The sequence below is a fragment of the Tenrec ecaudatus genome, chromosome 14 (assembly GCF_050624435.1).
Source record: "Tenrec ecaudatus isolate mTenEca1 chromosome 14, mTenEca1.hap1, whole genome shotgun sequence".
NCBI lineage: Eukaryota > Metazoa > Chordata > Mammalia > Afrosoricida > Tenrecidae > Tenrec > Tenrec ecaudatus.
The window spans coordinates 112,514,742-112,585,945 of NC_134543.1; the positions used below are offsets into that span (position 1 = coordinate 112,514,742).

Below are 71,204 nucleotides of genomic sequence, written 5' to 3' on the forward strand. Positions count from 1 at the left end.
CCAGTTTGGTCCAGCTGGCTCCAGGTTTGGCAAACAGTGAACTTGAATGTCATCAATGGAGGACAGTCCCGATTTTAAACAATTTTTCCCGCGTCCTGCTGCATTTTAAAAAAGTCCCGATTTTTGGAAAGAATGCATGATAAGCTTGGGTACACGGTTTTCGGGTGCCATGTGGCTATTTTGCCAGGATATGAGTTTTATCAATGGTGTCCCACTTTACCAATGTTAAATTCTGGTCCCCCATGGGGCCAAATGGAAATCAGCAGGCAGAGTGTAAAATCCTCTTCAACAAATATGCCTGCCTATCCCCGATTCAGCATGATTATGCCTGTCTGTCCCGAACTCACTGCCTTAAGGGGGTGAGGATGGAGGTGGAACACATTTCCCTCACCGACTGTCTGCCTTTTGTAACCTGCCCGGCTCCTTACACAGTCGACACCGTAAACAGCGCCGTATAGAAAGGTTACCTCGGGGTGTGGGTGAAGTTGGTGAGAGCACTGTAGGGCACTTTCACCGCCTTCCTTCTCCCCAAGCCCTTCCATAAGCTCAGCTTGCTGATGCTCATAATTCCTCTGTGCAACTCCCTGGGAAAACAAGCCACACTCTAGGAAGAGAGGGCGACTTTGAGTTTTAGCTCTGTGTTCTAACTTTAGTATATTAAAATAATAACTTGAGGAAATCTCTGATAAGAGAACCTGGGCCACTAGCCGTGTGTGTGTGTGTGTGTGTGTGTGTGTGTGTGTCTGGGTATGTGTGGTAGGAGAGAGAGAGGCTGCCAGGCAGTTAGAGAAGGAATAGAAATGGTTGCATGGATGGATGGTGCTAGACCTTCTTCTGAACCTCAATGCCTTCGTCGGTCCAATGGGAAACCGTACGCATCACATAGTAGCCGAAACCTACGTAAAACTCAAGGAAGGAAAAAGCAAATCTTTCCCACTAACAGGAAGGTGAGAAGAGGGAATCGAGAGGATAGAAAGGTGGAAGGCGGTGACAAAAATAAGACCACCTGAATGAGAGCTGGCCCTCACAGGTTTCACTGTATTTTAGAAGGACTCGATGAAATACTACTACTACTAATTATTATTATTAAAGGGATGACTTTAGTAATAAAGTAGCTACAATTGTTATGACCAGTTGCAGCCGTTGTGTCAATCGATCTGGTTGTGGCCCTTCCTCTTGTTTACCGCCCTTCTACTGGGCCACACATCATATCCTTCCCCAGAGACTGGTCTCTCCTGACAGCAACACCATGTGGACATCCACGTGTCCAAAGTAGGAGATGAAGTCCTGCCGTCCTTCCCTCTAAGGAACATTCTGGCTGTACTTCTTGCCAGACAGATCTGTTTGTTCTTTTGGCAACCCGTGATATTTTCAATATTCTGCACCAGCGTTCAAACGTGTCTACTCTTCTTCAGTCTTCCTTATTCAGTGTCCAACTTTCACCTGCGTATGAGGCAGTGGGCAATGCCATCACTGCGGTCTGATGCACTTTAGTCCTCAAATTAGCCTCCCTGGTTTTCAACACTTGAAGTCATGTGCAGCAGATTTATCCAGTGCGATGCATCATTTGATCTCTTGACTGCTGCTTCCATGAGCATTGATTGTGAATCTAAGCGAGATGAAATCCTTTGATCTTTTCAATGTTTTCCTCCGTTTATCAGGCTGCTACCTCCTGATCCGGTTATGAGGGTTTTGCTCTTCTTCACACTGAGTTGTGCTCCCCTGGGGGCGTCCCTTCTTGATCTTCACCAGCAAGTGCTTCAAGGCCCCCTCGCTGTCCTCGAGCAAGGTCGTGCCATCTGCATAGCTCAGGTTGTAACGAGTCCTTCCTCCAATTCTACTGCCACATTCTGTTTCAGATAACCCAACTTTTCCGATTATTTGCTCCGCACACAGATTGAATCAGTATGGTGAGAGGAGGCAACCCTGACCCACACCTTCCCTGATTTTAAACCACGTGGTCTTCCCCTGTTCTGTTTGCACAACTGCCTCTTGATCCAGGTACAAGTTCCACCTGAGCTCACTCCACGTGAAGTGTTCTGGAATTCCCATTCTTCTCCAGGCTATCTGTAGTCTGTTATGATCCACAGAGTTGAGCACCTTGACATAGTCAATAAAGCACAAATAAGTATCTTTCCTATATTCTCTGCTTTTATCCAAGAATCACCTGATTCCAGCAATGGCATCCCTTGTTCCAAGTCCTCTTCTGAATCTGGCCTGAACTTCTGACAGCTCCCTGTCAGTGTAGCATGATGACCATTGTTGGGTAATCTTCAGCAAAATTTTACTTGCGTGTGACATTAGTGACATGGTTCTATAATTTGAGCATTCTGTTGGGTCACTTTTCTTTGGAATGGGCACAAATATGGATCTCGTTCTCAGTTGGCCAAGTAGCTGTCTTCTAAATTTCCTGGCACAAAGTAAGTTCTATCAGGGTTGCAACCCTTCATTTGGAGTCCTGTCTGTTTGGGGCTAACACTTTAAGAGCAGCTTGAGCATCTTCCTTCAGCGTTCTTGGGTCTGACTCATATGCTACTTCCTGAAATGACTGAAAGTCGACTGAATCTTTTTGGTACAGCGACTCTGTGTATTCTTGACACCTTCTCTTTATTTCTTGTCTTTTTAATGACCTTTTGCTTTCTTCTTGGATGATGTTCTCGATGTCCAGCCCCAGGTCATCAGGTCTCTGTCATTAGTGTTCAATGCAGCAAATCTGTTCTTGGGATTGTCTCAACATTCTGGCGGGAACTCAAGGTCATGTTGTGGCTCGTGGAGACTTGTTGAATTCTCTTCAGCTGCAACCTGAGCTGCTTAGCATTGCTAATTTGGTCAAAATAAAAGTAAGTTATGGCCATTGTCCACTTCATATTATGATGATTTTTGTAGTACCATGTCTGAAATGACTAAGACATGCATAAAACCAGGCATACTTTTAGCTATTAGGGGATAGCTTATTGGACCCAGGTAACTTCCCTTTGGTGGGGGAGGGGGGGAGGGGGGAGGGGGAGACTGTTAGAACCTGTACCTCATTACTACCAACTTCTATTAGGGTCCTTTTACAGCCATCCCCCACACTGTCCCTTTTAGATAGGTCCACACAGCACGCACGAGAAAAAGCTAAGGCGGGGAGGATCATCCATGTTTTGCTGATGAAGAGACTAAGATGCCATTCACTTCAAACTCCTGTGGTGGACACGAGGTGGGGTCTGAGCACCTCGCTGAGGTTTACCCAGCATCACATGACTTGGCAGTGGGAAACTGGAACTGGTGGGGCTGGAACCTCCAGCCTTTCAACCATTTGTCCTGTTTTAAAGAAGTCACGTGGGAAGAGGTGGATGCAAACCATGCATCCTGTGAGCAAGTGCCCCACATGCCCCAGGCCTGGTTTCTCAGCCATGCAGTATAGGGACTATTGGACAATCATACCAATGTGGATGTCGTCGTGATGCTTAAAATGAAATAACGGACTTGCCCACCTGTGTGGGCTTCTATGTTGCTGTGATACTGAACAGGCTTCTGTGGACTTCCCAGCCTGTTAGTCTGCTTCCAAAAGTCAACCAATGAGAACTGAATGACTCACGCCGTGTGGGTGGCACAGGGCTGGGAAATGGGTCTCTCCATTCTGCGTGGTCACCTTAAGGCGGGCCCTGACCCAACAGCAACAACTGTATGAATGGAGTTGTGAGGACGTCATGAGTTGGCCTATTTACCGAGCAGTGTTGTTATCATTCCCCTTGTTAATGAGAGCAGGATTCCTGGACACTCTGCTAACAGCTTCACATAGTTAGCCAGGTTAATCTTCACAGTGGCTTCCTGAAGACACGATCATCCCCAAGGGACACAGGATGACACGGAGGCACAGAGTGATAGGTAGCTTTCCCAAAGCCCACACAGACATGGCGTGGAGATATTGAGGATTCCGTTCCAAGCTGCTGTAAAAATGCCAGCATTTCAATAAAGTGAGCGGCTCCCAAACCCACGGAGTGCCATTGCATCAATGCCAGCTCCCAGCAACCCCACAGGACGCAGTAGAGCTAGCTGCTCCTTAGGGTTTCTGGGACCACAGTCTTCATGGAAGCAGCCAGCCCCATCTCTCTCCTGCAGAGCAGCTGGTATCTAGTAAAGTGGATCGAATGTCTGTTTGGGCTTCTCGATGCTTTTACATTATAATGAAAGATGAGGTCAGTTGCTCCCATGAAGTCTTTTCCAGGCTCCGAAATGCTATCTAGGGTAACCAGGGGTCAAAAGCCACTCGATGACAGGAAGTTTGGGAGCCTGTTGCGTGTGTAAGAGCATTATGAAAAAATTCGAGCTATTGTGATAAGCCTGACACAGAGACATGAAATGAGCGCATGATGTTGGGAAGGTGGCACGAGTAGTCTTGCTCCACACAGGGTAGCTGCAAACCTTCAATTTGTAATAGATCTATATCTAGTCTACAAAGCACAATGAAATGAGATATGACTATTTCCTGCCCGTGGAGTCTTAGCAATGAAAAGAACTTAAAAAAAACCACCTCTCAAGTCAGGTGTCTTGCAACTCCATTACCAGAGATGTCTTCCTAATAAGTTAAAATATTAACATTTGTGAACTAGTTGCTTTTGGTTAGATGTTAAAGTGGGTCTCAGGGTACTTTTGGAATAAGTCTTCTTATTCGATGTTCTTAGAAGGACTCACATTTGGTTTTGAAATGCTTTCTTGAGTGATAGCAATGGGGTGAGGCAGAGGATACTTAATGGGCTGGGCTGGATGACCAGGACTCCCAATCAAATGCATCCCCCTTGTCTGGTTGATGCAATGGAAACAAGGCGACGACTACCTATTCATACCCGTCCTAGATTTAAAGCAACACGGGCTTATAGCCGCAGAAAGGGAATGAGAGGCTTCCATCTGAGAAGCCCTATCTGGGTGGATCCTTTGAGGGTTCTGCCTTTGAGCTAAGTCCAGCTGAAAGCCCCACAAATCCCAGTCCGTTCACTCACCTGACAATTTTAACTTGTGAAAAGCCCTTTCAACAAGCACGAGTGAGGGAGTCAGTCCCTAGAGACCAACTGACACAGGGACAGGGGGAGGTCCATCTAGTTTTTTCCTCCAATGGACCCATACCAGCCTACTTCAGTGGGTTGTGTTGCTTAGAAATAGAAAGTGGCAGTTTGCCACAGGCATCTCTTGAGAACGTGGGGATTTTCTGATTGTGATTCTTTTTCACTGGGTGGGGTGTGTGTGTGTGGGATTGGGATGTCAACGAAGGAACAGGTCGATGTCACATACACCTGAGGATGGGAGGGGACAATTGTCCTCGCCATTTAACAATGAAGTACCTGTATAGGCACGCATGCATGTCCCTGATCATTTCCAAATTCCTATTCTTTGAAAACTAACTGCAGAATAGAATCCCCAGCACATTCCATTAAGTATTTAACACCGAGGCAAAATTCTGCAAGGAAAAAGGGAATTTCCAAATATTTGTTCATTAGCCTATTGAAAAGTCTGGGAGTCTGGGGCTGAGCCCACAGACACACAGGCCTTGTCTCCATGGGTCAAGCAGCAGGAAAAATGACCCTCTGTAATTTGAGCCATGGGCCACTCAAACTCTGCTTTCTGTCCTGCTTCAACCCCTTCCAGATTCCTCCACAAACGTTTGTATCTGCAATAGGTGTGTACAACTTACACATAATCCTTCCACTTCACGTTGACCATACAGACATGGGCCTTGGCTGCTTACCAGAGTAGGCAAAAAGTATGGCTACTGGAGTGCTGGGTTATAGGTGCACTGTTTTATTTCAAACGCAACATGTTGACATGTGTCTCTGCGATCAGTGAGTGGCCATAGACAAGTTCTTCCAGTAATATACTCATCTTTGTCTACTAGGAGGCCTTAAACATCAAGAAAAAGCCCAAGCCAAACAGTGGCTTCTGAGGGGATCGATTGGAGCAGTTAAATTCAAGTTGACAGATCAGCTCAGAAGGCTGTGGGGATTGTGTTTGGGGCACTCCAAAGGAGTCATCTTGAAAGATTTGCTTAGCAAGATGATTGTGGGGGCTGACCATGAAATGCTTTTAAGAAACCTGAAAATTGCACTGGTGAGAAGAAGACCAGGAGAGTTGGGCTGAGAAATGGCCCCGCATTGTGATAACGTGTCTGCTCCTTCTTTGAGAACAGCGAGAGTTATTCGGTACAAACATAGTTGGGACTCCAGCCACTCCATCCACCTCCCAGCCCTGATCTTCCTCCGTCAGACTTTTCCTGTTTCCCAAGCTCAAAGCAATGGGAGAAGAATGTACTCTGACTTTCCCAAAGATGCCCAAACAACGATGTTGACATAGTGTGGCTGGAAGAGCTCAGAGGTCTTAGGGGAAGGGTTGGAGAGATGGAAAACCACCTTCAGAAGCAGGAGAGAGCTGAAGGGGAGAAGGTCGAGAAACCATAGCCGCATGTTTGGATAATTCTGTTGAATTATCTGTCTATGATCTTGTCGCGGTGACTTTTGACGCACCCTCAAATAGAGATATAAAATTCAGGTGGTTGTCCCAACGGAATGGGGTGGATGGATGGCATACACTCATCCCATTTCCTCTACTGAGCAGCCCCAGAGAGGCAAAGGGAAATCATGTCAGTGAACATCAAGTGACTTAACTCGGAAACATTAAATCTAAAACTCTGGTCTTCCTTTCAGAAGCTTGAAGTTAATAACTGTCTAGGACTCGCTACAGATTTCTCTGGGGCACAGGTAGATTTCTGAGTGTTTGTTGGCTTTATAATAAGACGGTACCCCGAATTCCAAATTCAAATATCTCTTTCTTTGCTAATGGCCACCCTTGGATTCTTAGAATACCCGCCCTTTTGCACGTGGGGACCCCCAGGAGTCAAAACCAACTCAATGCCATGGTTTGCTTCATCTTTCCTTACTTTCTGGAGCCAGTGGAGGTATAGGTGAGCAGGATTGCCTATTCAGAACTAACCTTGAGAGTAAGCCTGGGGGTCCGAACAGAGAGTGAGTGTTGGGGATGTTAAAAGATGGACAAGGCTCCTGCTTTCAGCATGGGGGCACGCTTGTTTTATAGGCAGCTTTTGCCCTCTTGCCAAACATTAGGATGGAAGGGAGACTCAAATGGTGGGCAGGCTGCTAAGTCACAGGCAAACATTTGCATGTAAGTACAGAGGGATCCAGGTAGCTGAGTGTAATTTGCACTTCTCAGAAATGGCGTTCAGTAGGCCCAACCATGTTGGCTATACAACACCAGGAACGGGGTGCTTCCCCAACCAGCTCGCTTATTTGATTCCCCCCGCAAAGCGAATCCCAACATGTGTCTTTTCTCTACGGCTACATCCAGGGACATGTCAGTATCTAGATAACCGTTGAATTTCTCTCTTGCTTGTTGCTGTGCAAAACCTGAGGTAGCTAGGGAAAAAGACATTTGCAGGGGTGTCTGGACCCTGGTCGTGGTCTTTTCTGATGTGCTTCCCTTGGCTTTCAGGTCATGGAAAGGGGGAAAATGTGAATGGAGAAGGACGATATTATGGGAGTTTAAACCCACTGGATTGGAGAAGGCGATACACCTTAAAGCACCACTGGGGCTATTGCATGGGTTACTCAATGTCACTACTTAAGGTGATGTCTTGGCTAGCTGCACTGCTGGAGCTAAGCAACCACGCTCAACTGCAGAACCAAGTTTAGTTTGACGTTGAAGTGCGTCATGTTTTTGACCCCCTATAGCAAATAGGGGGAGAAGTCTAAAAGCAGGTCGGGTTCCAGCTCTCTCTCTCTCTCTCTCTCTCTCTCTCTCTCTCTCTCTCTCTCTCTCTCTCTCTCTCTCTCACACACACACACACACACACACACAGAGTTTTGTGTCTCTGGGATGGGTGGCTGGGGGCAGGCAAGTTGACCCAGTACTTCCCTTGATCTTATTGGGATACCTTCCCCAAAAGAGCTCATCAAAACCGTGCATTCGAAAGGCTCTTGTTGGGCCCCGTCCATTCAAGGCAGAGAGGTCAACTTGGACTATGGTGGGTTGTCTTTTGGGATCCTAACGGGACCACATTGGGATTTTCTCAAAGGAAACAGAACAAGCCCGGGGGCTTATTAGGAAGTGGCGATAAGAAAACTTAGTATGGCACCGGGGAGAAGTGAGCACAGGTGTTCCAGGTATGTTCCTCCATCATGACAGTGGCACCTGCACTTTCATGGCAGGGCAGCACGGGTTGTCCCACAAGCATTTCATTGAGAGACCTCCCCTCATCTACCCCATCGGCCTGACCTTGCCCCTTCAGAAGGTGTTTTGCTCTCCAGACTCAAAGAAGATTGGAAGGAACATGGTCTGAGCCCCTCAAAGATGCCCAACCTGCCATTTTTGACACGGTATAAGCTGTAGAGCACCATATTCTTTTGGGGGGGGCCATATTCTTTTTTTGGGGGGGTATGTCAGAGAGCTAGAAGCACCACCTTCAGAAGTGTGGAGACTTCGAGGGAAGATACGTTGAGACACGACAGCTTCATAGTTTTGCTAGTTTTATTTAATAAAGGTTGCAATGGCTGGGTAACAAGGCTTTTTGACTTACCCTCATATGGGAGGCCACGTGTTCAGATTTTACTCCGGCCATTAGCGAGTTAGTTGGTATTGCCTGAATCTAACCTACGCTAGTAGAGGTAAGTAAGTGCCTGAGGCATGAATTGAACGATCGGGAAAGGGTATCCTCAGATTTACATTTTACCACACACAAGTCACATGTGGATAACCAAGAGGCCGCAGAGAAAAGTCAAAGGCTGTTTTTGCAAGCGTTTCTTCAAGGACTAGGAATAGAGTTGCAGCCCCACCCTCCAAAATCCAAATCAAAGAGCTTTGTAGTCACCCTGGCAGGTTATGTTTGGCCCCAGCGTTTATTCACACTGAGGCATTTGGGTGGCCCTTTTAACTGACTCGAGTGTTTCTGCCCTGCAGTAAAATGCCCTTGCACAGGGCAGGGTGGATCCCGCAGGAAATTGGGCATATGCTTTGCCGGATGGTCTATTCTTTGCAAAACACGTTTTGTGGAATTGGGTCACGAGGGCGGCCCTTTCATCCATAGTCCATTTCTCCTGCAAACTCTTGGCCTCTGTCTTTTCTCTCATAACCTGGTTCTCTGGTTTAGGCAAGATCGGGTGACTGATAGCTCCAGGCACACAGAAAGGGTGCCTATCAAATGCTATGGGCCCGCGGATGGTCACGGAGAGGATGACGCCCCGGGGGCAAGGATGGCTGGTTTCCGCGTGAACGACTGATGAGACATGCTTCTGAGCCGGACCTGGCCAGCCTTCTTCAGTGTTCCAGGTACTTGTCGGAACTTCTTGGGGTGAAAACCATTTCTAGTAAGCCATCCGTTTCATCTGGGTGCAGGGACAGGTCGTTTTTTTTCTGCATATTTTCCACGCACTTTTCTTGCAGCGTCTTCACGTGGAACCGCCTCAGAAGGGTAACCAGGATGCTCTTCATCATCACCATGGCGATGAATTTCCCAGCGCAGGCTCGGGGCCCAAAACCAAATGGTTGGAAATACCTGTAAGGAACCTAGGGGAAACAATCAGGCCGTGAGCCCGGGTGTTGATGTGACTCATGTCTCATTAGTCATACCCCCTCCGACTCACCTTGAACGTGCAGTTCGGGGTCTCCGCCCTACCGCTCCTTCCCGGAGGAAGGGCTGCTGTCCAAATAAGCCCTGTCCCCTTCACCAGTGTGAGCCCCCCAGGGTCATGCAGACGCCACCTCGCACAGTCCCTGGCTGGGTTTGCCTTGTGAAGGCGCTGGGCCAACAACAAAGCCCCCCACTCTCTGACAGCCTGTGTTAGTACACTCAATAGGCACACTTAGGATGACCACAACTCTAGACTCGTTTGAAAAGGCAGAGACTATGTTTGCCCAATAACATACAACCTGATAAACACAGGGCAAATTTGGGCAGCAATGTGAGTCCTGGGCTGTTTAGAGCCAGGCGTCTTAAGCCATTTTGATTATGCAGAACATTCTTTTTATAAAACCCTTGTGGATACAGACCACATCTGTCTTGCCTGCAACTGGACTCCCAGAGTGCTCAGCACTTAGTAGGTGCTTAATAGATTCTTGTTGACCAACTGACTGGCCATACGTGCCAAGGCCTGTATGGCGTGTGTAGTTACAAAAATGAGTCAGAGGACTGGATTAACTAACGGTCATATTTCTATACCATAGGCAAAGGAAAAAGCGGGCACTGAGGGAAGGAGTTGAAAAAAATCATATTAAAATTGGATAAAAACGGTGGGAAACTGTCCAGTGTCCACTGATTATAGGAAAAAGAGCTCTTTCAATTATTTACAGTGAAGAAGCCCTGGTGGCCCAGTGGGTTTTGTTCTGGGCTGCCAACGGTAAGGTCGGTGGTTCAAACCCACCAGCTGCTTCCAGGGAGAAAGCTGAGACTGTCTGACCCCGTAAAGATTTACAGTCGGGAAAACCCTATGGAGAGATTCTATTTTTCCCAGGGTCCCCTGTGAGTCAGAATCAACCCTGCGGCCACGGGTTTGGATTTTAGTAGTTAGAATGGGGGCAAAGACAGGCTGCAAACCCTAACATCTTCTGGTATGTTGATGGAATCTACACGGTGGCAACGTGGTATGTTTCAATTTTTAAAAAAAGGGGGGGAGTCAGGTTTTAAAAAATCGCCTCACTTGAGCCAAACTATTCCCGCTCCCCTCTTTACCTCACCCCCCTCCCGCCACCTCCCACACACAAATATTGACACTTTCTAGAGCTGGAGACCCAGCACCCTGAGCCTGAACTTGAAGAAGATGATGTCTGCTTCACAAGCTAGGGGGAAATGTGCACACCTGGTGGGGTGAACGGAGGGGAAAGGGTAAATGCATTGCCGGGTACAGGTGCAAATACACAGCCCCAGACCGGGGACTTTGCAAGAGCGGCAGATTCCATTTTTAAAGGAAGTGCGCTTACATTTTTCTCGAAATTTTCAAGAGTGAATTCATTGGGCTTGGGGAAGAACTCGAGCCTATGCATTCGTCCCAGATTCAGGATAATATTGGTCCCCTTTTTCACTGGGTAGCCATCGATGACATCATCTTGCAGCGCTTTGCGCATGACCAAGTCCACGACGGGCTGGTAGCGCATGCTCTCATAAATGAAGTTCTCCACCACTTTCAATTTCGGCACATCGTCGATGCTGATGTCTCTCTCACCTGAGGGAACAGATCCAAAGAACAAAAGAGGTTCGTTTAGTTATCGGTATGCGCTGGGCACTAAAGCTCTTTGGGTTTCTACGGAATCCTTTACTGTTGGTTGGAAAGCACAAACAAAATAGATCTATAATTTGAATGCATAGCTTTTACATTAGGGGTTGCAAACCAGGAACCTGGCCCAAATGATGGCATGTTTTGTGTACAGTATTTACAAAAAATAAAATTAGAAGTCAAGCATCTTAAAACCTGGAGGATGTCATGACAAAGTATAGATTTCTGGAAAAATCAGTGAACTGGGCAGCTCTGGGCCCCTGTTCTTCTTCACATTCGTATTTGGCTTCTCTGATGGTTTGCTCAGCTTACAGTATGGTGAGAGGACACGACCCTGATGGCCACCTTTCCTGAGTTTAAACCAATTACACAGTATTTACTGTTAATCCTTTAATTGGGAGCTCTTATTAATCTTCAAATAACCCATACATCAATTGTATCAAGCACATGTATACATGTGTTGCCATCCTCAATTTCAAAATATTTTCATTCTGTTTAAGCCCTTGGTATCAGCTCCTCTTTTTGCCCCCTGCTTCCCCCAGACAGACAGTATTTTGCAGTTCCCTGTGGAATTGCCCGCCCCCCCCCCCTGCTGGCTTCTGAGTTAATCTGCCTGGTCTCTGAGGTACTTGGGTATTGTCTCCTTCTCTAGATGATAGGGGGCATTCATGCCTTCTCTTGACTTGTAACCAAAATAACACCACCCCAAGGGATGGAGGCCTGTGCTGGGTTTACAAAACCCACATCAGATTTAATCCATCTCAATGAAACATGTCTTTCCGTGTTAGCAGGCCAGTTGTATGTCCATATAGCAAGGGTTACCATGAGCTGCTCAGGGTTTCATTGAGAACAACCCACTGAGGTAAAATGCCAAGATCCTCCCCTCCCTAGCACAACCAAACAGGTAAGTGCCTCGAATTAGCACGGGGTAAAGCTTGGAAGTGGTAGATGGGCGTGCCCACAGTCTCAGTTTGGCCGGATGCTGGTCAAGGAGCCTTGCGTGATTCCCAGACTTGATGAAGTGGCAGAACAACCTCAGACGGACTTCCGTTTGGGAGAAGCAGAAGTGGCTCAGGGTCCTGAGGCTTCACACTCCTGGATGTTTCCTCGCCGGGGCGGTTTTGTTCATTTTCTTTCTACAAACTTTTAAATCCATCCCTGTGCTCCTCCTGGGTCCTTCAGGAAATCTGTGAGGGTGGTCGTGCTAGAGTCCCACGCAAAACCCACCATACCCTTCTGAACCGACCTCCGTCTGTGGTGCAATGGTCTCAACAGACCTCATGGAAATCACTGTGTTGATTGGAACCCCCCCCCCCTTTTTTTTTCAAGGCACCTTGATGAACCTAAGGCAAATGTATTCCCGAGAGAATTCCTGTGCCGTCATCCACTTATTGCAGAGGTATGCTTAAACACATTTTTATTGGGAATAAACTCATACATAGATGAACTGGAGCCCTAAAAGCGATATTTTTTGACTTACCATCATAAATGGCAGTCATTTTCTGGGGTGGACCCGCAAAAGCCTCTTCTAAGTGATACAGCAGGGAGACTGGTGTCTACAATCCCACGGTGTTCTAAGTTGGGGGACCAACCAGGTGCCATCAAGTCAGTTCTGACTCATGGCAACTCTTTGTTGTCAAAGTGCGTCTATGCTCCACAGAGGCTTTGGAGGCTGCATTTTCCGAAAGAAATCACCAGGGCTTTCTTTGCATTTACAGTGAATTGTTAACAGTGGCTATCCATGGGGAGAGGGATAACCCTGGAGAAGGGCATGGATAGGAATTACTGGTTGTATATATTGCTCTACTATTCACACACACACATAGTGGGCATGTGCTCTTTTTATAATTTAAAAATATGTGGCTTTGGATGAATTTAGAAGATATTATGCTCGGCAAATTTTGTCAACAGTGAATATGGCATGGGACCACGATTAGCAAAGAAAACATAGCAAGAGAAATGCTTTTCACATTAAAAGAACCAGACTTTGAAGGCTATGTGGAGGCAGAAAGGGAAGGGAGGAGAGGAAAAGAGGATAGAGCCACGTACACTGGGGGAGTGGGGGTGTGCTTTCTGGGGGGTACTGCCAGCGTTCTGTTTCCCATACCGTTCTTTTGTGTGCTGTATTCCACAATAGAAAATTAAAAGGAAAAAATGTGACAAATGATTTACTTTATTGTTCTCTGAGCGTATTATGAAAATCTTGTGTTGGACATTAGATCCTTAGGCCATAAGAAATCGTATTCAGAAAGAATTGTCTTTTAAACTCTCTTAACTTATTTTAAGAGCTCTGTTGGTGCAGCAGTTAAAGCACTCAGCTACTAACTGGAAGACCAGTGGTTTGGACGCACCAGAAAAACACAGCAGTCTACTTTTATAAGGACTGGCAGCCTTGGAAACCCTGTGAGACAGTTCTATTCTGTTCTATGGGGTTGCTATGAGTTGGAAAGAGACCGATGGTGGTGGGTATTACTTCTTTCACAGATTATTACCGAGAACAGTCTGAATGTCCTTCATTAATGCCTCTTCAACCTTCGGGTGCTTGGCAATGAGAAACAGCATGAAGAACACCGAGACGGACATGGTGTCCGGCGCCGCGATCATCATTTCCAGTATGCACTGGTTCACGTTCTCCTTTGTCAGGTCGCCACGTTTCTGAACAGGCAACAGAGATGATAAAAAATTTTGGAAAAGTGAATTGCAGTTTCCAAGAAGGAAGGGAGGTGACAGTCGGGGACTGATAACCTTAACAAAAATGAGAACATAGGACCTGACTGTGAACAGTTTACAGGACAATCTTCAGATGACAACCGAACAGTTTAACCAGTTACCATGTAGTCAGTGTCTTTGGACTCCTGCCCGCCCACCCCTTGCTCTCTGATCTCCCTCCCACCCATGATCATATTTGTGTGCTGTGAAATGCACAGTAGGTTCAAGCTGAAGGGCCCATCTTCCAAGAATGTCCGAGGTGTAGGATATTTGAGTTGGGTATTACAGAATACTAGAGAAAGCGCTTACAAGCAGAACTATGTAGCAATTATAGAGGGAACCTTCATACACATAGGTGCCCACAGTGTCATACACGTAAATGTTCTCTGGGAGTTATGGGTAGGCCAGAACAGTACCTCGGCAAAAATAAGCTGAGTGGCAAAATCAATACTGTCTTCCAGTTTGTCTGCGTTGGAAATACGATGTCTCTTTTCTTCAATTAGAATTTCTAGGGCATCTTTCAAATCCTTTCTGTAAAAAAAAAAAAAGTAAAATTATACTCCACTGGTACTCAGCTTAGACACCTAGCAAAACAGATGCATTTACTGTTGGTATAAATAAAGTGATCTGCTATAATTAAAATCATTCCAAAGTCTGAACTCACTGCCAGCTAGTCAATTCTGACTCATAGTGACCCTTTAGGACCGTGTCATGGTCCCTGTGGGTTTCTAAGACTGTAATGTTTTATGGGAAAAGAAAGCCTCGTCTTTCTCCCATGAAGCAACTGGTGGTTTCAAACTGCTGACTTTGTGGGTAGCGGTTCAACATGTAAGCACTATGCCACCAGGGCTCCTACTGAAGTCATTAGGGCTCATGAAATAGTCAATTTATGTTTAATTTCATCGCACATGTATATTTTTTCTAATGACACACTTTTATTCTTCATGTTCAGGACTTAGAGATAAAATCTCTTGCTGTCCGTAGCACAATCAAGGCCGTGACCTCAAAAAAAGAGCTACTCTATAAGAGCGTCAAGATTCCAGACACAGCGCATATAGCCTAACAATGACAACAACAGGGCAATAAAATGCAAGCAAGAACAAAGCACCACACACTTTATTAGAGACGGTTCCTTATAAAAGAAATTCTTCCATAACTATTGTAAATTCCTATAAGATGAATCATGTTTTAAATTCCTTCAGAAGCAACTGTTAAGATCCAGTGTTTTCCATTCCCCCATCCCCCCAAATATTCATGGAGGGTTGTGATAGAGAAGCTTGATAAGATCAGCTGACCCTGCTCTTTGACTCAAAATATCATCCGTGTCCCAGCTCTAGGGACGAAGCCCTTAGACGGGACACTTGGCCTCCTATTGAGAAGCTGCCTTAAGCCACAGACTTCTTGTACTCTTTGGCCTGATCAGAAGCAGCTTGACTCCTGTAAGAAGCCTTTCATCAACACGTTCGTCAACATTCCCCTTATGAACTCTGGGAAGTAGAAAACCCACTGAAGAAACCAATGATGGAAAGCCCCCAACCCACTGCCATTGAGTTGACTCCAACTCAAAGCAACCCTATATCGGGTTTCTCAGGCTGTCAAACTTCACGGGAGCAGAACGCCTCATCTTGCAGTTACTAGTCCCATATGGACCCAGCAGCACCACCAATTCCTCAACAATACCAAAGGCATAATAAAAACAACTAAGAAATCCAATCCCATTTACAAACCTTCCAAGCTTGAGTTACTTACACGGACTTTTCATATTTTTTGTACAGCCAGGAAATCTTAAAGAAGATGTCTGGTTTGAGAAGAAGAGCTTGCCATGCATTAAAATAACCTTGGATTTTAACCACGATCGCGCTTTCTGGAAAAAAAAAAAGAAAAAGGGAAGAACTGAGCTATTGTTCAGAAGGTGAGCCAAAGAAGGCTTCTCTGAGCACAGAACATATCCTCCTGTAGCTTCTTCCACCACCCTGGGGCTCTACACTGCCAAGTTTCCACTTTTAGTGAGTGTTTTAGCCACAAAAGGGCAACCAGATGAATTGAACCCTTGAAAGTTCCGCTTGGCTCCGACATCAGCCTAATTAACCAGAGAGCTGACAGTTTTCATCTCTGTGTTTCAGACACCGTCTGTCGATGTTAGGTGCCACCAAGTCGGCTTCCACTCCCAAGAGCCTACGTACAATAGAATGAAGTGCCGTCGCCTCACAGTTGTTACTGTGTCTGAGCTGATTAATGGCTGCAGCCACTGAGTCTTTTTTGTTTTCCTTTGACTTTACCCTAAAGCATGATGTACTTCTCCAGGGACATGTCCAAGAATGGGACATGAAGTCTTGCCATTCCTGTTTCGAAGGATCAGTCTACACGTACTCCGTTCAAAGGCAGATTTGTCTGTTCTTCTGGAAATCATGGCATATTTAATATTCTACTCCAACACCATAAATCAAAGGCATCCATCCTTGATGCTTCCTTATTCCAGCATCCACACGCATATTAAGTGACGGCATCTTGTGTATGTCACTGGAATGAGACCTTTTGCAGCAGATGTGGTTTCCTGACTGCTGCTTCCACGGGCATTGCTTGTATGTCCAAGGAAAAGGAGGTCCTTGACAACTTCAATCTGCTCTCCATTGATCCTGGCGTTCCTATGGGTCCAGGCGTAACTATTTGTATTTTCGTACATCGAATTGTAATCCAGACTGAGGGCTGTCACCTTTGAACTTCATCAGCAGATGTTCTAGGTCCTTTGGCTTTTAGCAGGTGACATTGTGTCGTCTGCCTAGCCCAGGTTGTTAATGAGAATTCCTCCAAGTCTGCTGTTATGTTCTTCTTCATGTCATTTCCAGCTTCTTGGGCTATTTGCTCAGCACACGGACTGAATACCTGATGAAAGGATGCGACCCTGCAACACACCTGTTTACATTTGTAAGCCATGCAGTATCCCCTCGTTCTGTTTATATGATTGCCTCGGGTTCTACATGAACACAATGGAGTGTTCTGGAACTCCCATGCTTTGCCATGTTATTCATAATGTGTCCTGATCCACGCAGTTGAATGACTTTTCATGGTCAATTAAACACAAACGACCATCTTTCTGACAGTCTCCGCTTCCATCGAGTTCCATCTGACATCGGTAATGATATCAGTTCTTCCGTATCCTCTTAAATCTAGCTTCTAACTCAACATCTGTTGGCATGCTGCTGACACTGTTTGTAAACTGCCGTCAGTAAAATTTTACTTGCGTGCGATGTGAGTGATCTCGTTGACGATGTTCACATTCCACCACTTGCCTGTCAGTTTGTTGTACTGTGGTGGCCTGGGTGTTGCCGCATGATTGGAAGCTTTGTCACTGGTGCTTGTAAATACCAGCAGGTTGCCCCAAGTGAACAGGCTTCAGCAGATCCTCCAGACTAAAAACAGATGACAGAGGCAGGATAGGATGGGCCCTTTAGTGGGATTCACCACGGAAGACCTTGTCACCTGCTGAAAACTTCACGGATTTTGTCAGAGATCGGTCCAGAAGATGGAGTAAGCCTTTGGGAGTAATTCTTCGGGACCTACATGCCCTGATCAGGCAGGACTCGAAATGACTGGGGGGGTGGGGGGGTGGGAGTGGGGGGCGGGGAATGCTGCAAATATCCATTACTAATTTGAACTTGGAACGTACACAGTATGAATCTAGGGAAGCTGGAAGTCGTCAAAAGTGAAATGGAACATAAAACGATCGATCTCCTAGGCACTGGTGAGCGGAAGTAGACGGGTATTGACCATTTTCAATCAGACGGTCATATCGGTTACCGTGCTAGGAATGACAGATTCAAGAGGAATGGCATTGAATTCCATGTCAAAGAGGACCTTTCAAAATCTACCTTGCAGTACAGTGCTGTCTGTGATAGGATGAGATGCGCCCTCACCCAAGGACATCTGGCCAATGCAACTATTATTCATCTTTATGCACCAACCACTAAAGCTAGTGATGCAGAAACCAAAGAACTCTACCCAAGTGTTCAGGCTGAAGTGGATCAAACATACACTCAAGGAGCACTGGTAATTACTGACGATCAGAGTGCAAAAGTTGGAAACAAAGCGGAATGAAACAGTAGCTGGAAACTATTACTTAAAGAGGCGGATTGCATGGTAGAATTTTGCAAGATCAACGCCTTCATCAGAAATACCTTTTTTTTTTCAACAGCACCAATGGCAATGATATACGTGTACATCTTCAGAAGGAAAATTGCCTCCGATGCATGTGAAAGTGGGATATTGACTAAGGAAGACAGAAGAAGAATAGCTACATCTGAATGATCGTGCTGGGGAAGAATATTTAAAGTATCATGTACGGTCAGAAGAACAAACAAATCTGTCTTGGAAGAAGTGCAGCCAGAATGCTCCTTGGAAGAAAGATGGTCAGATGTTGTCTGGCATCCTTTGGGCATGTCATCAGGAGAGAAAGGGCATCATGCTTGGTGAAGTAGAGGGGCAGTGAAATAAAGAGGAAGACCCTGGACAAGATGGACTGGTAGCGTGGCCGCAATGATGGGCCTGAGCACAGCAACACTGTCAAGGGTGGCACAGCATCAGACTGTATTTCGTTCCAGTGTACATGAGGCCGCTGTGAGTAGGAACTCACCCAATGGCACCTAATAACAATGTCGATGTCTGAATTCTGTTGGATTGCTTTTCTAGGGGAGGGGGCACAAATATGGATTTCTTCCAGGTGGTTGGCAGGCGGCAGCTGTTTCCGAACTTTCTGGTACTGACAAGTGAGCACTACCAGAGTTGCAGCCCTTGTTGAAAACAACTCAATTGGTATTCTATCAATTCCCGGAGCCTGGCTTTCTTGCCAATGCTTTCAAAAGAAGCTTGGACTTCTTTTTAAGGATCGTTGTAATCCTCACGCATCCACCTTTGGCTGAGCCTCCAGCTCCCATTTATTCCTCTGGACAATGGGGGCTTCGAAGGGGACAAATAATTATGTCTGTCACAGCCTCAGCTCTAGAACCTGGGCTGGGCAAAGAGCCATGCCACCCTGCTGTTGGGTAGCCAAGAGCCACATTTCAACATCAACGGGTGTTGGCTAAGCAGAATCATTAAGTAGACAATCTACTCGGATCACACAACTAATTAATAGCTTGCAATTGTATTCTCTTCTCATGTTGAGATCAGCCAGTGGTCCATTGCTTATCTTTCCCCCTCCTCTTCTAAGCTCCAGTGTACCTCATTCTTTCTAGCTATTTCCTCAAGTTGTACCAGATCAACACACAACAGGGAAGTGGGGCCGACAGGGATTCTCAGCTGTTCCATACTAGCCACAGGGCTTGGCGCTTGCCAGGGCAGTTTCCTCATCTTGCTGATGAAGACGTTGCAATTCAGAGAAATTGAGAGCCTTGCCTAACACCAGAAGAGTCCTGGAGGCCCTGTGGTGAAGTGCTCCACTGCCCACTGAGAGGTCAGTGGTTCAAACCCACCAGCCACTGCTCTGCTAGAGAAAGATGTGGCAGTCTGATTTGGAAAGATTACAGTTTGGGAATGCCCCGGGGGGGGGGGCAGTTCTGCTGTGTTCTCTGAGATTGCTTTGAGTTGCAATTGATCCGGTGGCAATAGTGTTGTCCAGGACTCTATAGCCCAAGAGGCTAGCAGACCTCCGGGCTGTAACCTGGTCCTCTCTGTCCTAAGCCAGCGTCTTATTCTTTCCTCCTTGCGGCACTTGTCCTCTCAGGAAGATGGAGAGTTCACAAGTTCCCGGGGAGAAAGAAAGCAAACGCAATCTTGTTTCATTTGTGTTTATCCATAAATCGATGGGGAGGCTGGCGACTTACATGATCCTACTTAACAGCCGTGGACAGAGGGGAATCAAGCAGGAGGATGTGTAAAATCTGCGCCTGCCTCTTTAAATGGGTGTTTGGTTTGGTTTAGGAAAGAGAGTGAAAAGTGCCTGACCGGGTAGTGTTTCATGCTGCTGGGAGTGGGTTGGAACCAATTCAACAGCACCTAACCACAGCTGTTTCTGGAGAGAGATGGGGGAAATAGAGCCCTGGTCTGAAATTCTTGGGGTGAAGGGGACCTCCCCTCCAAGTGACAATCAGCTGAGGTTTCCAGGACTCTCCGAGGCAAGCAGGGGTGATGAGGAAAGGAGATGTGGAGAAAGGACATTCAGGCTCTATTTGACCAAATGAGACCAAGCATGTGCTTAAAGGTCAGCTGGTGGGGCAGGGGTTAAAATAACACAGTCTCTCTGCCTGGAATGTCCTTCCCCCTATCTAGTAGAAAAATTAATAGCAGCCATCTTCCTTTGATTTTAAGGTTTTTCTTATCCACGAAACCATGTATCAACCTTAAGACATATGCAGTGTGAATTTGCCTGGTCCCGCTGGCAAAGAAGACTGGTCAAATCTTTACCACCTGACCCAGGTCTCAGGAAGCTGCCTGGCTGCGTGGGAGGAGGGTCAAATGATCACCAGCCAGACCAGAAGTCGCCTGGGACAGTGAGCAGAAGTGAAGGGAGAAGGCAGGGTGTAATCACTCATGTTGAGACCAGCCCGTGGTCGATCGCCTATCTTTCTCTCTCCTCTTCTAAGCTCCGGTGTACCTCATTCTTTCTAGTCATTTGATTTCGGGCTCCCTATAAGTACATAGACTAACCGCTTGAAATCAACCTGATGTTCAAATGTCGGTGGGTTATTGTTATTTTTTAACACCCATCTCCGGGTTTACTTGATAACCCCACTGCGTTTAGACTTCTGCTCTCTCTGCAGAGCCCTTTCCTGTCCAACTCCTCAGAGCTAGGCTCACTCCTCCCACCCTCTACCCTTCCCATCCCCCTACCCTGCTTCGCGTTTCTTAAAGGCGTTTATTACTGCCTAATATGATAGTGGATATTTCTTATGTTACTGTCCATCTCTCCCCCTGCAGGAATGTAAGTTCCTTGGAGGTAACTACTTTACCTGTCCGTTCACTACCTTTCCACCACAGAGTCTAGAAGAACAGTGTCTCGCATAAGTAGGCAACGGCTGGATATTTGTGCAATGGATGTATGAAGCAATGAACGCCGCTAACAATTAACCCAGAAACCATTAAGATGGACATGATTGTGTCAGTGGCAGGAGGGAAGGAATCCAAATGATAGATGTTTGTTTGTGGTTGTGGTGAAGTTGTGTGCACACGTTTCAGTATTTTCCCCCTGTGGTATAGTGTAAAAGGTAGCTCTTTGAGTGGAATATCTTATATGCAATTGCTACAGCTTTTAAATGGGAAGTCCTATGAAAAGATCTTTTATATTAGATATCATATAGCAGACCCACGACCGTTGAGTTGATTCTGACCTGCAGAGGCCCTGTGGGATGAGAGAATTTCCCCACAGGGTTTCCAAGGGTGTAGGCCTTTACGGAAACCGACTGCTTCATCCCTCTTTTTCCCTTGGTATGGCTGGTGGATTCGAACTAACAACCTTTTGGTTAACAGCCAAGAACTGGAGCCACTGGGCCACCTGTTGACTCGATTCTCTCTCAGCAACCCTTTAAGATAGAGTGGAACTGTCCCACGGTATTATTTCCAAGGCTGAAGAAAGACGGCTGCACCTTTTTTTTCCCCAAGGAGCTGTTGGCAGGCTTGAACAGCTGACCTTTTGGATAGCAATTGAACTCTTGAACCACTTCATCAGAGATGCCACATTAAACGGTCACTCTCGTCGCTGTTTCCATCAGCAGCCATAGCTCGGGAGCCTCACTATGATCACCATCTAGACAGATTAAAGCTTTCTTACTTGGCAGCCTTGTGGAAGGAATGCAGATAGGTATATAGAACATGTATGCTTTATACCCCCCAAAAAAGGTTGGAAATGGTTAAAGGGGTATCCAAAAGTTCATGGAAAAACTCCATTATCTTTCCCCCTTTCCTCGAACTTTGTCACAGTCCTTCCCATATCAGTTTGATTTGGTGGTAGGATACACTTGGGACCAAACACACTGATCGCATTTGTTACGTTTCCGGGAGAAAACTCTTTGCTAGAGAAATCGGGTGAGAGAACAATAGGAATGAGAAAATGGGCAGTCACATTTGGAAAGCTACAGCTTCTGAGTCACGAACACCATAGAGGTTCAAGTTTAAAGACAAACCATGGAAAACCTCACAACTGCTTTGGAAAAGAGAAGTTCGACCAGGCCAGTGTGTGTAAACAGGGTCCGTTTGAATCTACTAGCCCCCCTCACCCCGATACCCCCTCACCCCCGCCTTAGATAAAGGGCAGGAAGTCAAGCCAGGGAATCAAAGCTTCAGTACCGTCCAGGGGGATCCCCAAGAAGAGCATGTTGGAGGTGTCCAGCATGATGCGCCGCATGAGGGTCAGCACGTCCACATAGCCCGATGCGTTGGTGACCTCCTCCAGCCGGTCCAGGTGGGTTTTGATGGAGTCAACACAAATCGCCACCATACGCACAAGGCCAGGACCAGACAGAGCTGAGGGGTACATAGCATAGACAGTGAGCTGCCACCAACTTCCCCACCGTCAGGGTTATGTTAGCTTTCTGCGTTTGGAGCGGTGGGAGTTACATAATCTGTTGTCTATTTGAGACTCAAGAGTGGAGGGGTGGAGTTTAGCCTGTCAATCAGGTCCCAGCTTGATGATTTCCTTTGGAGGGGCTAAGGAGATAAAGAGCTCGTTAGAGGCGGGACACACACTTACTCCCTGCAAGACATTCCTGTTGACAAGACACATGGAGCTACGCTAGAGCCCTGGCGCTGAAGGAGCCAGGTGGAGACCCCTGCCAGTGCTGAGAGTCTTCCACCACCACTGGATCCACAAGATCTTTCCTTCCACCCACTGCCCTGTGACCTTTCTTCCTGCATTTGGCGGCATTGCATGTGTTGTGTGAGTCTGAAATAAGAATTTACAGACTGGTAATGGACCTATGGACTTGCTCTGGAGATGAACACTCCACAGTTTTTTACTCAATAACCAGGTGCGAGCTCCTATCGTGTTGTCAAGCAGCATCGTGGGCAGCTTGCTGGAAGTCAGAAGCACAAGAGGCTTACTGAAGGAGTGAGACAGCCCACGGCCGCCTCAGCAGACAATGCGGAAGGAACTATTTCTGTACAGTTGGAGCAGGAACTAAACGCTACGAGGTCGTGGTTGGCTTAGCCAGCCAGGACGAGTGCTCCAGCAGGGAGATGGACACGCAGGAGTAGGTGGGTAACACCCAAGAGCCTCGGTGCCTCACACACAATAGGTTAAGGGACTGCAGTCTTCCATTTGTTTCAGAATTGTGCGGGGACACTGGCAGGATAGGTTTTTCTGGTCACTGCCGATCCAAATAGGCTTTCGGTAGGGATTTTACTTGAGTGTGAGCTGCCGTCTAGAAGGTGAATCTCAGAAGTCTCATAGTACTTTTTGATTCATTTAATTTCCCAACTACAGCTGGCCCTTGGTGGGCATGGGGGCTAGGGGCGCTGACCGCCCCTCAGTAGAAAACTCACCTGTGACTTCCTGCTTAATTACTAATTCAGCTGTTGACCACAAACCTGACTGATAACATGAAAGTCGAATACCACATGTTCTTTATGCTTGATGTGTTACATACTGCGCCCGTACAAAAACTGCATTTTCGATATGAGATTAAAAAAGGGTATTTCCCACCCCCACCCCCAAATGCTAGATTTTTCATGTCTCCTGGCATAGGTGCAGTTTCTCTCTTTTTAAAAAAGCCATCTTTAACCTGGATTAATTTACCCTGAAATGGAAGCAGGTAACCACAGCCGCATACCTTGATCTCAGGTACATATCAAGCAATTCAACTTCTTCTTGTACTGCGATGACCTCTTTCAGAGCCCTGCTAATGTAGTGGTTATGAGTTGGGCCAGAGCTGCATGTTGGGCAGTTCAAAACCACCGGCGGCTCCGCGGGAGAAAGGCTGGGCTTTCTACTGCTGTAAACAGTTACAGTCTCGGAAACCCAAAGTGGGTGGCTCTGCGTCAGCACTGACTCCATGGCAGCGAGTTTGGTCTTGGTTTTGGAGACTTCTCTGTTTCTTGGGAGCACTTCCGGCATCACCGGTGGTACTTCCTGTGGCTCCCCTGGTGTGCTATTCAAGACTTATGGTGCTACACTGGTATGTTAAACTTGATGGATGATACACTGACCCGCAAGAGACCACTTTTTAGTGAGATACACAGTTTACTGAAAGGATAGAACTGCTCAGCCAAAGACGGTGAACATCACGTGATTTTGTGTGTGTGTGTTTTAAATCAGTGTACAAGTGATTTCATGAACGTCAAGCCCATGCTATTCAAAGGTCAACCGTACTGATGAGTCCCTGCATCAGCTCCAGCGTAGGCCATGCATCATGGCAGTGGTGCTCAGCTGTTCTCTTTCCTTACAGGCCTGCTACTCTCTTCCAATTAATTCATCAGCCACCCCGCTGCCCAGTGGATTGTTCTGCAAGGCACAGGTGTTCCTGTCAATCTGCTGCCGAACATCAGGGATTCCTCAGAGATTTTGGGATAAGTTCAGCTCCCTAGCTTTGCACAGGGGTCTGGTGGCCTGACCTGGTGTCTGCCCCCAGCCTTGCTTCTGCCGGTGTCAGTAACTGGTTCAAGGGCCAGCTGCTCCCTGAAAACATCCTGTGAATCTGTCCTCTCCTCTTTGAATATCCTGTTCTTTCTTCCTAGAAAATCACCCTTTCTTAAATAGCTTTTACCCCCTTTCAAAACTCACCTCAAAGTGCATTGGGAAACAGATTACCTCCACCCTTCTGATCAGCCCAGGGAGGGGCAGTCTTCCCCCCGGGGGCGGGGAGGGTGGGGGAGGGCTTGCCTGGGTGTGACCTTGACAAAGGTCACCGTATTGGGTATTGCATGGTCATGAGTCATGGCCCCGACTGCCTGTGGAAGCCCCTGGACCAATCTTGTAAGAGCCTCTGTCTACCACAATGAAGTGTCCCAATCAGAGACCTCTTCTCGCTCTGGTGACCCCACCTGTAACTCGGATGTGTTGATCTGCTGCCAACCATGCATTTGGGACCCCTTTCCTTGACTGCCCATGTCCCCTTTAGGGCTCTGTACATCCAAAAACTGGGGGCCACATGAAGACCTCATGCCAATGTTCTTCCTCATCTGGATAAGATATTTTTGTCCCTGTCCTACTGAAGTCTTAATAGTCTCTTTAAAACAAAAACCTCATTTTACATGTCAGTGCCTCCAAAAAGCTCCCCAGGGCCCTCAGTGAGTTGTAGGGGGCTCATTTGTTCCTGCTCAGAAGCCTCCTGGACACACCTGTCCCAAAATGCATGCTCTCCCCCTAGTACTGTGTTTGGTCCTGCATGGTCTGCCACACCACCCTCCCCCCCACCCCCTTTCCTCCATTCTGAGTTCCTTGAGGGCAGGGACCACGTCCTGTTTGTCACTTGTATTCTTGGTGCCTAGTGAGATAGTGAGAACACAGTAATTCTTTACACAGAGGGACCAGCCAATAGTGATTCTATTGGGCAGGAAAATCATGGTATGCAAAAGTTAACCACTAAACACGCCGAATACACTTGGACCAGAGGACAAAGTAAAATAAAATCAGTACATTTCAACAGAAGCATATCCTTTTACAAAGCAGTCTTTTGTTATACATGCTTCACGGCCACCCTAGAATTCAAATCTTCTAGTATGTATGACCTCTGAGGACACTGAAGACAGAGAGGCCCAACAATTTGTCCAACGTCATGTATCGCTCGCAAGTGGCAGAGCTGGGCCTTGAACCCACAGTTAGAACCCTGAGTCCTGAACCCTTCTGCTGTCCTTCATTTTCATCAGGCCCAGGGGGGGTTATCGACTGAAGCGTGGGTGACAAGAAAAGCAATGTCCCCCAACCCTCCCCCAAGTTGTCTAGGCCCTAATCTCTGAACCTATGTCTATGTTATAATGAAAAAGGAGCTTTGCTAATGGAATTAAGGATACCTTAAAATGGAGAGATGATCCTAGATTATATGGGTAGGCCCAACTAGATCACCTAAGTCCTCAAAGCCAAAGGAAATGTATTATCTACAGTCAAAGTCGGAAAGACATGCTGACAATGGAAGAAGGGTCAGGGAGATGGGATGGGAATAGGACTTGCCAATGCCGGCTTTGAAGATGGATCATGGGGGCCTGGAGCCAGGAATATGTATGGCTTCATGAAGCTGGAAAAGGCAAGGGGCCAGACGTCTCCCCAAAGTGTCCAAAAAGGAACCCAGCCCTACAGACACCTTGATGTTAAGCTTCTTGAGGCTTTGGAGTTACAGAATGGGTGACAAAGTGAATGTGTTCTTTTAAGCCACCGCGTTTGCGCTGATTTGTCTCGGTGGCTATTGATAGCTAGTAACACGGTGCTGTCTGTGCTAGAGCTGTTCTGAGTCTTGGCAATGGGCAGCTCCACTGAGGGGGATCAGTGGTCAGCATTCTACCAGAACAAGACTGATGGCTTCTGGCCCATCCATCCCTCAAGTTTATGGCTATCCTCCTTGATGCTACTGTCAAGGTTGCTTGTGTGTATTTGTCCCCCTGGAGCTTCATCTCCAGGATTGCGTAGTCATGGGGGTCGGGAGTGTGGGGGGTGGGCAGTCACTGGAAAAGGAGGCTTCGGAAAGGGTCTCTGCTCTTCCGTTGCCTAAGCACAAATCACAACCTCTCTGTGATGTGTTTTCCTCAACCATAAAACTCAGAGGTGGGGCTGGGCGACACACACAGTCCTTTGCAGTTCTCAAATCCTCTCGTGTCATTCACGCATTTGCTTTGTGCTGCAATCCCTGGAACACGAGCCAAGGAAGGCACAGAGATGGGGGCCACACTTAAAATCAGGTGACACATTCAAGGCTTCCTGGAGAGGCCCCTCACTATGAGGCCACATCTCTGCTACACAGGCATCTCTCTTGGCGTCCCAACCACAAGACCCGATGCTGCGGAGGTTAAAAGAGTCGGTGTGGGTGCTGTGTCCCTGGGGTGGTGTGGGGGCACCCTTCACTCATGTTGGGACCTTAGATAAATACCTAGTTTTATAGACCTTGTTTTGGTGATCTGTAAAATGCAGGTCACAGGAGGATTTGCTGCATGAGGTTGCTGTGTAGTTGAAATACCCAGGCCTGAGGACAGGGCTCACCGCAGAGTGCCTGCGTACTGAATGGTCTTGTTACGGTTTCAGAATTGTGAAGCAGTGGAATGAACGCATAATTTTTTTAAAAAAATAAAAGTTTTTTTTCTTAAGTACACTCATCGGCAAGAGCGCAGAATGGGGCCCCGCCCCTGCTTACCTTTCATGAAGAAAGGCCGAATCACTTTCCAGAGGGCTGGGTTGTTGTTAAATATGATGCCGTTTTCATGCATGCCCATGCACTGCAGCCCCAGCTTGCTGCCAAATCGGGAGATGTAGTGACTGTGTTTCATGACATGGAGCATACTGGAGGACCTGCAAGGACAGTAAACCGGGGCGTCAGTTTGCTTTGCTTCTCTTGGACATTTTACTGTGGGTTGGGGGAAACTTCCCAGAGCAAAGTCGTTCCTCTTTCAAGAACGCATCTGCATTTTGTTTCCTGACATTGGTAGCTATCCCTTAAGGCGACAGAAGGAGCCGTAAGGTGGCATGGTGGTTCTGTTGTTGGGCAGCGATCTGCAAGGTAAGCAGTTCAAAGCCACCAGCCGCTCCGTGGGAGGAAAGATGGGACTTTCTACTCCTGTAAGCAATTCCAGTCTCAGAAACTCATGGGGGCAGTTTCACCCTGTCCTGCAGGGTCGCTCCAAGTTGGCATCCACTCTGCAGCCACGAGAGAGAATGTGACAGTACTTTTCCCACTTCCTCCCTGTTTCCATCTATCCTACTTTTCTGTCTCCTCCTCTAAGTTTTGCTTCAGGGCACGTGCTACCCTTGTGGTCTCAGAAGGTTGATTGCCTCATGAGTGCGCTTCTCCTTGTGTGGCTGTTCACTTTCGAAAGGTGATCACTAGGAGTGGGTTCAGCTCCAGGCATCAAGTGTGTGTAAGGGCCTTTATCACGGGGGTTCTGCCAGTCTTTATTAGACCAGTAAGTCTGGACTTGGTTCCAAATTTTCCTCCTACTCTGTCCAGAACCATCTCTTATGATCTCGATTGGAGCTGCTCCTTGTGGCTACTGAGCACCGTTTGGTACATCTGGGTTCAGGCGAGTAGCAGCTGAGGTTCACACAGTCCATGAGTGTGAGTCTGCTTCTCGTCAGCCTTCTTTGCTCCAAATGGGGAGAGACCAAAAGGCACAACCTAGATGGCCCCTCCCAAGCTTTATTCGCTAAAGTAAGGTGTAGAACAGTATCTATGTGGACTATGTTATGTCAATTGACCAAGATGCCTACCCCCACCAGGCTGTGGCATTAGTTTTTAATGGCCGAGGGAATTCATGGTGATACATTTTAACTACTAGGCATTGCTCTTACACAATGCATGTTGATCCAAATGCACGTGTTCTAGAATGCAGATTGAATAAACACTTGTTAGCCTGAGGACATCCTTTGCCAACTGAAACATTCCTGTCTACTGATTCCCTATTGAGCATCGTCAAAGACAGACAGACGCCTACATCCAGTTGGGCATCACTCGGGGGATGCCCAACTTGAGGGATGTCTGTTTTCTTGGGCATCACATGAGGGATGTCTGTTTTCTTGGGCATCACTTGAGGGATGTCTGTTTTCTTGGGCAGGTCTAGTCTCTTGGCCCTGGAGTTGACCGGCTGGCCTGGCCTGGGTCTCTGCATTCCATGCAGGACTCACCCAGGTTTCCAGGACCACAGGGCCCTCCCAGTTTCAGGGCACGGTGAGCCATTACATCCTTGCTGGGGCAACACTGGGGCCTTGCCCAGAACCCAGGTTCCCGTGAACTCCTAGCTCTTTATCCACTGTTTTTCCTTCACAGCCAGTTGCTGTAAGTGCCCAAGAGGAGCCCCGGGAGCTGGGCAGGAAGGGGATATCCCTTCTGCTTCTCTGTTCCTCACTTGCTTCTTCCTCTGGGACTGTTTCTGGCCCCTCAGCCCCATTTTAGTCTAATCTGGAAGGTAGAGCAGCACTGAGACTCAGAAAACTTGATGAAACGCTACCTGAAGAAGTCAGAGTGGCCCGACTGGACCTGTCATTGTCACCAAGTTACAATGACACTTTGAGTCACACAGTTCCTTCTGCACCTCAACCAACACTCCCTCGCTGCTGCCTTCTTTGCTGCCAACGTCTGCGTCGCTGCTGATCTCGCCAAATGTTCTGGTGGCTTATCGATGGTGGGATTGTGGCAACTAGTATTTGTGGATCTGTGCCAGGAACTTCTTTTGAGGATGCAGCAGTATTTTAAGGAAAAGAAGGAGACCAAAAAAAAAAAAAAGTTTTACAGGCTCCCCCGCCGTTGTGAATACTATTGTAACTAATGGTGCTGTAATTCCGTGTAGAACGGGTTTACAGGACAATTTTGTTGCTTCGTTCAGGCAATCTAAGAAATGCTGCCTTTGCACAATCGCAGCAATGATTAAGATGGATCAGAAGCAGTAATACTCTCTGGTCTGGTAGGGGGCACGAGGGGGGGGCGAGGCACCGTGAGTTAATGCGCCGAATGACACCAATCCTAGGATGCCACTGGCTTGCATATGCAAAGGGCCTCTCTTGTTCTCAGGACTACAGCGGTGGTGGCACGGAGGGCTTCAGTGCAGGGAGACTCCATTTGCTGAGAGATGTTTTGTTAACCCTCAGCCCTGAACCAAAACGATTCCATGGATGGTGATAAGATCCCCACTGAACACCTGGGACAAGCGAGCTTTGCTCCCACTGAGTGGGCTAGGCTGTGGGCTACGGAGTAGCCAAACCCCTTATATTCACAAGGTAGCCCATAGTCCTAACTTGAACTTCAAGAGCAAGCCCCTGGAATAATTCATTGGCAGTGCCAGTAAATTGAAAACAGAAATATTATGCGTATATAAATCAATCACTTACATAGTATTTGTTTCAGCCAAATTTCATAAGTTCAAGTCAAAAGATTATCGATTAACTTCAATATTCTCTTGACTGGAATCCAGAAAATATTCATAAAATAACTGAGCATTTTAGACAAATTGTCCTTTTCTTTTTCTAGAAACAGAAAACAACAATTTTGAGGCCTTGATTCGTCTCCAAAGGAGTTAATTTGACTCGGGAACAGCTAACTATCTTGTCCTGTAGAGAGAAATCATGCTGTAGGACAGGATGATCTTCTGATGAATAAATAGAGGTGAAACCCATCGATTTCCTGACAGGGCTCACGTCACCCTATTATTAAAGCAGGAACGAAGTGACTTAGCCCACAAATTCATTACCTAAAAGTTTAAGTGCTTGAAGGACAATCAGAACTTTCCTCCCCTCTTTTTCGCTGTGAGCTCTGGACATTTTGTCAGATGCATTCATCATATTGATCTGCCCATGTCTTTTGGCAAATTTCTAAATATTTAATTTAAAAGAAAGAAGGAGAAACGCCAAACGAAATTCCAAAGAACCAAATAAAAGCCAACCCAGGAGTCCTTGTGTGGTGCAAGTAGTTGAGCATTGGACACACACACACACACAGAGGTGTCTCTGAAGACAGGCTTGGAACTCTGCTTTCAAAAGATCGCAACATTGGAAACCCTGTTGGGCAATTATGCCCTACACGCTTGGAATGGCCTTGAACAGGAATCGACTTGATATAGTGCTCCTTAGTGGAGAGAGAGCTTTAAAAACCAGAATCCATTAGAGGGCACTAGCACATCGCTATTTCGATCAGAGGCTCACACAGCCCAGGCAAACCTGCCAAAGCAGAATGTGTAATGCACGCTGATAAGCAAACAGGCAAGCGCCACCGAAGACCGATTTCAAGCAAGGGGGTTAATCAGAACCAGGTTGGATTTCTCAACCCAGTGAGGAAGGAAAGAGTGAGCTCACTCCTGCTGGGTGGACATGCCTGTAACCTCTGGGTGAGGGGGTTTCTCTCCAGGGGGCATGGGGAGGCACACAAGGGAGTCCCCAAACCCAGAGCTGCAGCAGAAGGGAATCCAAGTTCCTTGTCATTGCATTACAATGCATCAAGAGCGTTGGGGTCATGACCAAAGTGGACAAACAGAACAACTCCAAAGATGATAAAGGCATTTCCTATTAGAAATAAAAGGTAACCTACTAGGGACTCTCAGGTGATAGGGAGAAAGGGTTCCTCTACTTTGGAGTTTAAGCAACTCCCCCCCCCCCCCCCTGTGGCCAGGTACAAGGGTACATGTGTTGGAAATCAAGGGAAGGCAATTGTGTTGACTTGTTCTTGGCCTGAGAGTTATGCTCATTGAATGCAATCACCTTCTTAAAGGATCCTTTGCCCCTCAAATATCCTCCTTTACCTAGCTCAAGTTCTAGTGTCATTGCAAGGGGAAAAATAATCATCATCAATGAGACGACTGGCTATAATCACTCTAACCCACGAAGACAAACCCTGGCATGGTGCACTATTTAGTGCCTAGAATCACCAGGGGGGCGGGGGTGGGTTCAGGGGGATGACCCTCACGGCCGTGGAGTTGATTCATATGTCATACATATTTTGAGAGAGAGAGAGAGAGAGAAAATCACTGCCACTGAATTGGTCCTGACTCATGGTGACCCTATAGAACAGGGTAGACCTGCCCCTGTGGGCTTCAGAGGGTGTCATTCTTCACCGGAGTAGAAAGCCTCATCTTTCTCCCACAAAGTGCCAGCAGCCATTCTACTTCCGTAAAGTCTCAGGAACCCACAGGGGCAATTCTGCCCTGTCCAACAGGCTCAGTAGGAGTTGGATCGACTTGGCGGCAGTGAATGAAATATTACTACAAAAAAGTTAACCTGACTCAAATCCAGGTTTCCGATCTAATCTTCAGTTTATAATAAATAGAAGGAGTATAATAAGTGATTAAATGCCACCAAAATGAAACCAAAAGATTCAGAATATGGGACTGCTTTTAAGACACTTGAATTAGGAGACAGTTGGTCATGGAATGAAAACAGAAGGACCCATACGTTTGAAGTGTGGTACTGGTGAAGAGTATTGAAAACATTATAGACTGTCCAAGGGGCAAACACATCTGTCGTGGAAGAAGTACAGCCAGAATGCTCCTTAGAGGCAAGAGTGGGGAGCCTTCATCTCACAGGCTTTGGACGTGTTGTCAGGAGAGACCAGTCCCTGGAGAAGGACATCATGCTTGGTAAAGGGGCAGTAAAGATGAAGAAAGAGACGGACTGACTCCGTGGCTCCAACAATGGGCTCCAACAGAGGAATGATGGCGAAGGTGGGCAAGGACCGGGCGATGTTTTAGTCTATGGTACGTAGGGTGGCTATGGGTCGGAATCGACTGGATAGCATCTAACAACAAAACACAAGACAACTGATCCAGCCCCTTCAAAAAGGCCAGTTTCCTTGGGGAAAGGATAGGGGAATTGTCCTTTCAACCTTTGGATTGGAAAGATGATTTTTTTAATTTGAGCTTTTTATTATGAAGCAGGCGACGGTGGACAGAGCAGATCATGCCTCCCATTGTCTTCCTTCACCCCTCCCCACGTCCCTCTTGTTGGATACTGTTTTCTCCTCCGTTCAAAACTATGGGGTCGCCATGAGGCGGAATCCCCTTGACAGCCGGCTGTGAGTTGGGGAATTTCGGTTTACCCTCAAAGACACCCGTCTCTCCTCTAGCCTGTGCCTCCCCTGCCCCCTCTATTCACTCACCTCCCTGGCAATCATCCAATTTCATTAATATTTTTTTGTGGAAACCTTTTCTAGATTAAAAAAAAATAACAACAGTGGTCTCATATACTATTTACCCTTTTTTTTTTTTTGGACTCAATGGCTCTCGGCATAATGTCCTCCAGGCCCCTCCGTGGGACGAGGCGCTGCACAGATGGGTCGTTATTTCCGAATGTTGTGTGGATGCGTCAAAGTTTGTGTCTCCACCTTTCCACCAGTGGGCCTCGAGGTGGTGGCTTCCATCTTTCGGCTACTGCGAATGGCGTTGCGGTGAAATGGGTGTGCACGTATATATCCATTCGTGTTTGGGCTCTCAGCCCTTTAGGATGCAGACCACGCGGAGGGACTGCTGCTTCGTGTGGCATTCCCGCTCCCAAGCGTTTGAGCGAGTGCCGTTCCTCTTTCCAGAGTCACTGTGCCCTTTTATAGTCCAACAGGCCATTGGCCACCCCAGGGCCTCTCTCACCTCCTTTCCATCGTGCTTCCACTCAGCCTCGCTAGTCTTGCTCACATTTCAGGCCAGTTCCTACCCCAGGGCCTTTGCACTTCCTGTTCCTTCGGTGTAGAATGCTTTTCTCTGGGTCTCTACACAGCTCACCCTTCTCCCTTCCTCCGGGTCTTTATTTGAATACCACACCTCCTTTTCGAGGCCTGCCCACCTAGTTAAAACTACTCCTATCAATAATAATAACGATACGTAATATAGTAAGAGCTTTCAGGGGTGGCAAGATAGGGGAAGGGCGGGGAAGAGGATCTCTTATAAAAGGGCTCAAGAAGAAAGATGATGTTTAGAAATGTTGATACCCATAATTGTGCATGTCGACTGGAAACACAGGGAATCCAGGACAGATGACCCCTCCAGGACCAGTGGTGAGAGTGGCGATGCCTGGAGGGTGGAGGGAAGGTGGGGTAGAAACGGGGAACCGATTATAAGAATCTACATATCGCCTCCTCCCTGGGGGAGGGACAGCAGAGAAGAGGGCAGGGGGAGATATCAGACAATGTAACATATGACAAAATAATAATATTTATGAATTATGAAGGGTTCATGAGGGAGGGGGCACTAGGGAGGGAGAGGGAAATGAAAAGCTGATGCCAAGGGCTCAAGTAGAAAGCAAATGTTTTGAGACTGATGATGGCAACAAGTGCACATATGTGCTTGACACAACGGATGGATGTATGGATTGTGATAAGAATTGTATGAGCCCCCAATAAAATGATCAAAAAAATATTGTACATGTCCGCTTGAGATAACAGATGTGTGATTTGTTGTAATATGTGTAAGAGCCCCCCAATAAAATGATGTATGTAACAAAAATACTCCTATCTCTGCAACTGGTCCTTCCCAGAGTCCTTCCATACTTCAGCTTTCTACATGGAAAATGTCTACCTGGAAAAAATGTGCCTGGTTTAGAATGAGGAATGGTATGGGAGAAGGCTGTGTCTTTTCAATCTGCCTGCTGGGCAAGTCACCGGAGCAGCTGGATTATAGGAAGAAGGTGGTGGCATCAGGTTCCGAGGAAGGCTTATTAACCACCGGCTCGGGTTTGCGGGTGACACAACCTTGCTTGCTGAAAGGGAGCAGGGCTGGAAGCCCTGGCCGATGAAAATCAGGGACTGCAGGCTTCGGGATGGATGACGACTCAGTGTCAACAAGACCCAAATCCTCACAACTGGCCCCACAGGTAACATCATGGTACATGGAGGAAACGCTGGAGGTGTCAAGGACTTTTGTCTTGTTCCGATCTCCGACCAGGGCTCTGGGAAGCAGCGGTCAAGAGATCAAAAGATGACGGGCATTAGGTAAACCTGCTGCACAAGACCCCCTTAGGGTACAGAAAGCCAGGGCTGGTCCTCTGAGGACTAAGGTACGTCTGACCCAAGCTATGTTGTTTTCAACTGTCTCGTGTGCATGTGAAAGTTGGACATTGGATAAGGGAGACCAAAGAACAATCGGTGCGTTTGAATTGTGCTGGCAAGGAATACTGAAAACACCACGAGTGCCCAAAGGACAAACCCGTTGGCTTGGAAGCAAGGCGACCAGAGTGCTCTTCGCAGGCATGGATGGCATGGCGAGACATCATCTGACACACTTTAGACCTGCTGTCGGGAGGATATCATGTCTAATAAAGTAGAGGGGCAGCGAAAAAGAGGACAGGCCTCCAGGAGACGGACTGACACACTGGCTGTGACAATGGGCTCAACCATCGTGAAGACGGTGCAGGACCTGGCATTTGCTGTGTGTAAGGTCACTATGGGTCGGGACAAACTGTATGGCACCGAACCACAGCACCTGCTGGGGCTCGTCCAGGACGGTCCTCATGCTAACACTGCAAGTCCCACATCCAAAGACACCCTCTCCAGTCCCAGGCAAACTGAGGCAGTGGGTCACCCTGATGTACTGGCTGAGGGGGCTTCAGAAAGCCTGTGGAAGAATGGTACCAAAAGAGAATGGAATTCTTCCATGAACATGTTCAAGCCCCCTGCAGATCTCGTATCTAGCTATTGTTAGCGTGTTAACCGCGTGTTGCTCCGTGAGGGTAGGGTTGGGGGTTGGTTTGTTCACGGCTGTGTTCCCAGGGCCCAGAACAGTATCTGGGGCATATGAATCCTCAATTGCGTTTTATTTAATGACTGAATGGAGAGTCAGGAATGACTTATAAATTAGGACCAGCTAGTGCTTTGTCCGTTGTTAAGTTCTCAAATGCATGCTGAAAGAATGAGTAAATTCCCTGCAAATGAACATGGTAGCAAAACAGATGTGCAAACACGATCCTAATTACTATGATAATTGCTAGCAGACAGGCAGACATGGCCCTCGTTCGTATGTGAACTGCTCCTCCCCCTTTATGGATGCTACCCAAATAGCCCGGGCAGCATCGTGGTTACCAACTGGGCTGCTAACCACAAGATCAGCAGTTCAAAGCCACCAGCCTCTCCTTCGAAGAAAGAGGAGGCTTTCTACTCCCATAAAGAATTACAGCCTCAGAAACCCACAGGGGTAGTTCTGTCCTGTCTTATAGGGTCACTCTGAGTCGGGATCGGCTCGTTGGCAGCGAGTTTGGTCTCCTTTTTTATTTTTCAACTTACTTCCTTTAATAAGCCCAGCTGCTACATCATTGCACTTTCCATATAAGCCACACAGACAGGCCAAAAAAATGGTTTATAATATGTATGACACCCACGAATATATACATACCCACGTGACATACACCGCACGAGTAGACAGACAGTCTGGTGTGGGTACAGCCGTGTACTTGCATGGGAGCATGATGCACACTTAGCTGCCAATATGCAGAGTTGTGAGTCACTGGAAGCCTGCCTCTGGTTCCCAGGGGCGGTCAGGTCAGCCCATCCCGCATCCCCGAGTTGCCTGGCCGGCGGCAGCCCTGTGGCTCTCATGCCCAGCATCTTGCTCTGAAGCTCTAAAGCCCCAACCATTTGGGGGCGCCACTGGAGGGGAAGGCCCTGAAAAACGGGCCTACCATCCCTGCACAGCTGCCATGGCTTCAGGCCTCAAACTTTTCAAAAGAAAATGAAATCTCGCAAACTATTCCAATAAACATAAAACACTTTGAGGTCCAATAGGGTCCTTTTCAAGAGGTACGGGGAGTTCTGGTAGGGACTTGAAGAGTGGGCAAGGGAAAGCGACTGGGACAAACATGTCCAATTACCTCGGGGATCAGCCTTTAACAGCAAAATTGAGCGGCTCTGAGGCAATTAAGAAGAACACAAAGACCCCAACTAGAGAAAAGCCCGAGAGGACAGGACCAGCAGCGAGCAGCAGCGGGGAAGGGCACACAGGCTGCCTCTCCTCCCCGGCTCAATGGGCCTGATTTGGTCGGGCCAGACAGGCCAATTTCCTGATGAAAACCAGCAGAGCCACCAGAGGCTACTCCTCACGGTAACGGGGACCCTGCTGGAAAAATTCTCGTAAACTTCCAGAGAATTCCTCCTTAGGGCCTGGCGAGTTTACCTGGTGATGACCCAAAGGGTCATTTCTGGCCCTTTCTCTAATGGATGAGTTCACCCCACTGCTACCACCTTCCCCAGAGTCCGGGTGGTCCAGTGGTTAAGGTGCTCTGTTGCTAGCTGAAGGGTGGGTAGTTCAATCCCACCAGCTGCTCGAAGGGAGAAAGATGTGGCAGTCTGCTTCTGCAGTGATTGTTGTGGTTGTGGTGGCTGTGGTTGTTTGGGGGATTGCCACAGTGGGTTGTGACTCACGGCGGCCCCACGCCCAACAGAACGACCCACTAGGGGGCAGTTCTGCCAAGTCAGAATCAAGTCAACAGCAACGCATTCACTGCCTTCAACCCCATTCTGACTCAAAGCACCCTCTCAGGACGGAGGAGCTCTGCCCTGTGGCTTTCTGAGACTTTCACCAGCCTCCGGAGCAGGAGCAGCTGCTTGCTTCTAGCTGCTGACCTCACTGCTCCCCCAGGGCACCTGGCAGCGGGTATGGGGCCACCTCATCGAGACTCAAGAGAAAGGTACTCCATCATGCTTGGTTGCTTCCCATAAACCCAGAGGTCTTAGTCTGGGGTCTCTAGACAAGCAAAAGTAGTGATAGACAACAATAGCCTATATAGATATAGTCACAGATGCAGAGCTCAAGAGACTGTAAGATGTAAGACACAGATAAAAATATAGAGAGAGATGCCATATATAGATATACTATATCACACATATACATGGCATCACCAGGACAGCTATATCTATCTATTGATGGATCAACTATATAATATATATATAAAAAACAAAAATATGGTGTGTGTATATATATGATACAACAAAACCCCACTGTTACCGAGTTGATTCTAACTCATAGGGATCCCATACAGGGTTTCTGGGACTGTCTGAAAATCTTTACAGAAGCGCAGGCAGCAGCCTCATCTTCTCCCAACAACTGACTGGTGGATTTGAACCACTAGCCTTTTGGTTAGACCCCTAATGCCTCCCTCACAGCATCACAAGGACACATATATTTAAACAAACAATCAATAAATAATTTAGCATATGGTTGGTGTGTATATATATATGAGGTCTGATGATGCTACGGTATGTGATACATATGTGCGTGACATCTGCATGAACATATATACACCAGACATGCACCAAAACACACATATCCACTGTCATCTAATCCATTCTGACTTGTAGGAAACCCATAGGACAGACTAGGACTGCTCCCCGGGGTGTCTGAGTCTATAAACCTTTATTGAAGAAGACTGCCTCCTCTTTCTCCCATAGAGCTTCTGATAGATTTGAAATGTCAGCCTTTGGGTCAGCAGCCCAATGCTAAACCCACTGTGCCACCAGGGCTCATGTGTTTGTGTGCGTGCGTGTGCGTGTGCGTGCGTGCGTGCGTGCGTGTGTGTGTGTGTGTGTGTGGCGAGAGAGAGAGAGACAGAGACTTAGCTCAAGGAACTGACTCACATGGTTGTAGAGGCCGGCAAGTTCCAAATCCACGAGTCAGAAATTCAGCTGCAGGCTTCTTTCGACCCACATAGCTACAGGGATCGACACAACCAAGATAGGCAGGCTCGAAACCCGAGGTCAGTAAAGCACGAGCCAGATGCAGGATCCAGATCAAGCAGGAAGCCGGGAAACCTTACTGGAAGGTCCATATATATTGGGTGCCGGCCACAATCCGGAGCCAACGGATTGGCTGCTCCTGGAGGTGACCACTATTTGTCAGTCTCATCATGGGGTGTGACAATATCATTAATAACTGCCAGAGACATCGTAACCCTCCAACCACTGAGAACCGTGCCCCAGCCAAGTTGACACACAACCTCAGCCATCACGTCAGGGAAAGACGGCCCTGCGCCCCCACCAGCACCCCCGACTAGTCCTCTTTCCTCCTCTCCTCCTAGACCAGAGGTTCTCATGCCCACAGCTCAGTGGGGCTTCCACCAGCCAGAGATTCTGAGCTAGTTTCCCTGGGGGCACAGCCTGGGTCTTGAGCATCTTTTAAAGACCCTGGGTGACTGACTGACTGTCACCTGCAGCCAGGTGAGAATCTGTGCAGGGCCCTGAGCAGCAGGTAGGTGCCCTTTTGAGGTCCGCTGATGTGCTAGGGATGCGTCTGCCCAGCCCAAATGCCATCGCTCCGGGACCATAGCCACTGGCAAAGGTGACTGAAGTAGACATTGACTTTGTCAATGAGAATGCATCAGGATCGTATCAAAATCACTTCCATTTGGCCGGCCAGAGCTCAACAGAGCAGAAAACACAAGACCGAGGAGGCCTGTCCGCAGAGGCTCTCAATACTTGGCGGTGCATGTTAGGAAGGCCCACTTCATCCGACCTTCGGGGCCAGGGGCCACCGTTGGAGGTGCGCTGCATTCGGGTTTCCCCGTGAAACCTAATGAAATGTCATTTCCACCTGGCGCTGTGGTCACGTTCCGTTTATTAGCGAGATCTGCCTTAGCGGCTACTCTCAGCCGTGACACCCGGGAAAACGGACCAACAGGCCACCGCGGAGGCATGAGGCAGTTCCAAAAGAAGATTCGCACAGTTGGAAATGCTTGGGAGCCGCAGGTGTCTGACAGCCTCACCCCACAATCGCAGGTTTGCGTCACACCGTTTTGCTTGTCCCAGTGTCTGACCACGGGAAGCAGGCCGTGCTGGTGTGCCCTGGCTTGTGTAGCAGAGAGTAGATCGGGCAGTGGGTGGGCAGGGTCTGGGAGAGCTCAAGGAATGCTCCCACATGTCCAATGACTGCCAATGGCTTCTTTGTTCGACGTCGTTTTGGCCCACCTGGTAGCTTTCATGGGAACGCTCAACTGTTCCATAGAGGTGGAAATCTATGTAACATCCCACCCCTCCCCACCACCCCACCTTCCTGGCCTCTCCTTTCAGAGATAAGGGGGCTTCAAAAAGTGGGTGGAGGAATTCTATTCTTTTTAAATATCCTTCTCCCCACCCCGCCAAACTTTCCGAAGCCCCCCTTGCCTTTTGTTCAAAGAGTTGGGCTCTGGGGACCTCAGTCATGTCTGATAGGGTGGGTGTCTGATGAAATGAATGCCATCACAGAAGTGTTTCACTGACATCTGAGCCACGTCTGTCAACCAGCCTGGCCCGTCTAGCTTGTGGGCCAAGCTCCATCAGGGGGAAGAAACGCAAAACTTTTCCTAATGGGAGAGTATTGGCAGGCAGCTTTGCTAAACGTCTCACTGAGAGGTTCTTGTGACGTATCCTCTCTTTAAATGACTCATTTTTCTGTGATCAATAAATTAAGAAAAGGAGCTGTCCCCGCCCCCCCCCCCCCCCCCCCCCCGGCAAAGCTCGTTCTTCGGGGTCAGATGGACGTATATGTGGTTAGCCTTAGAGTGAACTTCAAGAGCCTACATGGCGTAGTGGGTTACAAGTTGAGCCTTTAACTGCAAGGTCCACAGTTCAAAACCACCAGCTTCACTGGAGGGACAAAGAGGAGGCTTGCTTTCTGCTAACCCACAGGGGCAGTTCTACTCTGCCCAGAGGGTCGCTCAGAATCAGAATCTACTCGACGGCAGTGAGTTTGGTCGGAACTGGAGAGTGAACTCAAGCTGCTGAATTATCCAGGAAATACGAACAATGTACAGAGGTTGTTGTTGTTGTTGTTGTTTTTAAAACAGGTGATTTTGTTCCTGCCTTCTTGCAGATCCCTCAGTGGGCACATGGACATGCATCATGAAGTAGGATGCTAGTTCATGGAAGTTTGGCTGCTTTGTTTTTCTCCTGACTGCCTGCCTGCTGTCCAGAGGTGCTGGGCAATTCGGCATTCGAAATATGAAACAATTAGACATAGTCAGTGTAGGGATAAGACCCAAATATTGGGAAAACAGCAAAGGTGATGCCTCTTGCCTCAAAAACCAAGCATTCTTCACTCAAACAAACAAAGCCGCTGCCATTGGGTTGCTTCTGACTCGCAGCGGCCCTTTGGGGCAGAGTAGAACGTTCCGTGGGGTTCCCGAGACTGCACGTCTCTATGGAACAGCCAGCCTCATCCCGTCCGTGTGAACCGCTGGCCTTGAAGTCAGCAGCCCAGCGCTTAATGCACTGCGCCACCGGGGCTCCTGTTCGGGACCCCTCAGTCTCCACATGCACGTCTCAGAGGCGCCTGGCACGTGTCCCCAGCTTTTCAGAGTTCTTTAGCCATTTGGCTCTGGTGTTAAGCAAAACCTGATTTATTTCCCCTCGGGAATTGCTCACCTTCATTTCACTGGTTAAAAAAATATATGTGTATATCGGTTATATATATGTGTGAATGTGTATATGTGTGTGTGTATAAAATCTCAGAAAAACAAAGACAAACAAACAAAAATCTTATAAAAGACATCAAGATATCAGCCGACATCGTGTGCTGATTTTCATAAAAAGAAGCACAGCCTCAGTCTGAGCTCAGATTATGAGCAGACTCACTTGCTGATGATGAGCGTCTCCTCCCCGCAGATCCAGACTCTCATGAATTCTCCGTACATCCTGTTGTAGTAGTTGCAGGCACTGCCAATTCCCATCCACAGGAATCTTCCATGGGAAATGAGGGGTCCAATTCCCATACAGTAGCCAGGACCTATGAAACCGTCAGATGACAGTCAGCCCGTGACAACATCACAAAGGAAAACGGCTTGTGTAGCAATCATATCTATTTCTTTACATAGCGCATTGTGGTTTTCCACCTGCTAATGTATGATTGTAAATCCCTAAACAAATGAAGTAAAATAATCAAACCAAGTAAACTTAGCAGGAGAATCTTCACCTCTCAATGAATTAAAAAAAAAAAAAAGCTTCATTCTTACAGCATTCTACTTCAATTTGACCTCAGTCAACAGGGTATCTTTCTGCCGGTTTCTTGCCATGGTCAGTCATGCTGATGAGTTTCGGGTGCAAATCAGTCATCTGTCTGGTAATAAGCATGGAAAGCCGATAGGTCTGCTTGGTTTTGCCGGAAAGCCTTTGGTGTTGGTGCAAGGGTTGGGTTAGAGCAAGCGAGTTTTTCCTTTGTTTTTAGCCAAGAGAGAGATTCGAGCTACAAAGATAACGTCTCTGCAGAGAATACCCATCTCTTGCTCTCCTGACAAAGGGACTCCGCTTAAGGAGATCATCTTAAACGACATCCCACTGGGCAACAAGGAAGCTCAGAAAGGAGGGATGAGCAGGAAGCCTGGTCAAAGTAGAAACGGAGCCCAGGGGCCTGCATTTGCCAGCAGCCAAAACATGAAAGCCAAACTCAGTGCAGTTGAGTCCCTTCTGACCCCTGGAGGATCTACGAGATGGAATGGACCTGTCCCTGTGGGTTTCCAAGGCTGTAAATCTTTCTGGGAGGAGAGCTCCCCATTGCCCTCCCTGTTCTGGGAGCAGTGGCCCTAATACTCCCACCCTTGCTTAAGTAGATGCTGGCAGTATGACAAAGAACGTGAGTCAGAGAGCCTCTAGGAGCATGATGCTGGCTTTACAGCAGAGAGCAAACCTGGTGGCTCGACTTGACTGGCGGCGATGAGAAGTGAGGCTAAAAAGGTTTGGGCACGCCTTTCGGAGTTTTATCGCGAAGGGGCTCCTCTAAATCTGTCTCCTCTGACCCCATTCTGGCAGTGAGACTGCAGCAGAGCCAGCACATGCACCAGTCTCTGAGCCGGCGCTCTCCCCCAACAACTACCATCCAGACCAAGGGTCCTCAAACTTTGTAGACAGGGGGCTAGTTCACTCTCCCTCAGACCTACCTGTTGGAGGGCCGGACTATAGTTTAAAAAAAAACCAAAAAACTATGGACAAATTCCTATGCACACTACACATATCTTATTTTGAAGTGAAAATAACAAACGGGCCAAAAACACCCGGGCGGCCGGATAAATGTCCGCGGTGGGCCACATGTGGCCCACGGGCCGTAGTTTGAGGACCCCTGATCCAGACCATCCAGACGTTTGCGGTAAAGTGGGGGCACAGTCCCAACTTCTGCAAATGATGTTAGGTTTTTTAAAACTCTGCAGCAACCGAGTTAATGTGGTTGAGGCCACGAGACTGTGGGTCTTATTTATTTCTTTGCTTTCACCCAAACTAAAACAAAACAAAAACCTCATGACCATCCAGTTGATCCCAACTAATGGTGACCCTACAGGATAGGGCAGCACTGCCCCTGTGGGTTTCTGAGACTGCGACCCTTTATGGGAGTGGAAAGCCTTATCCTTCTCCCTCAGAGGGGCGAGTGGTTTCAAACTGCTGATCTTGCAGTTAGCAGCCCAACTCATAACCACTCCTCCACCAGAGCTCACGCTCTCTCCTTCCAAGAGAAGCTGCTTGTTAACACCTACACAACCAAAATGTCATCAGGGGGTTCTCTGTTAAGAGTGTATTTCAAAGTTGACGACTGACTTTACATTGCACAAGCGGATTGGGGTGAATCTACAGCGAGGTGGCTTCAAGACGTTCCTGGAAAAATGGAAAACGGGATTCCCCCACGGACGCCTTGGAAACCCCGTCGTGTCGTTCCTTAAAGGGTTAGCAAATGTGCCAGTCTCAAACCAACTGAAATACTCTCAGGCACCAACTATCTTGCTGGGTGTTTACAGCTTGGCAAATTACTGAGCAGAGCAGCAAGACAGAATGATAAAATGTTTAAAACCAGAAAAAAAAATTAGAGGGCACTGTTTGGAGATGCAGGCTAGATATCCACCCAAGTGTTTACCTGGGGAGTGTGGCGGGGAGGGTATAACTGAGAACAAAACTATCTAAATGTTCTACATTCAATTGAGTCTTGTTTAAAAATCATTTTATTAGGGGCTCATACAACTCTTATCACAATCCATAGATCCATCCATTGTGTCAAGCACTTTTGTATATCTGTTGCCCTCATCATTCTCAAAACATTTGCTCTCCACCGAAGCCCCTGGCATCAGCTCCTCATTGTTTCACCCCCTCAATTGAGTCTTAAATGTAACTTCAAATACCAAGTTGAATCAGATAGGGAGATGGGAATTAAAAAAAACAAAAAACCCAGGGGCTTTTAGCCCCATCCCACCCCCACACCCCAACACCTAGCACATTCTCATGCAAACAATCATGCTGAAAATTGTGCAACAGCTGCCCTCTTGAAATAAAGCCATATCAGCAATGCGATGAGATTTGGGACACTAAAATTTATGAAGGAAAAACACAAGACAGTCTGAGATGCCAATTGGATGATCCCCATATTCGTGTTGGAAGCCGTAAGGTGTTCTGTGAAACTGTGTGCAGAGTGTGGAATTACAGTATGCAGTACTCTGGGAGGACCTGCATGCCTTGTTGAAGCCTATCAGGCCTTGATGTTTGAAGGGATCAGTAGTGGCCCCCGTTATCTCTCGCTTCCCAGGTCCCAAATAGCCTTACACCCCCTCAAGAATACAAGAAGGAAATGGCTATCAGGAGGCAGGGAGAGGCAAGGGTGCATGGAGTCGAGGGGAAAAGAAGAGTAGAGAAAGCCATGCCAAAGACGTTTCCACCTTCAGAGCAAAAGTGAAATTAATTACAATAAAAACGAAAAGGGAAGTTTGGGGGTTGGGCGGGGGAGAAACGCTGAAATTAAACATTATCGTCTCCCTCCCATCGCCATCTTGTCTCAAAGGCTGCGCGTGCCAACGTACTTTACTTGAGCAACATGGAGACCAGGAGCCGTTCGCTACGCTACATCTTTTTCCCGGTTTCTTCAGAATGCTCAGGTAACCGGTCTGAAAGCCAGGCTCCCCTCTATGTCCTCCTTTGTCGACATGATGGGGTCTTCCATCACAAATGTCCCTAGCCTTCTGTGCCCAATCTTCATCACCTCTTCTTATCAAAGCCACCAACCACCACCCCTCCACCCCAGTCTCCTCAGCACATGCATCAGTGACCTACTTACCTGGGATAGAGGATGTGCCCTCGAAATGCCAAATCAGGAGCAGGAGACCAGTGAGCAGCAGGATTGGTATGGCGGCTGCAGATACCACCTCAGCCACCATGCTGGTGATATTGTAATGCACTGAGCTCAGCATTTCCAAAATCATCTCTCGCCGTCTTTGCCCTTGGGGGGAGCAGGTCAGAGGCCTGTGGGAATCGAGCGGACAGAAAAATGAGAGCGTCCACAATCGATCGGCTTCTTCTACGCCCCCTATGCTGGCTTTGGGGGTTGGCCAGCTGTAGAAATCCGCGCCTTGTTTTATAACGGGATTGGACGCTCAGTCAACTTTGTGATAACAAGCCAAAACAAACAGGCCCAGGGGAGATCTTTTGGCTTCAGGTACCGCCTCTCTGACCTTGGTAAGAGTCTCAGGTTCATTTAGACACTTGGTCTGATAGAACGTTATCACGCTGCCCTTGAGTGGGTAGAGTGATGTGCATTGCCAGTACAGCCAAGTTTTCACCGAGATACAAGAAGATGCAGCTCACTCTAGGGGTGCAATCATTTCACGACCTCACCAGCAGGTTTTCGTTAGGCAGCCAAATCAATTGGAAAAGAAAAATGAATAAAACCAATTCCCCCCAAACTCTGTTTCCTTGCTCAAAACTGCTTCCTCTAAACAGTAAAGCCTGCAGCAAGCACACCTTTCTTGAATCTTGTTCAAGTGTTCCCAAGAACCTCCTCGTTAGGCTGTTTGTTGGATTCAACAGGACTCACCCAGGACAGTCTCTCTATGGGCCTTAGTGGAGATCTTGAATCGCTTCCACCACAGTCTAGGTTAAGCAGTGTCGATGAGGGCTGATGGCGGAGGGAGTGGGAAAAGAAAAATGAGAAAATACAAGAGGAGGGGAGAGAAAGGGAAAGGGGCAGGAGGAGGGAAGGAAGGATGGAGTAAGTAGCGTGCTACCGGTCACAGGCTCAGGTGTCTCCGAGCCAACAGCGGTCACCCTCGTGGGCAGAGGAGCCGCTTTTCAGCCTGGTCTGCCGGCCCTGCTGTGTTATTAGGCTCCGGGTTTGCCTGCTGCCCACCCCCTCTCTATGTGAGATCTTAACCTAATCAGAGGTGTGGCTGAGGAGGTTGGGTTGGGTTTTTAGCTTCCCAGTTTCCAGAGTGGAATTTCACATCATTATTCCCTGGACGTGCTCTGTGACAAGCAGGATGCTTGAGGTCCTGTTTCTATTGGTGGGACCCGAAATGAACGTCAAAAAACATAAATGAGGAGAGTGGATGTGACAAAAATGATGAAGAAGCCCCAAAGCAAGTGATGCTAGGGCGGGGATGGGAGCGGGTTTGGGGGGCGGGGGGGCAATCAACCAAACAAAAACAAGAAAATCACTTTACAAGGCTTCTTGGGGTTATTTCACAACCTGGAAGCAAGCACAAAGGAATAAATGTGGGCCAGGGATCCAAACGGAGCAAGGAGTGTGATAATTCACCACGGTGTTGAAAAGATGCTCCATTCAGTAGCATAAATTGCACAAAGCGGCAAACTGCTCCCATCCTCTCAGGAAAGAAGGAAATCGCTTTAAAATTGGCAGCATTTCCAGTGTTTTAAGTGACAGACCGCTAAAATATTAGTCTTTTTTTTCTTGTTCATTTCATTTCCCTAAGGGGCCTTGGTGGCACTGGACTGCTAAAGCCCACGGTCGGTGGTTCAAGTCCAGCTCTCACCTCTAAGGAAGGAAGATGAGGCTGTCTGTTCCTATACACACTTCCAGCCTCGGAAACCCTACGGAGCAGGGTCCCTGTGTCCTAATACAGCAACACGTTGTTAAGAAATTCTGAAGGTCACAAAATCATTGCAATGGTTCTCACCGATTGTTTCCTTTGCGTGGTTTCTGCTGACTTGGTCATTTTAGACTGTTTGTATGCCTACATGCTTACAGGGGTCAGATGCTAGGTTGATCGCTTGCTTAACCAGTATGTCTTAAAGACCCTCACACAGGAATACCAGTTAAAGACCCTTGTTTGTTGGTTTTTAAAACATTTTATTGGGGGCTCTTACAGCTCTTGTAACAATTCATCCATCAATTGTTATCAAGCTCATTTGTACACATGTTGCCATCATTATTTTCTAGACACGTATTTTCTATTGAGCCCTTGGTGTCAGCTCCTCTTCCCATTGCCCCTCACTCTCATGGCCCCTTGATAAATTGTAAAGTATTACTTTTTTGCATCTTACACCAACTGCTGTCTCCCTTCCCCCATGGTTCCTGTTGTTTGTCCCCCTTGGGGTGGGAGTGGGGTGTGCAGTTATGTATCCATCATCGCGACCGGTGCCCTCTTGCTCCCTCCTCCCCACCTTTCCCCAGCCCTCCTGGTATGGCTACTCCCATTCCTGCTCCTGGATGCCGTGTAAAGACTGTTTGTTTTTTAACGCCTGTTACGTGCCTGGTATTGTTCCAAACTACTTAAAAATATTATTCATTCTGACAACAACCCTATGACCTAAGTACAATTCTACCTGTTTTACTACAGAAAGTCCAGAAAGAGATGTTGATTAATTTGCTCAGGACACCCAGCTGAGCTGGGATTGGAGCCCAGGCAGTCTGTCTCCAAACCATGTGCTCTTCATGATGCCATTTTGCTGATTATGGGATGCAGCTGGCCTTGACTTTCGGGGGCTTTTCGATCATTTATGTCTATACCTGGTCAATTCAGAAGAACTCTTTTTAAAGGATTAAGCTTTAGAGGTCTCCGAACACCAGGTGTGGAACGATCCTTTGTCATTCTCTTCCCTAACACTGTTTTCTCAATTGGTACAACATTCTAATGGGCCATTGGGGCAGGTTGAACACAGGAGCCTAAGAAGGCCCTAGAACTTCATCTGGACTGCTTACGCCTCCACGCTCCCTCCTTCTGATCCACCCACCACATGAACTCAAACTATACCATCAAGTCAATGTTGGCTCACGGTGGCCCCATAGGACAGGGTAGAGGTGCCCCCTGTGAGTCTGAGACTTTAACCCTTTACAGGAGTAGAAAGCCCTGCCTTTCTCCAGTGGAGCTGCTGGTGGTTTCAAACTACTGACCTTGGAGATCCCAGCCCAACTTGTAACCACCATGCCACGAGGACTCCTTGCTCACCACACATAGCCACACGCATTTACTTGCAAGTGCCAGATGCCTTCAAGGGATACCTCAGATGTCCTCCCTCCTTTTAGGTCCTGAGATTATCATTTGCAGGATCAGGATGGTTGCCTCCTCGCCTGACCTGGCACCAGACAGGGGCTCAGCCACCTAGTGGACTTGGCTGTTCCTATGCCATATAATCACTCAAAAAGCCAGACTCACTGCCACTGAGCCAATGCCGCCTCATAGCGACCCTATAGGGCAGGGGAGAACTGCTTCTGTGAGGTTCTGAGACTATAACCATATATGGGAGGAGACCGCCCCATCTTTCTCCCAAGGAGCGGCCGGTGGTTTCAAACTCCTGATCTTGAGGTTAGCAACCCGACTTGTACCCATTACACCACCAGGGTTCCCTTATGCTACATAGAATCTCACAATTTCGACACACAGCAGAACCTGTTGACTTTGGGGCAGAACCTATCCTGGGCCCCACAGAGTGCCAGGGAGAACTCCCAGATGCCCTGGCACGACCCTGACCCTCTGCAGGGTGGGGAGATGGGGTCTGAGCTTACAGCAGCACTGGTATCTCCCTGGACTCAACCTTGCAAGAGCACCGGAGTGGTTTGTCCAGCAGGGAATAGATTCCGTTACCCCTGAGTCCAAGTATTGTTTGCTGAACCCGCCTATCCCTTTTGTTCTTCAGTACATCCCTCTTTCCTCGAGGAACATGACCTGGGCACCTGAGTTCCTCCTGCCCTCACTATCTATCTGGCTTCTCGCGGAAAACTGCTCTCTGGCCTGTAGCAATTTCAGCCTCCGGGAAGTTACAGACAGGAGTCTTAGGAGGGGCGGGGGTGTTAGGCAGATGGGGACTTGGAGGGGGCTGAAAGACAAGGGTTTGGAGGTAGCCATCGAATGGCTCCCCAAGTGAGTGAGAGAGTGCCATGGGGACTGTGGTTGGGAGAACGCAGAGTGGGACAGGAGACACAGGAGGAGGCAGGGTGAAGGTTGGCATGCTAAGCAGAAAGAAGCATCAGCAAGGGCTAGAAAGGCTGGTGCCCTGTGGCATAGTGGACAGGAGGCAGCTTGTGGGGCACACAAAGGTAGGAAGCACCCCATGGCCAAACCTCCTACGCCATATTCAAAACATTCGGATCTACCCTAAAGGCAATGAGAACTCGTTGAAGCTCTTTAAAAAGACCCCAAAACCTTCCTGGCATTTTGAAAGTCTGAATCATCCCAGCTGCCCAGGTAGATCAGAGGACAGGGGGCAGGGAGGTGAGGGCGTAGTCTCGATTTGGCTGCATGTGCCGCCCCCTACGACCCCCCACCCCCGAGCTACCCACATGAGGAGCTCAGTATCTTTATAAAGCTGGTCTTTGTCTTTGGGTCCTGGAATCAATCCACCTGAGAAATGAGAACACGAGCAAAGTATGTACCGTGACACCACACATAGACCACAGTGTTAGGTGCTGCCGAGTTCCAACGTACAGTGTGCAGCATCTATGGTTTTTTACAAGAGGGCCCCCAAACCACAAAAGCAGGGTCAACTCTTGCCTCGGAGTGGGTGGATGGAGCGCTTGTCTGCAGTGCTGGTGCATGCAGCCTCCTCACTTACTCACCCCAAAAACCCCAAGGATGGATACAGGGCACCCCGGGTTTACCAGGGATGAGGCGGCTGCTGCCATAAATGGGTTCCGGCCTTAGTAGATTGAGCTTTTATTTTGAAAGTCTTTGCTGTTATTGCCCTTTCTTATCAGTCTCTTTTTGTTTTATTTCACTGTTTTCACAAGACAAGACATTTTTATTTCAGATAAAAATGAACACATCCATAATTTAAGATAAAAGCAAAAGCCATGTCTTTCTCTTGGCTGGATCCATTCCACTGACTGTGCCTTCTATAAATATTGGGAGTCCTGAAGGTCATTTAAATATTTGCCTACGCACTTGTCGGCAGCATCTGTAGCCTCTGCTTGATAAGGATTCCAGTCTTTCTGAACGCTTACCTTCCTTTCAGGTGGTCCATGCTTCACTCTTTGTCAAAGGCGGCATCGGAATAGGAAGCCATTGGGCAAGCTTTCCGGATACGATGTTCTTCCCGGCATTTGACTACCACGAGGATCCCAAATCCTTGTAGCATTTGGGCCACATCTTGAACGCGTTCAGAACGTGTCTCTCTGGCTTTCTCTCTCACTATATCCAGGATCAAAATATCATTTTTTTTCAACGTGTCTGCGTTGCTCTTCTGCAGGGTCAAGAGCGATCCCGGTGGGCAGGGGAGGCAGGAGTAGATCCCGGTGGGCAGGGCAGGCAGTAGTAGATCCCGGTGGGCAGGGGAGGCAGTAGTGGATCCCGGTGGGCAGGGGAGGCAGTAGTAGATCCCGGTGGGCAGGGGAGGCAGTAGTAGATCCCGGTGGGCAGGGGAGGCAGTAGTAGATCCCGGTGGGCAGGGGAGGCAGTGGTAGGTCCCGGTGGGCAGGGGAGGCAGGAGTCTCAAGGTAGATCAGAGGACAGGTGGCGGGGAGGTGAGGGCGTAGTCTCGGTTTGGCTGCATGTGCTGCCCCCTACTACCCCCCACCCCCGAGCTACCCCCATGAGGAGCTCAGTATCTTTATAAAGCTGGTCTTTGTCTCTGGGTCCTGGAATTAATCCACCTGAGAAATGAGAACACGAGCAAAGTATGTACCGTGACACCACACATAGGCCACAGTGTTGGGCGCTGTTCCAACGTACTGTGATCCTGTGCACAACAAGGGAACCCGCCCAGCTCTGCACCATCCTCACAAGGCCTCCCCATCGGAGCCCATGGTCGCAGCCACTGTGCTAACCTGCCTTGCCTGGCGGCCCTCCTCTCTTGTTGCCGCCCCTCTATTTCAGCCAGCATGATGTCCTTCTGCAGAGACTTTTTTTTCCCCAGGCAAGAAGTCCGAAGGACGTGAGAGACACAGTCTCTTTATCCTTGCCTCTGGCTCAATCGTTTACAGAAGCAAAAGCAAAATACATAAGGTTAAGTGCAGATCATCATTCTTTGAGTGTCCGTACCTCCGATTTCCAGGCGAGAACATTGAGCCTTGGAGTGTCAAAACGGGTGGTAAAGATAGGAGCGGACCGCCAATCTTGATTTGAAAGTCTGTTCTTTTCATCCGGATCCTGTGTTCGCTCTCTGCCTCCTTTCACCCCCACGCCTGTATTTCCTTTCTTGGCTTCTGCGATGCTACTTTCCCCCTTACTTCCCTCCCTCCTCCTTTCTGGAGGTTTAAACTTTTTTCTTCCAAATTAATAATCCATCGTTGTTGCTTCCATTTCCTTTCTACTCATTCTTCTGAGCTCCTGCTCCGATCCCAAGGTCACGAATGATGCTAGTCTCTCCGAGGTTCGGTCTGACCCGCCTCCGGTCCGATCCACATCCTTGCCCTCCTCCACCCTTATGGCATTGAAGTCTCTGAGCCCTTCCTCTTGGACCTCTTTTTCTACACTTGTGAGGGGTTTTCCTTTTTTCCCAATGTCCTCGTTCCTTTAGAGCAGTTGCTAGTCTTCCTCCGGCCCGAGATCAGCAGCCTCTCCCTGGCCCGCATGCTTTGCCTTCTGATTCAAGACCCATTCTTAACCCTGCACAAGCGCTCCCCCAATTCGCAGCCCTGGCCCGTGAGAGTCAGATGGTATATCAACTAGAACACTCCTGGGAGTGTCTATTGTAGTGGCGATGCACTGGGATGCTAACTTGCAAGGTCAGCAGTTTGAAACCACCCGGCCACTCTTCAGGGCAAAGAGAGGCTTGCTACTCCCATAAAGAGAGTCTCGGAAACCCACAGCGGCACCCCTGGGAGTCATTATCGATTCAATGGCCTGATGCTTGAGTTCTAAGACACTCCTGGCTAGGGGTAAACACCACTGGTCAACCAAGCGGTAGCTAGATAATGCTTCCTGAGGGGTGTGGTCTTAGGAGGGAGAAGCTGGGTACCTCCCCCTCACCCACCTCCTGCCTGCTAGCACTCTACCTGCCTTGAGGGACAGCCCCGTGTGGATGAGAACTGCCAGCACCCTCCCATGTTTCCACCAACCTTGGATCCACAGGACGCTGTACCCACAAGCCTGCGACCTTCCCCGGTTGCCTTTCTGCATCACCAGCCTGCTACCACATGAGTCTGAAGAGGGACTGATGGGCTGGCACTGGACTTGGGCACTTACAGTTGGACTGGACTGGGGCGCCTTCTCGGCATATTAATACGTCTTGATAGAATGCTCTCATACATATACGTCCCCAGATTTGTTTCTCTAGACCATCCCGCCTCTCTTTGGAATTCCATCCGCTTAGCATTCTGGATATCACTTCACAGGTAGATTTGTCGAAAACCAAATCCATTGGCTCCCTGAATTCTTCCCCTGCTCCCCACCCCACCCTACCCTTTTTGAACACTAATCCAGACATTCAATTGCAACGCCTTTGATTTACATTTTCCTTCTTTACTCAACACCTTCCCTTGTCCTACCCTAACCACCCACATCTAGTCCCAAAGACCTGGGGACAGTCCCTGAAGGAGGGCAGGGGTCTAGGACGAGAGACCAAAACCACTGACATTTGTCTGCCTGAGTTGGGTATGGTTTTTGTAATTTCCTTACAGAGGAAGAGGGGATATGAATTCGTTACTAGTCACAACCCCACCTATTTCTTTTCCTTCAGGGAAGTAAGCTCCCCAAGAACTGGACTCTGTGTCTCTCACCCACCTACCCACCCACCCACCCCCGCCCCATTACTATGTACCCCACGCCGAGAAAACACTGTCCAGGACTTTATATGCATACTCACTGCACGCCTGTTCCTGGTGGACACTGCTTCCACACCTGTCCAGCCTTTATGCCGCGTGGTTAACTTTCCAGAGACCATTTCCCCCCAGACGTCCTCTCTCAGTCTGTCTGGTAGTCTGCTGCCAGGCTGTTTTTCCATTCAGTGTTCCCTGCTTGCGTCCCCTGTGAGTTCATGTCTGTCGGTTGGGCGACTTCCCAGGAGCAGTCCCTTGGTCCATAGAACAGGGCTGTGGTCCACTTTAGGCGGGCGCTGTCCTCTCCTTCCCTGAGCTTTCTCTGAACCTGATACAGACAGACATCCTGGGCTCCTCCTGCTGTTGACCGCCCAGTCTTATAAGCCAGCATCTTAAAGGGCTTTATTTAACATGAATTTATTAATGAACTCGCCTAAGCAATACATCATATTCAGTTCCATCTCTGGCCCAGAGCGGCCGGGAGGCCATGGAGGCTGATGGCATGTGTGCCAGGACATGGTCCCAGGGACCACTGTTCTCTAGAGTGCTGGTGGGAGAACTGTGTGTGAACTTCTACATGAAGGAAGGGCAGGGTACCAAAGCTGGGAAGAAGCCCTGAGCTCTTCCAATAGCACTTGCCCCACCCCTCCCCTCCTTTAAAAAATGAACTCAGTGGAATGGAGGGACAGGAAGGCCATTGATCCTCAAGTGGGTGAGTGGGACCCACATGTACATTTCTATGCCCTGACATTGGGGGCAGGACTCTAGAGGATTTGGTCAGACTTCTCAAAGATTTCTTTGGCCTGGAGCTAGAGAGAGACCATCAGAACCAGGGAGGGAACAGACTTGTGTGGTTCCCCCCTCCCCGCCCCCACTCCTGCCCCCCCCCCATTTCCCCAGCCCTTGGCAGAGTGAGTCCCTGATTATCCACATGTGAAATGAGCAAAAAGTTCAAGCTCTATCTGTCACTGACCTACTGGAGTCCCTGCCCTAGACCTGGCACCAGAGGGCTTAAGTTTAAAGCAAAAGGTTCCGCCTAGTTTGGGCTTTCAGCCTGAGGAAGGGCCATGCCCCCGTGGCAGCATAGTGGGAGCAGCAATGGGGCCAGGCCTCATCACGTCAAGTCTCAGTGCTTTGGCTGACCAGCCCTCTGGCCTCTGCTCGGTCCCGGGGCCTCGCCGCCTGCGGCCGGGCAAGTGAAGTCTCTGGACTTCAGGCCTCAGGTCCACCTCTCGAGCTGTGCATCAATGTTGCTGACCATGTCTCCCCGTGGCTCCTGCACCAACCACGGAAGGCCCCGGTGTGGCTATGCAGTCCTTAGGGTGGCTCTGTTGCAACCCTACGTCAGAGAGGCCACAACCTGTTCGGTGTGGCAAGACCCATAGCCACGTGCAAGCCTTGGTATCCAAGGGTAACCGCAGGGAGGTTTCAAGTGGCCTTGCTTTGTCTTCATCCACCTGGCTCTTCTAGGAGCAGTGGGAAAAATCCTTTCCTGAACAAACAGCCCACCTGGCTCCTCAGTGGGATGCCGTTGGTCATGACCACGCCGTACGTGTCTCCCCTGATCCCACATCCCACCCCTTTCCCACAAGACGCTCACGGTGGCTTCCACAGGTGCTTTGTACTTAACACGTGACTCAGCAAACGTTCATGAAGCGAATGAGCAAAGCTTTAGTGGGTCGGCTCAGCTTCTTCAGCCTGCGGCCATCACAGAGCCATGCGCCCTCGGGCCCCCAGAAGAATATTTTCCTTATCCTATCGGTGATTCCCAAATGCCAAGTTCCAGCAATGAAGTGGCCCAAAGCCACCACCCAAACAGTCAGATAACAGCAGGACTAATGGCATTTGCTTGTGAGTTTTATCTGTTGCTTAGTCAACATACCTCGAGGTCACAAGATACCCTACAGCAGGGCCAGGCAGAAGGTCTTGGATGGGAGGGTGTTTGGGAGGCTCTGTGCTGGCCCTGGGGGGCTGGGGCCACTTAACCTTTCTGGACCTCCCTCTTTCCTTATCTATGCAACAAGGACATTGGGTCACATGACCCCTGGGAGTTCTGTGGTCCAATTTTTTTTTTACCCTCTTCTTTGTGCCTCAATGCCTCGGACCAGGCAGTGGTGCCTGCTGGTCCAGCCCCTGGCTGAACTGGGGTGGAGGGCAGGCCACCGGTGGACGGCCAGCTCCGGCCATCTGCTTCAGTTCATCTCATTGTCTTTTGGGGTGCAGACCCATCTGGGAACCCGCCAAAAGCTGTGATGCCCCACGCTCTGGAGAAGTCCACTAAGGCACAGCATGCAGTGCCTTAAAAGCCCTCTGAGTTTTTCGACACCCCACCCCATCAAGGCCCAGCTGCCCCTGCTGCCATCCACCCCCTCCCACCCCCCGCCCCAATCAGCAACTCCTGGGTCTAGTTTCTGTCTCCACTTTCTGCCTCTGGCGCCCAGTGCCCCAGGAGAGTGACGTTTTCGGGCTGGACATGAACAAAATTCCCCATGGGAGCTTTGCCTTTTGGCTGGATCCCAAGGTGGGGCTTTCTCCTCCCATCAACAGTTACAGCCTGGGAAACCCACAGGGGCAGTTCGACTCGGTCCTAGGGGGTCGCTATGAATCGGCATGGATGCGGCGGCTGCGAGAGAGCGCTGCACCCAGCAGCTCCCGGGAAGGTTGCGGAAGGCTGGGCAGGGAACGTGGCTCGGGGGTGTGCAACCAGTAACTGGAATCTCCTCTGTGGTCCACGTTGGGCTGGCACTGTCCACGGCCACACGTCAGCTCGGCGGAGGGCAGTAAGGCTCACGGGGTCTTCATTCACAGGGCGCAAGTGCGTTCCTGTCTTTTGTTTTTGGTGTCTGCAGCATTCCCGTCACCGTCCCAGGCATTGGGCGTGTAGCAATGACCAAATGCCCTCTAGGCATCGAAGCCAGTCCAGTTGCAAAAGTTCCAAACCAAAGGTCTCGGTCACTGTGGAAGGGAGGAGAAGGCGACTCTCCAGGAAATGGAGTCAACTTTCGCAAAGAAGACTTGTGGGAGCACCCAGCACGCGTAGTAAGCACTGAGCAGGGCCTGCTATTATCACCGTCCCCGTACAGCCTCTGAGAAGACGATTCGGAAGATCTCCGGGAGGATTAGTGTCCCCACTCTCCTCATGTCGTCAGAGTCACTACACCATTGGGTACTCTGGTCAGGTACGGAGCATGCAGTGCTTGAAATGCCCGGCCTCGTTGGGGGCTCTGAGGGGGGCATCGCCCCCCATCAAAGTGGGGTTCTCTCTCAGTGGGGGAACCTATCAGCTCCCCTGGTGGCCCAATTCTGTGACCCTCGCCGGCCCTTTCGTGGGGCAAATGGAGCTTTTCGTGGGGATTTCTGAGGACGGTGCAAGAAAAGACTGCGGGGGCTGGGACATTGTCCCGTGATTCTTCCTATTTCAGACCAGGGTACCTTCTGCCCACGGCGGCTTTCGTGCGTCATGTCATTTCCCCTTACTTGCGATCCACTCACTCTCCTGTCTCCCCGGGCCGAGGAAATCATGTCACTAATAATAGAATTCATAGCCAGGGGCTCTTCCTTCCACTTCCCTATCCTCCCCCGGGGCAATTTTTCCTTGTAACCGGTGCCTGGAAAGATGCTGGACACTCTGTCCATAGGAGAGACCAGGGCTTATCAGTGTGTGGTGCTGCTGCCAAGTACTAGGTGATCATAGGTTGGTAGCCAAAGAGGACTGTGTGTGAAAGGTTGGGACTTGGCTGGAGGAGGAGAGGAGAGGAGACAACTTCCCTATTGGAACAGCAAAGGCAAACACCTCAGGCAGCCAAGAACGGGCCCTGGAAGATAATAATCCAAGAAGCTGGATCCGCGCTGGGAGGCCTGCTTGTCTCCTAGTGGCATGACAAGAAGCTAGAGGGCTCATGGGAGTATACAGGTGCGCTGTTGCTCTCTGTCTTCCAACTCGATCAACTCAAGTTTGCCTAGCGAACCGTCCCGTGACTGCTAAGGACAGACGCAGCAATCTCCAGAAGGATTTGCCAGCCTCCGATGAGGAAAACATCGCAAAGTTGTTTCTCATTGAAATGACATGGCCCCGCCCACAAGAAATGAGGTTGACCATCCAGCTCTCTTCTGCTAGATTCATTCTTCACATACACGTTTACCATTTCCCACGTCAGAGGGCGCGGAAGGCCCTCCGCTGAGCTCATGATGCTGAGAATTAAGGCGGTCCTGATTCTCCAGATCCAGAAAATTCTTTGGCCATTTTTTTTTCTTGTAATGTGGCTGCCCCTCCATTCATTCTCTTAGCTCTTCTTTGTATTCCTTGCCTGTTCTTTCCTATTCCCGACCCCCCCAACCCCCACCCCGTCTCTTTGACCTCGGCACCATGTTCTGGAGCAGTCCCTACACTGGGTCCCTCAGCTCTTCAACATTTACATTTTCTGGCTTTTCAGTCCTTGCGTTAGGCTGAGAGCCACAAGGTCCGAAGGTCAAAACCGCCAGCCGCTCTGTGGCAGAGAAACAATGGGTCTTTCTACTCCCCTGAACCGTTCCTGGAAGCAGTTCTACCCATTCCTATAGGGTCACTGTGAGTTGGGCAAGGAGTCAGTGGCAGGGGGTTTGAATCAGATTTTTAGTTCAAAGCTCAGAATGGTAATCCCCCCCCCCCCCGGCTCTCCTTTTTGCTGTTGTTTTTCTTCACAAATGCAGTATCTGCTTAGATCTGCAAGGCCATGCACCTCAGTCTATTCTAGAGCTCCCATAGAAATGGCTGGATGCTTACAGTTTGGCTCTCCACAAAGGCTTGCTGATTCTTTCTTTACATGCTCTCTTGCTTGTGACTGAAACCCTTGGTCAGTAGGTAGGTAGCCTCTGTTGGCTTACCTCTGGGGAAAGGAGGAAGCTGAAGGGCAGAGTGTTCTGCAGCAGCTTGGACTCCCCCGGCAGCTTTCAGGAAGCTTGAGAGAGGGGTAGGGTGTGTGCCTTAGCGGCCAGGCTTCTGGGTCTGGACGCACACTGCCTCTCCAGCACCCACCATCTCTCTGTGATGCTACAGAGCTTCTTTGGGCATATGCCACAGTGCAGCTGCTGCTTGGTAAAGGAAGAGGACCCCAGGGGAGAAAGGATCCAATTCAGTCCGACAACCTGGTTGGCTGCCACTGGTTTCCTCCGGGTCTTGGAAGCCACTTGCTTCTGGGTGGGGCACTCTCCTGGGTTCGATCCAACCCTCTGTAGCCATACTTCCATCTTCTGTGTTTAATTTTATCCACTTGCAGAAGGACCCCGGGGGCTTTTATGTTTCTCGAATGTACATCCCAGTGAGGGATCCCCATCTTGATTCATAGCTCAGGTGGGGGTGGGGGTGGGGTTTGTTTTTTGTTTGTTTGTTTGCAATATCTGTGTGTCTTACATTTTGATTCTAGAGATTTGGGGTGCGAAGGAACATGGCATGTGGCCAACCCACTACCTGGAACCAAAAGTTCACCGGGGGAGATGAAGCGCCAGGTGCCGCCGATGGCTGAGAGCAGCTCGGAAGGAGGGGCTCTGGAGATGCTTTGATGATGTCATTGAACGTGCCAGCAGTTGGGCACAGAAGAATCAACTGCTTGGGACCCTCTCGGGTCTGCTGTGTCTGCTACTCGTCGGCCACATGCCTCTGCAGCCGTGCGGTGGGACAAGCAAGCAAGCGCCATTAATGCCAGGAGGGAGTCCAGAGCTCCCTTGAGGAGGGGCCCAGCGCTGACGATGATATCCTCATAGGAGGGAACGGGGGATTAAATAAGGAAAGAAGACACACTTGGACAAACAGGAGAGCAATGGGGCCAGGTACTGGATGGCTGTCAGTGACCCAGCCGGTGGGGGAGAGAAACAAGCAAAAATGCAAACACGAAAGACTTCCCAGGAAACGGGGTGGGGTGAGGGTAGTGGGGGGTGGGGAATGGCTTCTGCCGGGCAAGAGGAGTTGCGGTCAAATAAAACGAACTTCCACAAGGCAGCGCCAACTATCCATGAGGAAATGGCAACGCTTCCATCGTTTGTAAGGGGTCCTGAGTGATTTGTCACCAATTTGTTTCTGATACAGCACGGCTCCTGGGGGGTGTTTTCCAGCGGGGGCGAGGGGGGTGGGGTGGGGGAATTCACTCTCTAGCTCCTCCCCAGGCTGCGTGACTTGCGGGGAGCTCACCCACTACCGAGAGCCTTCTTCTTTGCCCATCGCTTGGAGGCAACTGTCCCCTCCTTGTCTTGGCGGAAGAAAGATGTGGCTATCTGCTTCCATAAAGACTTACAGCCAGGGACACCCTGTGGTGGGACGCTTCTCGTCTGTCACAGGAGCCTCTGCGATGGCTGTGGGCTGCCTGCCCTTGAGCTCCCATGGGTGGCGTGCCTACAGAAACTACCAAGGGCTAAGTACCGATGCATGCTTTAGTCCGAGATGCAGTCTACCACTCTTGGAGTCTAGAAGCAAAGCGCAAACAACATAATGTATACCTTGAGAGAGCCAGAGAAACATCAGCCCAAGCTGAACTTTCCAGGGGCTCCCCCCTCAAAAGCCCCAAACTTGAACAGCCTACAGGCCAAGCCCTACTTCCTCCCCCCAGTCATCTGTTCCTTTACACAGGGTATTCTGGGCCAGGTGTCAGGCCAGGTGATAGAGGTGCTGGCGATGTGTCAGTAAAGACTCGGGGACCATAGTTCATGCCCCAGCAGAGAAGGCTGGAACTAAAAATTAAAATGTGGCAAGACTTCTCAGGGTGAGACTGCAGAGTCCTGTGGGAAGATGAGCCCTTACCTAACCCCAATCACGCCCCGTGAGGCCTGGTGCCCCATGAAGCTCACCTATAAGGATGGGGAGATGCTTGGCGGGAGAAAAAAATGACAAAGGAGGGGGCGGGGCGCATTTCTGAGGGAGGAGCCGGGTGTACAAACTCCAGGTGGTACATTTGCAAGCGGACAGCAAGAGGAGGCTTTGCAGTGTTCCCAACTCTTCGGGGATGAGCCGGGAACCACAATTCAAACTGTGGAATGACATGGTTCCCTGGAATGGAAACGGACGGGGAAGACTAAGTTGCGTGATGCAAAAGTTGTGAATTACCTGCTACCAACCGCAGGTTTTACAGGGAAGCTTCTGTCGGGGACCCTAAGAAATCAGTCAGAGGGGTAGAGGAGGAAGCTTCCATTTCTTAACTGGGAAGCAAGTAAGGAGAGGAGTTCTGGGAAAGCCACGCCGGAGGTGATGGGGTCTTGAGCGGTGAGCCATGCGCTCTCTGCTCAGGCCAGTGTCAGTGCTCTGGGAAGCAGCCTTCTCTAGCCCTGGCCTCCGGAAAAGTATGACCCCAGAAATGTCCCATGTTGCCCTGACAACTCGGCTGATTCAGAGAATCCAACCCCAGCTTGATGGGAACCCTAGCTCTGTATGACTCCCTGCTTCACACAAGTGGGGAGCTAGCTGGACAGCTAGTGGTTTCACTATGCCCCCAAGACGGTAAAGAAGCAGGGCACCCCCTCCCTCCTTGTGGAAGGCAGGGCCCCTGCCCGCGTGGGGCCACCACGATTAGAAATCGACTTAACAGCAACAGGTGGTTTGGCAGGCCCAGACCCACGCATTCGGAGTCAAGTTGTCACCCACCAATACTTAGTAGGCAAGGCTGTGTACGGATGTTACCACGGACGAATCGGAAGGGGTCATTCCTATTTCTCTACGTGTCATCAGTAAAGCGTACTGGGGCTGGGGAAATGGCTCTTCGCTCCTCCCCTCCCCTCCCATCTTGGGACTAGCTAAAATAGGGGTCGGAGGTGCGGGGTAGGAGAAAACCTCCTGCCGACATATGAAGACAATCTTACGACGCTCCATTGACAACGAGACCGGGAGCAGGCTTAGGAACCTCTCCCAGTGAGGTCCTTCCATCTGAGAGGGCAGCCAATGGTGACGGAGCCCACTGAGCGTTTGGGAGTCGGTGCATATATGGAAGAAAAAGACACACTTGGTGGTGCCCACCGCTCTCCCCACCCCCACCCCCGCCACCAGTCCAGCAGATAAGGGGGGAGTGAGAGCCCCACATAAATCACTCTGGGCTCCTCTTTCAACATTTAGGGGTAGGAGAGGGGACAAAAAAACCTATGACAAATCCCAAAGATAGCAATTAATATACCTGGAACCTTGATTGGGCAAGTTACTTAACCTCGCTGAGCCTCAGGTTAGATAGCAGTAAGACAGAGATAACACCCACCTCCCAAAGCCCCGACGAATTAGAGCTCCTTTCTCCAGAGAACCTACTAGGTGCAATGGTGCACAGCCAGTCACTGAGAACTCATTACTGGCCCCGTGAACACTGCTCCAAAAAAAACCAAAGATGACAAGGAGGAGGAAACTATTCCCGTAGATGTATGTTTCCGAAGGAGGCGATGTGCACAGGTGTCTAGTTTGGGAAATGAGAGGTAGGGGGTGAGCAGGGAGTCGTGGGCTGGCTTGCCCAAGAGAGCCCCGATTTATGTCTGCTGCCCTGGAGCCTTTATGAATTGCTTCCCCTTGCCTCTCCATAGCCTCTCTGTTGGGATGACCCATGGTATGGACGCCTGAATGGTATGTGCGTATCAACTGTGCTTTCCGTAGCAGCTCACCCCCTTCACTCTGCCCTCACCTACATGGCAGCTGCCGCCATTGTGGGTCATTTCCATGGCTGCCTTTCACCGAGGGACAAACTTGGCCTTACTACCTTTCAACCTCACCCTCGGTGCCATGAAATAGGTATTACTCTTGTACCTAAATCTACAGATGCGGCTTGGAGAGATTAAGGCAGTTTCCCAAGGGTCCGAGTTTTCCCAAGACCGATGGTCCCGATTCATTACCTTCCTGGGCGAGAAAGAACAGCCAACAGGCCTCTCCATGCCCTGGCATCCTCTGCTGGGCAGAGCGAGGAGGTGGGCGGGGTGGTGGTGACTCTGTCCCCGTAAGGTGAGCCACTTTGGGAATTTTCCTTAGCAATGAAGCTGGTCTCCCCACAAATCCTAGGACCAAGCCTACAAAAACCACCTCTCTGAAGGGGGGAGGTTCACCAGAGGGTTGGCTCCAGGGGGGGGGGGGTAGCCAAGAAGGAGTGGCATTTCCGGGTCACAGCAGGAGGGGCCCAAGTGGCCCTTGGCTTCTTGGACATTACACTCTAGTATCTGAGTTCAAGGAACTAAGGCAGCTCCTCCGCTGCACTATTTTTTTTCCTCCAAATGTTGAACTGGGTAAAAACAGCACCATCACATGAAGGCCAAGTCCCTGCGGTCTGGCTGCTTCTGGTGCCTTTTAGAAGAACATGATTTTTAATCTGTGAGTCCTAGTACTCTTTGCCTACCAGACGGAGCTCTCTAAGGGTGCATGTGTACATGCATGGCTATTAATATGCCCATCATGGCTAATCGACATTGAGCTCTTTCTTGATGCCAGTCACCGTTTGCATTAAGCACGTTAGAGAGAGGCCCCCCATTTCGAAACCACTGGCAGCTCCATGGGAGAAAGACTGAGCTCTCACTCCTGGACACAGGTGCTGTCCCGGAAGCCCACAGGGGTCGCAATGAGTCAGTCCCTGCACGCACTCCACGGCAACACGTTTGTCTGGAGTTATTCCCATTCCACTCTCAAATCAACTCTCGGAAGGTCGGGGCAGCTATGGAAGTCCAGAAAATGCAACCAGTTGACCGAATCTCACTCGGTATGAAGGGTTAAAATAGATTGCAGTCCAGGCAATCTGACTCAGAATCCATGCTTTCATCCCCTAAAAGGACACGCACATGCATCTCCTCTGTATGGGGGATGAGTAACATTATATTTACACGCGGCCCATCTTCCAAGGGACCCGAGGTTTCCGGAGAGCCCCTCCCTAGGCCTGCGGGGCTCGGTAGGGAATGTTCTTGCCCTCCTTGTAGCCAAGGGCCCATACTTCCCAAACCCCAGTCCCTTCTTCACCAAGCCTTTCCCATCGCATCTCAGGCTCATCTCTTCCTTCACAGTTTTCCTTCATTTACTACTGCCACATCCAGTGCTTTGGGAACCTTTCTATCACATCTTCGTTCCCAGGCGACCCCGGCGGTTCTTGCTTAACTTCTATATGTTTAACTTTGCTGTTTTTTGCCCCGGTTGTGTCTCTTGGGTCTGTGTATCATTAACCTTCCCTGTCTGTTATGTGTGTTTACCTTTCCGGTTTGTTGAACGTCTGGTCTGGCAAACTTCATGCATGCCACTTGCCTTATACCCCGCCCCCCACCACCCTGCGATTCACTGCGGGTGGGACCCCCTATCAGCCGACCCTGCAGCTTTGTGTGGATTTGGAAGGGTCAACTGTCCACTTCTCACCTGCCCCCAGGCCTATGTTATCAGACAACCTGCCCCCCCAACCCCACGCCCGTGTGCACCTGCGCCCCATATCGTACCTTGCCCACTAGCGCCCACTAGCACCTCCCTCCCCTCCCAGTTTAGCAGAAAAGCTAAAAGCAGAGGTGCTTAATGTATGCTTGCTGCTCGGCTGAAATTTTAGGGTCGGGCTTGTGGAAACAGTGTTTAAGAGGACGCTAAGAGTGGTTTTCCTGTTCCAGGGTAAATCTGATTGATTCCATTTTAGAAACAGGGAAACCAGCTTAACTGATTGACTAAATGCCCAGGGGTCCAAAGATACGCGTACAAGACACCGTTCACAACAAATCTGAGCAAAGCTCGAGAAAGTAGCAGGACCACAGAGCATGGTCCTAGGAAGGCCCGCCACCAACAAGCTGCGGCTGCTTTAGGCAAAACAGCAAGTACGCGTCTCCCAGCCCCAGATTGGGCATCCGTACAATGGGGCCAAAGATGGCTACCCTGCCGCTTTCATGGAAAGATGGAATAATTGAGAGGTGGGGGGGTAGGGGGGTGATAAAGGACAAGGGAAGCGTCCAGACAATTGTGAAGGGCGAGGCAGAGTCGGGACTGATCATGATTCCTATCTAGTGGCATCTGTCAAGTAAGCAACAAAGGTGGGGAAGAAAAGGTGGGCTTTGTTCTTTGCATTAAAGAGCAATGGCCGATCATTGACACAAAGATGTGTTTGGGGGGTGGGGGGCACACACTTCACTTTGGGAAAAGTTGGAGACAGCCAAAGCAGTCCGGCTCTGTGCCGGAAATCGTCATACGGAATAAGTTATCTCCAGGGAGATCACAGGGCACTCAATTCCTCTGGCTGATGGGAGACTTGGGGGGAGGGTGAAAAAAGGGGGGAGGTGTGAATGTGGCACTATGCATCAGCCTTTTTTACAGAGAGCTTCCCTGGCCCGGGACACTCTTCCCAGGACTGGAGACGCCAGGAGGGGTAGGATAGTTCTAATCCCTGGAACCAGTCTTAGGAGACCTCTTTAGGCAGGCCGTCCATCCAGAGGGCTCTGCACAGCAGAGAGCAACACCAGCCAGGGTGCCTGTATGCAGGGTGGCCAAAGCGAGTACGTGGGAGAGACTCAAAGTGTGATTTTGGTTCATGCCATCGCTAGTTGCTCCCCAGAAATCCAATGACGTGTCAGGCTTGGTGTTGGCCTTCCAGGACAGCCACGGCCGGGTGGGGGTGGGGGTGGCGGTTAGGGAGAAACCCAGCAGAAGAGAGACTATTGTGTCTTAGAAAGATAGGGACGTGGAAATAAAGCAGTGTGTCATCAATGTCACAGGCAGAGGGTCTACAGCCTTTGAAGGTGGTCTAGTGAGGGAAGGGACTGGCCCTGAGCACAGCCGCACCATGGGACTCAGGAAGCGGTCATTCTGGTCCAGCCCAGTTCTCAGGAACAAGCGAGCCCTGCTTTGGGCGGAGCAGCCTCGGTCCCAGAGTGAGTCCTGCACCTGAGATTCCTACAGGACCGCTGCAGCCTTAGCGGGTTGTTGGGAAATTAGAGGAAAATAACTCATTGTGAAGAAGTCAGGCAAGGGTTTCAATATTGAAGAAATCTGTACACATCAACTGAGTTGAATCACATTGTCATTGGGCATTCCCGTGTGACTGAAAAAAGACTGGTTCCTCTTTGAAGGACGAGGCATCAAGTGGAGCACATGCAGACAGAACAGGAGCAAAGTTTTCACTGGAAACCCGCCACGCTGGAGCGAGCTGTCCCAGGCCTCTCGGGATCCAAGGGCCCTTTAGAAGCCCAGAGTTGGTGGCTCGGGCTGTCTCAGCATGAAGAGCCTGTTACCGCTAAACTGAACAAAGGGGGTAGCCAGGACCAGCCGAGACTTTCTGTACACAGTTTGGTGGAGAAGTGAGTAAAATAAAGCCTTCTTCGCCTGCCCCACCAGAACCTGGTTTTGAAAAAAAAAGGATAAAAACATGCATTTCGGTCAACGAATTACACGTAAAGGAAGTCGGCGCAGTAAACACACTTCTTTGGCTTTTTAAAAACCATCGTGGTTCTGGTTTGCAATAGCAATCGCGCCCCGGATGCCACCGTGCCTTGATACAGCCCAGCCAGGTGAGACCTCACGGTGGGTGTACACACGGGCAGTGACACTGACCAGAAAAAGTGCTGGGGAGTGCGGGGAGAGGCGGGTGTAAAAGCATAAGGACCGGGTGCGAGAGCTGCATAGAGATGCTGTTCACTTCAGTGAAGGGATGAAGTTCCCAGGAGAGAGACGTGGAGCAGGTCCTTTCAGGGAAGAGCAGGGAGCACGTCCCTGAGGGCCTCTGGAAGAGAGAGCACGTTCTCTCGGGGCCTCTTGGAAATCGCTCATTGTCTGCCATCCCAACATGGTATGCTGTCACTGAAGATCTTGCTTCTCTGCCCTTCGTCTGCATTCTCAAAGCCACTTGTGAGCCCAGGCCTTCCCTGGAAGCCGCCCCCCCCCCCCGCCCCACTCCCGAAGAGAGCCAGGTGCAACCAAACCTCCTGTCCCCATTTCCCCCTTCTGCCAAGTGCTTGCTACTGACAGTTCCGACGGCGAGTCACTCCTCTGCTTCAACACTGCTGAGACACGCCACCTCTCAAGACCAGTCCTAGGACTAAGAGTCCTTAAGCTTAAAAATAAATAAAGTGGGGAGAAGAACAGATCTGGACTTCTTGGGTTGTAAATGGCCGGGGACAGGGGGACCTTTGGACACACGGATCTGGGGCAAGGGGAGCGATGACCTGTCTTTCTCAGAGAGCCCCACAAAGGCAAACATTTGCCTTCCCCCTTGGGCCCTGGAGCAGAAGCGAGTGCTGAAACTCTGCGCTGCCTTGCAGGGCTGGCCCAGAGGCTGAAGGAAGTGGCCAGGCAGGAAGGCCGTGCTCTGAACGGAGTTACCTTCCAAATAGAATAGGGGATTCAAGCAAAAGGTGCTCATCCAAATTATGATTGATAGGTCTGGGATGGGAAAGGAAGGAGGGCGTCAGGAGAGATTTAACAGGGACCTTGCCCAGGTCGGGGCAGAGATGCCATCTAAGACCTGGGGAGACATTAAAATCCCCAAAGGACAGGGTGAGGGGAAGACCTACCCAGCTCCCCAAGTAACTGGAATTTACAAGATGGGGAAAAGATTCTAAGAAAGAAAAACCAGAGGGGGTTAAAAAAAAGACTGAAATAAATCCTTGTATCACCAAAGCTGGGGGCAAAGAATGTTTTGAGAAAAGAGGGTGATGTGTGATGTGGTTTTGCTGTACTGGAAGCTACTCAGCACCCGCCCCCCTTCGCCCCCTCCCCCCATCTGATGGCGGCGGACAGGGTACACGGACCACGCACAGAAGCATACGGTGAGTACAGCAAAGCCAAGTGCTGCGAGTGAAGTAGGAAACCAGACTGACACGGGGATGCCAAGGTCCAACAGAGGCACAGGCGATCTAGGCCTAACTCGCAAAACAATTTACTAAGAAGGACAAGTAATAGTATTGCTGGTCACTCACCACCACCCCCGCCGCCCCCCCCCTCCCCCAGCTGTGGAGTTAAGACGTACTTTCTTTCCTTGGAAGACCTGAGGCACCTAGGTGAGTGCCGTATAGAAGAATCCAGGTTGAGGGGGAGTTTAGGACTCAGGGGGTATAACTAATAGACAAGAAGCTCAGCCTCTGTACAAAGAATGGGTTTGGGGGAACCTCTAGCAGACCTGGCTCTTCCCTGGAGCAGGGAGAAACCAAAACCAACCCCACCCCTGCTATCCAGTCAAGTCCGACTCATGGTGACCCTACAGGACAGCGCAGAACTGCCCCTATGGGTTTCCAAGAGGGCAGGGGTCAATGCCACCAACCCACTTTTTCTGCCAAGCCACCTCTCTTAGGAATGAAGGGAGTGGGGGGTACCCAGCAAGCTCTGAGCAGAGGAAATGGAGTTATGATTCGGCACGTGAAGCAAACACCCAGAGAAGCACAGCTACTCCACTGGTCAGCACTGAGGGCCCAGCTTGCGCTGGGGAACACGAAATCCGAGCCATGTGATATGATCGTCGGTCATGTAGTATTCTCAGTAACGTTATCATCGGCCTGCTCCGCTGCAGTCCTGAATACAACTGAGAGCCTTTGAGAAGGGGACGAGGAAGTAGAGAGGCAAGGTGGCTTATGGACACAGAGAAGGGACCGTTGACTTAGAGAATCTCCTTGAGGTTGGAGAAGGGGAAGTGAGGCTACCCGGTGGGGCGGAGAGGATGGCTGCTCTCCGTGGAGGTGCCATTTCTGGTGGTGACAAGGTCCTGGGTGTGACCGTGGATGGGCGTGTGTGACTGAGGTGGAAGAGTGCGGAAGAGCACTCAAGATGCAGCTACCATGGGATGGGAAAGGACTTGGGGGGTGGAGGATGGGTGGGTAATGTAAACCTCTCAGGAGGTTTCTCCTGTTTAGAGGGGGAAAGGGGAGAGGGGGGAGAATCGTCCGGAGAAGGCCCTGGGGTGCCTGGAATTCAGCAACCCCCCTCCAAAACTGACACTGGGATTTTATGACGGGGGTCTAGTCTCCGTTTAAGAGGACAGCATGGAGAACCGAGTGCCAAGAGATCCACTGGAGTCCAGTGAAGAGATGGAGTTGGAAGGATAATTTGTGGAAGCGGAGTTTGGTGCTGCGGGGTGGAGCCTGGGGGGAAGGGGGGTGAGGGGTGGGGGGGGGCAGGAGGATGGCAGGCAGGCAGTAGCAGCAGTTTCTGAATGAGCAGAAAGTAGGTTCACACGTGGCACCTGTGACACACCTGTCGACCAGAGTTGGGGTTTCCTGATAGCCTCAAACGAGCCCGACCAAAATCAGCTTTAGGTACTGCTTTGAGGTCAAGCCCACCACCAACATTCGAATGGGCATGGTTTCCATGCCACGGTTTCTGAGGCCCTCTGAAGGTCTTTTTTACATTGCCTTTACGTGCACAGATGATAAAAACACACGTCCATTGCAAAAGCAGTGAGGACATGAGCAATCAGACATGGGAGCCGATTGTAGCTGAAAATAACCAGGCCTGCGTCCGGTCCCATCCCCTGGCATTTGCCCAGCTCCTCTCCGAGCTGTACCAAACTCGACCTAATTTCCCCCAGCACACTGCCGCCCCACCCCCACCCCCACCCCCCTTCCAGCCCCCAAGAAGAAATGTGTAATGTTCCTCCAGCCAGTACAGCCTCAGCCTGATCCCACCCTTCCCCTGGGACCGGGGGGAGGGGGGCACAAGGGACAGTTTTTTTGCAATCTGAGCAAAAGTTGCGGCTCTAAGATGAGGCCCCTGGGGTCCTTTTATCTCCTCTCCCCTCCAAGTCAGCTGAGCATTTGTCCGTGGCCTCAGGGAAGCAGAACGCAGAGGGGGAAAAACAGTTCCCGGGCTTCTGAGGTTCTAACTCAAGGTCTGAGAGGACGAGGCAAGGGGTGCCCCAGTGAATGCACTGAGGGGTCATGGGAGCGAGGCTGCTCGGCCCCTGGAAACAATGAACAGAATCTCAGCCTTGGCCATCAAGTCCATTCCGACTCCTGGCGCCTCCGCCTCTGCCGCCCCGAGGGGCTCATGGCTTTGAACCGGCCACCTTCACGTCAGCAGCCCAGCGCCTAGCCCTCAGTTTCCATTGGAGCTCCTTCCTAGAGACAGAAACTCTCCCGAGCTGGAAGGACCAGGGGTGGGAGGGAAAAGGGGCTGGGTCAAGGTGGGCTGCCTAGACAGACAGAAGCTTGCCAGGGCGGCCACCCCTCCCCCTCTCTGGTGGCCCCCAGTCCTAACTGGAATTTCCATCATGACTCCACCCTCTCTGCCAACCCACCTCATTCTGGCTTTGCCCAAGCGCTACATTGGCATTAACTGCCATCCCTTAAAATCCGAGACCACCTTAAGTTTTCAAAATCCAAGTTTTAGGTCTCCCCTGTTTGATGAAAAGCAATCAGATCTGGTGACACCGGCCTCAGAGGCAAACATCTGGTGGTGACACCAGGCTAGCCATCGTCACAGAGATGAAACAAATCTAGTTTTCCCCAACTCTGAAGGTAAGAGCATGCATCCTGGGTGCAAAGGCGAAATAACCCTTTTGTCTTACCCAAAGAAGCCGTCTGAATACACAAGCCAGATTCAGCTGAAGAAAGAGTTGCTTTTGACCTTACAAAACACTGCCAGCTCCCACCTGGTCCTGAGACCCTCAGAGAAGAGGACGTGTTTACAGGTCCATACCTGGCACCATGTGCTCAAAGCTGGCTTCTTGCTCACGCTGGGATCCACTAGCCCAGGATTGGGCTGAATTTGCTATATCCTAAGAGGTTAAACATTGAACCCATAGCTAATGAGTGACAGAGTTGAAAACCCAGTCCTCCTCTCTCCCCAGCCATTGCCTCTTGGGTTCACCCTACATGAAGTCCACCCCCCCTTGGTCCTGCCCTAAGAGAAACCAGTGGGGAAGCACCCATGCTCCTGGCAGCCGTGGAGGTCGACAGCTCCTGTCTGTTCCCTCCCCAGCCCACAGAGCCAACAAAATGAGTGCACGGGTTTCTATCAGGGCCTGGCACTTCCAACAGAACTTCCCCAGTTTATTTTTACCTCTATATGCACACGTTTCATAGATTTATTATTTTTTTTTTAGAGCTTGCTTCCTAAAATGAGCTCCTATCTGCTCATCATTCCAGAAGCAGGTGTCTGAAGTGGATACGGCAGTCTGCAGAGAGCTGGAGGCCAAGAAGGGGCAAATCAAGGAGGGACCACTGATCCACGAAGGGCCCCGGGGTGGGGGTGGGGGTAGACACAAAGGTCTTCTGGGTCCAGTTTCCCCAATCATTATTCGTTTGTTGCTCTGGATCCTTGTCTGGCTCGGAACATACATTCTGAGAAGAAATACATTGAAAGTGAGCTGTGTGCGCTTTTACCTCTCTCTCTCTGGACTTGGCTGTTGCCATGGTTACTTGGTTCAAACCGCCACGTTGAGACTTTCACCCTCCATCCACACTGGAAATGTGGAAATGAAATCAGACGACAGGAAGGGGTGCGCCCCTTGAGGAAATCTCTTTGCCAGTGGGACTTTCCTTGTCCCCTACCTGGTGTGCCTGTGAACCAGCCTGCCTATGTGGCTGCCTGACTTTTCATTAGCAAGCTTCACAGCCTCAATCCCTCCCGGGCAGGGTGAGTGGAGCCAATTCTTGCTCATAGAGGCTGGTTGGAAGCTTCCAGGAGCACAGTTAGCCCAGCTCTCTGCTAGGGGTGATGTCCCATTGACATGCGGACTATTCCAGGCACTGAGGGGGTTGAATGCGGGCAGCCATGCACGCAGGCCACCTTGGGCTGGGGGGTAGGGGGGGTGCTGGCTCTGTAATGGGCTGGGTCCTTGCTTAAGAAACATGGCGGCACTGGGTTGGTTGACCAATTTAAAAAAGGGAAAACCATCCAAGCCTTTTGTTCGTCTCTGGTGGTGGTGCTCTTTGCCTCTCCCAGTGGTTTTCAAATGTCTGATGTGCAGTGGTGCTCCTTTGGACACCACGGGAAGGGAAGGGGAGGGGAGGAAGTGGCAAGTGCAGACAAGTCCAGACCTCACTCCCAGAGGGTCCCCCCATTGGGACTTGGTTCCCAGGCTGTGCCCTGGCCCCTGAGAGGACCGAGGGAGTTGGGACTCACCTCTATGGGAGTCCGAACTATACGTTCCTGGCACATCCATTAGCCCACTGGACTCAGCTTACAAAACAAATTCAAGGGCAAGACAAAAGAATTTCAACGTGGCCAGGGCAGAACACTGACCCTCTAGATACCAACCTCCTAAGCAAGGGCGGTTTGGAGAGAGGGTATTTAAGATGGCATGGGCCTCGCGTCCATGGACATGGGCCTGGACTTGAAGCATCCTTTGGTTGCCCCCAGCAGGACAGGAAACCTTAACTACTGGCACCTGGCACGGGGCTCAGCACTGCTCCTCCACCTCTACACCACCCCACCACCCCCCATCCCCGTCCCCAAGTAGCCTTGGGGACAGACAAGTACTTAGAAATGGGCAGGGAAACAAAATGCCAGGCTCACGACTCCCCAGGTTCCTTCCAGAGCAGCTGTCCAATAAATCTTAGTGTCAGCGAGAGTTTCTGATACTGCCTCCCTCCCCTCCTCTCCCCGAACCCCCTTTTCAGCCACTTAATGGACGCATACTTGGCATATTAACAAACACCCTCAATTTTTCTCACTTAAAAAAAATGAAAATATGCTTTAGTAAATATTCAAAGTATACAATTGTAGGAGGTTTAACATACGAATATGCACACCCGTGAAACTCTCAAAATACCATTTCTTTCGCTCCCCTGTAACCCAGCCCTCCCACCCCCAACCGCCCAGCTCCCAGGCAATCACTGGTCTGCATTCCCTGGCAATAGCGTCCCTTGTATTTTTCTAGAACGTTCTTTCGCTCTCTCTCTACAGTCGGTGGGCTCCTTTTGTCTGGCTTC

The 71,204-nt window shown here is 49.6% G+C and overlaps 1 protein-coding gene and 1 pseudogene across 1 annotated transcript; both read right to left on the reverse strand.

Annotated features, from left to right (window-relative positions):
- Window positions 1-9,300: 9,300 nt before the first annotated feature.
- Window positions 9,301-44,682, reverse strand: CYP19A1 (cytochrome P450 family 19 subfamily A member 1). Its single transcript, XM_075531388.1, has 9 exons — window positions 44,538-44,682; window positions 41,090-41,240; window positions 27,227-27,381; window positions 22,239-22,415; window positions 15,711-15,825; window positions 14,378-14,492; window positions 13,745-13,907; window positions 10,960-11,201; window positions 9,301-9,549 (listed from the first exon to the last, which is right to left on the reverse strand). Exons 1-9 carry the CDS (start codon window positions 44,680-44,682, stop codon window positions 9,301-9,303), a joined length of 1,512 nt encoding a protein of 503 aa, XP_075387503.1.
- A 4,906-nt stretch (window positions 44,683-49,588) lies between these two features.
- Window positions 49,589-55,550, reverse strand: LOC142426754 (COX assembly mitochondrial protein homolog pseudogene; annotated as a pseudogene).
- Window positions 55,551-71,204: the final 15,654 nt, after the last annotated feature.

What these genes read in the sequence shown, in the direction of transcription:
- CYP19A1 (XM_075531388.1), bottom strand. Translation starts at nt 44,682, where the DNA reads ATGATTTTGGAAATGCTGAGCTCAGTGCATTACAATATCACCAGCATG. An exon ending in GGGCACATCCTCTATCCCAG is followed by an intron (nt 41,241 to 44,537) that starts GTAAGTAGGTCA and finishes ACGGTTTCATAG; the next exon opens with GTCCTGGCTACTGTATGGGA. An exon ending in GAGACGCTCATCATCAGCAA is followed by an intron (nt 27,382 to 41,089) that starts GTGAGTCTGCTC and finishes CTGTCCTTGCAG; the next exon opens with GTCCTCCAGTATGCTCCATG.